The following is a 63,312-nucleotide window of genomic DNA, read 5'->3' on the forward strand; positions in this document are numbered from 1 at the left end:
TGGTATACACTTGTGTGAAAATTAATTTGTATATGAATTAAGATAATAGATATTTGAATTGAATGAGTATTGAAATTTTTTGTGTAAATAAAATTGAAATTAGAAAAAGTAAAATAATACCTTATTAACTTGTCGGACTAGATTTGATACAAATGGCATGCCATTGGATTTGTGATGTGATGAAGAGATTGTAGTTCGGCCAAGAAGATCTTTCTGTTATTATATACTTCGGTTTATCCGAATAGGCATTTAATGCCTTATTGGTGTGTTTGGGAGGATATATTATACCGGTGTGTTATGGAGGATTTACAATATTCCGGGTGTGTTTGGGTTGGATATTCGGTGTGTTTGGGTGGAAATCCGCGAGAATGTCATAGTCCGAGCTTTGTTAATAGGGTAAATAATTGAAATGAAATTTTGAAAATGAGATTATTTGTTTTAGCACTATTGAAAAGTACGAGAAAGAATGTATGAATTAAATTATGAATTGAATTAGTATGAGAAAAATGAATTATGAATTTAAGATTTATAAAGTAAAATAATTATATATAAGAGTAGTTTAAATAATTGTAAAATTTATGGTTGATGTTTGTAATTTATTATGTTAAATAGTCTTGATTTATAGTAATACCATTGAGTATATCCATACTCAGCGCACGGTTGTTTCCGTGCTTGAGTTAGTAGAAGTCAAGTGTTCTACTCAAGATCCGAACAATCCCGACTCAACACAAATTTGGTGATGTATATTTTCTTTTGGGTAAAGGTGGCATGTACATAGGTGTTGTTTAGTCACTTGAATATGTATATTACTTTGGGTAGTGAAGGATGAATTATAAAATTTAGATGGTTAAATGAAATGGTAAGGAAAGTACATGATATTTTGATACACGAACATTAAGTTGTTAAATGATTGAAGTTTTTAATCAATTTTGAATGATGCTATGATAGTTATTAAGTTAAAATCTTGTTAATGATATAAATATTAGTTGTATGAATGTGAAATATTGGTGTTGGTTGTTTTGGTTTGAATTTGCAAGAGGTTTAGGAAAAAATAAGCAGAAATGCTGCCGAAATTTTTATAAAAAAAAAATTTGGAATACTTGAACAAGTCCCGTTCTACTTTTAATACGTGTTTGAACTTCGAGAGTTCAAGATAGGGACTTAATTATTATATTATAATATGAAAGTTATATTAATTGTAAATTATTCGTAAGTTGTCTGATATGTCCGGTAATGCCTCATGTAACGCCCCTAACCCGAATCCGTCACCGGAATAGAGTTACGGAGCATTACCAGAGTTACCGATTCATTTATCAGATATTTCATTAATCCTATATCTTTTCTTTTCCATGTTCAAGTCTCGTATTCAAGTCATCCGGATCTTTATAAAGAAATTTGATTGTCGTTTTCATTTATTTCATGTTATAATACATTCAACTAATACTCTAAACAAAATTATCATTTTACCCCTAAACTTTTAATTGATGACGATTTCATCCTTAGGTTAAAATAAAATAAAATTATTGCAAATTTAATCCTTATTTCCAGCCGTTATTCTCACGTAAATTGATAACAACCTATGAATTCTATAAAATGTCAGAATTTTCCATAATTTCAACACTTTTCAATTTAATCCTTAAAACATGTTTTTCCCTGATCTTGAGCTAAATTAATAATTTCATTCAATTTTGTAATTTAAATAATAAAATAATCCATTTCGTGCAAATTGGTCTTTTCTAACATTTTTTTTACAAAATTGCCCATAAAATTTTACTTTTATTCAATTTAGTCCATGAGCCTAAAACATACAAATTAGCCATGCTAGCTGAATATTCATACATATTTTCCTCCTCCTCCTCTCCATTCCACATCCTTAATTTATATAACATGCAACAAGTAACATTATCAATAATTTCACTATTTACTTATGTATTTTCAAAATTGTCCATTTGCATCATAGTCACTAAATTATTTATATCTTAAGCTACGAACTCAAATTAAGATCCATTGATTTTCCTGAAACTAGACTTACTTATCTTATTACCATAAAATTTTCAGAATTTTGGTTTAGCCAATAAGTACAGCTTATTCTTTAAAGTTTCCCTATTCTATTGTCCGACATTCCGACCCTTTTCACTAAGAATTAATTATCTCATCGCATTTGAGATTCGGATGATGTTCTGCTATTTCTATTGAAAATAGACTCTTTACGTATTTTAAACATATAAATTTAATCCCTTAATTATTTTTCTCCAATTTTGATAATTTTCCAAAGTCGAACAGGGAACCCGAAATCATTCGACATTGTCTCACAAAACTTATTATATCTCATGATTCCACCGCTTACACCGCTTTCTTCTATAAGAAACTAGACTCAATAAGCTTTAATTTCATATTTTATTCATCCTCTAATTAGATTTCTACAATTTTGGAGATTTTTCAAAGTTAGACTATTGCTGCTGTCCAAAAGCTGTTTTAGTGCAAAATGTTGATTTTCATTTTGCCCCAAATTTCACAGATTCATACAATTAGGTCCTTACTTAATTAACCCCTCAATTAAACTAATTTTCTCAATTAACACTTTTCCTAGACATTATAAGTTATTTCATAACTATTGAAATTCAGAATTTCCACATAAAACTCGAACTTCAAACTCTTTTACAATTTAGGTCCCAAACATTCACTTTCTATTCAATTCTTTCAATAAAATCAGCATATAAACAATTTAAAGCTCTAATTATATGTTAAATCATCATATACTTCCAGCACATATTCATAGAAACTTTCAATTTCTTTCATAGAATCAAGAACTAATGAATTCAACAAATGGACCTAGTTGTAAAAGTCACAAAACACAAAATTTCAAGAAATAATCAAGAATTGAACTTACTTGCAGTAAAAATATGAAAAACCAGCTTAAGGAACTCTTCCATGGTGTTTTTTCTGATGAGAATGCAGAAAAATAAAGAGAAATCTAGATAATTCCACTTTAGTCCTAGCTTTATTAAGTAAATTTTGCAATTTTCCAATTTTACCCTTATTTTCTTGGTGATTTCATGCTCTTGCAGTCCAGCCCAAATAGACCTTTGGTCTATTTCCTTTTAAACCCTCTTTCTTTTATCATTTAAGCTATTTAATCATTTTTCACAATTTTACATTTGATACAATTTAGTCCTTTTTGTTCAATTAGCTATCAGTACTTTAAAATTTCTTGACGAAACTTTAATACTAACTTATTAACACTCCATAAATATTTATAAAAATATTTATGGCTCAATTTAAAATTCTCGAGGTCTCGATACCTCGTTTTCAATTCTAATTATTTTAATATATATATATATATATATATATTTTGTACATTTCACTATTTCAAAAATTTTCCTAACTTCACATTTAACTTATACTCACTAAATTAATAATATTTCTTACTCATTTGTCGGATTTAGTGATCTCGAATCATTGTTCCGGCACCACTGAAAATCAGGCTGTTACACCTCATAACCTCGTTCCGGTAACGGTTTGGGGTTAGGGGGTGTTACAGACTCATTGGCTAAAGGGTGTAAAAGAGATGACATAACCACTCGTTACCTTGATGATTCAGTCGAATACACCTAACTTTTGGCTTTAACAAGATATAGCCTAAGTGCAACAAGTGTGAATAGGTTGATAATTTCTTTCATTGTGTAATTGCACTTTCTCATTAGAAAAAATTAAAGTTTTAGGGTAAACTACACCAAGGTCACTAAATTATTAATAAGTTTATATTTTGGTCACTTAGCCTTAAAAAGTTTGAAACTAGTCACTAAATTATTGAAAGTTTTCATTTAAGATATTAAACTATTCAAAAGTTTTTATTTGAGTCATTAGACTATTAAGTTTTTTTTTTAAGTTCGGTTAGTGAGTTCCAAGTGATGATTTGATAATCGATACGGTGGATTAGTATTCATCAATGAGTGGAAGAACATACCATAGATCTAAGTCGGTTTGAAGGTCAATGTCAAAGATCGGAGAAGAAAACTATTTGAATTTTGTTTCGCAAATATGTGACATTCAAAATTATGTTATGAAAAAAAACAAAATTGTAGAAGGGAAGGGGAATGAGTGCTTTTGACTAGTGTAGGTGTTGCAAATAGAGAAGGTCATATAACAATGAATTTAAAAGTATTGTAACTTAAATGAAACTTTTGAATAAGTCAATGATAATTTTTGCAACTTTTTAAAATTAAATGACCAAAATGTAAACTTATGTACAATTTAATCACATTAAGTGAGTTTACCCAAAGTTTTAGGATGTTTTGGCTTCAAGAACTATTTATAGATTTTATATAAGAAGACCCTCACAACAATATTATTTATTTTTAAAATAAAAGGTTCTTTAATATATTTTAATTAATATTGTTCTTTATTTCCATCGTGTTATTTTATTATAAATTTAAGTAAAAAATAGAAAACTAAAATCCAACAAAAACAAAAAAAAAGAAAAAATCCCAGAAACAGAGAATAATTGAACTTAAAACAAATGGATAATTAATTAATTGTATGTTTCCTACATGCAAAATATGCAAAAACTTTAACCTAATAAAAACTACAAAAGTACAAAGGATGAGTGTTACACTAAAACACTATAAAATCCTAAGCTAAATGCATGCAAAGTCATGATAATCATAATAATATTACTAATCTACAATTACATGTAATTTGTTAAATAGAAATTCTAAAAAAAAGAAGAGTAAAATGCATATATTCCCAGATTCCCATTCCCAGAAAAGGATGAATCTGTAAATATTTTAAAACACTGAAAATGGAAACTCTCTCTATGTGTATATATATATGATCCATGGAGTAATAAAAACCCTAACAATGGCCGAATGTTTGCTGGATTTGTTGAGCCAATTCTTCAGCACTCAGTTGGCATTCAATTCCAATCTGTTCATTAAAAAAACAGAAAAAAAATATATATATATATAATGTTATATTAACATAAAGACACAAACATAACATTTCATCACAGTGAGATATGCCAGTAAATTTTGTTTTTTTTTTTTTACAGCAAAGTACCGTTTTGAAGTACATCAATGTCAGTTTTTCTTTTTCATGTTACGACAAAACCAGTTAGCTTTGGTCCATAATATTAATATTAAGAGTTACCACTGGACCAGTTTCATGTCTTCCTTTTTATCAATGATGAAACGAATCATTTAAAATCAAAGATGATGTAGTAAAGAACAAAAATAAACGTTGCTAACTTTAAGAAAAAAAAAGAACATCAGTGCACAAAATGATTACCTTTTGCTGTCTTTTTTTGGTTCTTTGTAATTAAATTATAAAAACATATAATTATGAAAAAATAATAATGTTTTTGACTCTTTTTTTTCGTTACCTTGATCGTGAAAGAGTTAAGCATGGTTTCATCAACGGTGTTAATGTTGACATTAAGGATTTCCAGTGAGAGTTCTTCAAGAGCTGAGATTATTTTGAGAGCTTGACCGGGAATCCGAGGAGATACTGTCTTTAAAACAAGGTTGGGACCCGAAAACTTCACTTCCACGTCGGCTACCGGTGATTTTGAGTTAGCGACGAGTTCGTTGTTGTTGTCAACGGAGGAAGTTGAAGAAGTGGGAGAGGGTTCAAGTGAAGTACTAGCCGCCATTGTTGGTGAGAGGTAACCCTTTTGCAACCGTGGTTTGTACGGACTACCGGGTTGTGGTGTTCTCGGACTTATCGGCAAGTTCAAACGAGGACTCAACGGTGGTTTCCGAGGACTGAGCGGTGACGGTCTTGGACTTAAAACCACCCTTGGACTCAACACTTCACTGTAAACTTTCCTTTGTTTTTTAGCTTCGAGTGCTTGTAAAACTTGCTGTAACTCGTTGATATAATCCACTACACCACCAATGATGGATGCTTGATCACCCTATAAACATTAAAATTCACGAAAAAATCTCAAATTTAAGATCAAAAACAAGAAACTAAATAAGATTTAAATGACGGCCGACGGGTTTAGCTTACTCTTTTGACATAAAAACACGGCATCAAAGATCTCAGCACCGATAAATGTTCGTTCATTTGCTTCCTCCGGTTCCGTTCGACGGTAATATGAGACATCCTTTGAGGCCCATCAGTATTCATCGTTTCTTCTAAAGAACCCAGTTTTTGTCTCTTGGTTTTCGGTGAAGTTTCCTCCGTTTCCGACTCCATTAATGGAGTTGATTTTTGTGTACTACCACCACCAACACCCACAGCCGCCGCCGTTGTAGCCGTCGTCATTTCTTCTAACGGAGTAAAAGGTACTGGGAAATCAATAAGACCATCTAAACTTTCAAAAATACTAAACAAATCATCTTCACCGACGAACTCAGGCTCATCGGCAAACTCACACAAATTATCATCCATTGCACTCCAAAAACAAAAGGAAAAGAAAACCGTTATACCCTAAAAGCAGTGAAGGGGGGGGGGGGGAATAAAGGAAAATGGGTTACTATAAAAAGGAGGAAATACAATACAAAGAACAGTGGTATAGCTTTGAAACTATCACAATCAAAGTAAATCTTCTTTTTTAGGATGGGTATCTAAAAATTTCATTTGAATATTTGCCCTAGTTGGGTTGATGATGTTGCCGGTTTGAGTTTTCACTAAAGAATGGTCGAAAGTAAAAAAAAAAAAAACGGTGTAGTGATAAAAAAAAAAGGTTATGGCAACTCGAAAATGGGAAAAATAGGTAAGAGCTAACAGAAGGTAATAAATAAGGTAGATAAAATTCGATGGTTTTAAATAGAAAATTAAATAGGGGTGAATTAAATGATACACTCGACTTGGATCAATATGATGAATGATGATGGAGTTTTATTGGGATTTATTTATATATATATTATTTTTATGTTGGTCTTGGAGTGACATATTAATTAGTTTTTGATCGTACTATACAGTTTAAATATATTAATAATGCTTTAGGTTATTTGATTTTTATTCAAATGCTAAGGGGTTCAGTTTGGCTGCTTAACGTAAATATATTATTAACATGCATGCATGTCACCTTAATTATTTTGTTTCCTTTTATAACATGTTGTGTTTTATATATATATATAAAGTAAATTCGGGTGAAAAATCTTTTCAACTTTAGCTTGCAAATGCATATGAACCTGAAAATGTGGAATTCAAATTCGATATAATTAAATTCGAATTTTTATAATAATGATTAGCAATAAATATATATAATTTAAATGTTTTTTTTTTAAAAAAACGAACCCAAATAATTTAGGAAAATAAATGTCTCGTCGTAGCATGCCTGCTTACCCTAAAAGATTGTCTTACATGCATATAGCTAGATGCATTTATTTCACGCGCTTTATATTTTGCTTATATACTTTTTTCCTATTTACAACTGTTATGCTTTATATTTTGCTTATATTAGTTTACGTATTTTTTCCATGCATTCAATTTTTTTTGAAAAAAACCAATTATAAAAATAAAGGTAATCTAATTTTATTGTAATTTTATTCGAATAACACCTACTCTATTTGACGTACATGATAGGTCTTAGTAAAATCATTTAATACATGTACATTAATCATTTATTCTAAAGATAATAAATACTAGAATACTCTTAAAATATAACCAATAATTAAGGAAAAAAAATGTGGAAACAGTGATAGCAGTGAAATGACAAAGATACCCACAGTAATGGTTAGGTTCGGTTCTTCAATTCTTAAAAAATGCTGTCTGTCTGGTTGGTTACTGCTGTCTTTGTAATTTTCTGGTAATGACTTTTGCAATATCCCATTCAGCCGCCCACCATCTTATTATTACCATTCATTTGAAAATACTGCAACTGGTAATGCAATCATGCCATTGATGCCCTGTTTTAAATGTTAGTTCGATATAATCTAGTTATAAGGAGTTTAATGTTAGTTAAATAAAGCATTGGTTCAATCTCGGGATAAGAAAAAGTAATGGGTGAATTTTATCTCTCAATTTTATTAAATTTCAAATTTAGTCAAGATTTAATGTGATTATTAAATATCAAAAGATCTCGAATTAAAAAAAAATTATAAATGATTATTTAACTAAAATGAAGAGAATGAAGGGAACTTGTCTATGGGAAGGCTGGAGTGATTTATTACAGCATTGAAAACACGACAAAGTGAACATAACTGTGAGTAAACTTTGAGAGTGACTGTGAGATGCATAGGAGGGGGGATATTCATAATTTCATATATACGTATGGAAATTTGGAAAGAGAGAAGAGAGGTAGTGGGCATGGGACAAAAGCCTGCAACTTGTGGTGTCTGTTTTAAATAAGAGTTTCCTTTCTGATGATATAAAGAAGGGGGCTAAAATAGGGGTTACAACTAGCTTTCGATGTCCACACACGGCATCTCCGTGTCTTCATTTCTTACATCTTCTTGTTTAACTACTTAGGTTTTTTTATTTTGATATATTCCATCATTAATTTTCGTTTTCTGTTTTATATATATATATATATATATATATATATTTAAGAACTTTATGAGTATTATTCATTTGAATGTGTAGGGGGCAGAGATCTTGTTGCAGGTGCACCCAAACAGCTCTTCATGGGCAGGGGTTAAGGTAGGGGAAAATTTTAATGACCCAATTGAATTATAAATTTTTGGGTCGAAATTCTCATTATATTAATTTATAATTTTATAATTCTTTAAAAAGCATACAAAGTAATTTTTTTCATTTTCGGAATTCAAGGCCAGTGCTGCTAACTTTGGATTCACCCTTGTTCATGAGAGTGCACTCTGTTTTAGGGTTTTAAGATAGAAGAAAATGAGTTTCCAAAAAGGAAAAATAACTCAAATCAATGAAAAATTGGTGAATTTTCAAGAATGGTCTCTACTTCTAAATTCCATTTTAATTTTTAAAAAATGAAAAATTCTACTTTAATTTATTTAAATTTGATCCTCAAATTTTATAAAATTGTGCATTTAATCATTATCGTTTAATTGCTGACCTAGAAATAAGTATTTTAGCAATTTATATGCATTAAAAAATCCACAATTCAATTCTATATGTTAAATAACTAGACTAGATTTTGAATTTCATAGAATATGAAGATTAAACTGTAATAAAGTTAATTTCAACTTTTAAGATGTTATAAATCATAAGGATGAAATTCATAATTAAACCGATTTTGAAAGCGTAAAACATTCTGCTGCTAAAGTTGAAGCAAAATAAGAATGTATTAATGCAAAATTTTTACAAAACAGTGAGGAAAATATAATTTTATTTCAAAAGAGAAAAAAAAAAAAAACATCATTTGGAGCGTTGGTTTATAGTATATTGAAGGCACCACTTTTATTTCTATTTGTCGGTTTTTATCACAATTATATATGTACATTCATATATGTATATCCAATAACTATTTCCATCACACATCAATTTCTCACATTTACCATCCTCAACAACCCACCCTCTTACTCTCTTGCTTGATAAAAACCAATCAGTCCATTTAACTTTCTTTAAATATTTATTTAAAAATATTTTGATTATTATTATCTTAGTACGTAAAAGCCTTTTTGAAATCATTGGAACCATCATGGATATATTTCGATTCCCTGACTTTCATGACTACCTACTATTATAAATATATACACACAAATGAAATGTGTATATATATGGATTCAAGTAGCAAACTTAGGAATATAGTAGAGTCGAGTGGAATTTGGATAGTGAAGAGTTTAATTTATAGTTCAGCTTGAAATTTGGGATTTGATATTGTATTTAAACTTGATCAAACATCAATTTTTAAGTTCAATTTCAACTCGAGACATAATTCAACTATTCGAGTTCGAGCTCGAGCTCAATCAAGTTTGTTCATACTTAAAAAGCTTTTCTTTATGTAATAAGGGCAAAAATGTACATAAACTCAATATATTAAAATGAAAAGCTCGATTAAGCAAATAGCCTGTTTAAGTTTAGTATTATATTTGCTTGAATTCAGCTTGATAATTACCAATTCGAATTCAAGTTTTTTTCTTCAAAGTGTCACATTTACATTCCTAGCAAAACTCTTTGATTGTTTTATTTACTTTGGCTTGTGAAAATTAATTAAGTTGTTCTATCTAGAGGTGTTTCGATCTGATCTTATAAGGGTGGAAATTTTTCAATCAACTTCGTAGCAATATGATTCGGGTTTTGATCAAACTTGCACCATAAAAAAAAAAAAGAAAAAGAAAAATTTCCTTACATTAATTTTATAACTAATTATATATATATTTACTTAATTTTTTGAACATATATAACATAGTATTATCATAACACATTAACTACTTTTCATTGATTTCGTTAGATAGTTTTTATACGATTAAATAAATAATAATAATAAAATCCTAATTTTGATATGATTTGCCCCTTATCATCCCTAATTCTATCTTTAAAACTAATACAAAATTACAAGGAAAAACTATGTTGAAAATGCACATGGATGTCACAAAATTGTAATCATATATACATATAAATTGCATGCATGCATGAAGCTATTTTAGGAATATATAAAACATCTTTATCTATCAATATTTCAAGAGTACTAACATATAGGGACAAACATGATGATGTCTCAAATGTAAAGTGAAAACTGCTACATCTTTTTGTAGCTATTGTGATGTCTTAAATAATCCATCTTTAGTAACAAAAACCCTACCATCTATATCAATAATTATAAACAAATTGAAACATTTAATTCATTATCAACTTTGTATCTTTATAAATTAAGAAATTAAACTTTCCTATATAAAAATATTTTTAAAAAAAAAAAAACCAACAAAAATTCAAAATTCAAAATTTTTTAATTAAATTTGAATTTGAGAAACCCAAATATAATATACTATATGTAATTAATGAGGCACAGGTAAAAAAAAAAAGGAGGAAAATGAGACAAAATTTGAAATCAAAAGTGCATAATAATAATTATAATAATAATAAAGAGGAAATTAAATAAGAGTGGGGCCTCTATTCTACAGCTTCATTTACTTCCCAATCTGAAACATATCATTTATTAGCACACACGAAATATATGACCTTTACATTACTCCACTTTTTCTCTCTTATAATATCATATTCAAAAAATATTTTATATAATATGGTTTTTATAATAGATAATTGACTTTATTTTATAAAAAAAATTGATTATATATGTCACATGATTTAGATAGTTAGCAAGGAATGTATGTTAATGCAGTTGAATTTAATTGTACTGCTGTTATTTAAATCCGTCGATTATAATATTTATGACATTATTATGTACTACAAAGGGTGGGTTTATAAAATATGGTATCCTACGGTTGAGATTGATTGGAGGGACAACGATGGGTCCCATTAGGCCCTTCACATATCTTCATTTAGATTTCCATTTCGTTTACTTTTAATGTCATGTCCCTATCTCCAACTTCAACACCAAAACCCAGAGATGGCTACGGTTCAGCCCCGGGCGGTTTTTTCCCACTCCACCCGACTTTAATTCCTCCATTTTAAATTAAATTTTCTCTCTTTTTTTTTTTTCCCTCTTCAACTCGATTGGTAGTTAAATAAGCTTTAAACTATTTTTTAGTTAAATAAATCTCTAATTTATTATTTTTATTCATAAAAGTTTTTATTAAAATAAAAAATTTTGATTTTTAGTTAAATTATTGTCGATTATGAAATATAAATTACACGCCTTTTAGCATTAACAAAAATTTAAAAGAATAATTGAGTGTCATACTTTCAATAAATTTTAAAATATTATTTTATTTTAGTTTTAAAATTATTTTGTTTTTTAATTTAATAAGCATTAAATGTAAATTAGTTTAACTATTTTAAAAATATTTTTATTTTAATATTAAAATCAAAGACTTTCATGGGTAAAAATCATAATTTAGGGACTTATTTAACTATAAAATAGTATAAGGGCTTGTTTAACTAAAGTTTAATTACTTAAGGATGTTTTTAGTATATTAGCCAAGCTAAATATCATATATTTTAAACTAATATTATGTATAAGGCTATATTGATAATTGTCTCAAGACATGATAGCGTTAGCAAAAAGGACGTTGTTAAGACCAAAAATAGCACAACACAAGACACAAGAAGATGTTTACATAATTTATCTAGGCAAGCCTCTTAAATATATGGACATTGATTTCGAAAATTGCTTACAAAAGAAGATCTAATACAATTTTAATAAAATACTAATATCATAAGAGTAATACAATATAATAATAAGTAAATAAGGACTTATGGTAGCTCATCAGGAGATCCACGATCCAATCCAAAGTCCTTTATTCAAAGGATTATTTTAAAAAATTTTGATCCAAATCAATTACCAATATTTGTCTTCCTAAGAAGAAATGATCATCCATAATGTGTTAGATATTTACCATATAATCAACATAACGCAGGTATAAGGTTCAATAAATTGCCATCATTTAAATATAGAAACTGTCTCCACACCGATTTGGTAGGCAAGGGAGTAGGCACTCCCTCTGGTACCAAATTGTCAATTTCATATTTTCAACATATAGGTTTTTTTTTTTTCTAAACCTAATTTCGACCTAATCCAACTAATTGAAGAATTAGACCTGCCTCAAAACCTAATTTTTTTTAAAAAGAATCAAACTCTATCAAATTTAATTAGATCAGAACCAATCGGGTCCAAATTCTTTCACCATTGCTATTAAAGTCCTTATGAACTCCATGAAATTCAGTTAAACAGTGGAGAGAAAAAAGAAGAACATGATTTAATTATGTTCTGAAGTCCTATTTCCTTTACATATTTGAAATTTAGTTTCTTTACTTTTAATCCAAAAATTTAATCCCTTTACAATTTTTATTTAATAAACAATGTCCGATTGACAATACTATTAAACAACTTTCGCGTAACTGGACTTTGTGGCATTTAGAAAAGAATTGCTCTCGTGGTCAATATTATACACTTTAAAAGCCAGATAAGTAAATACAATTGTTGAATTGAATCTGTGACGGTAAGATTTCCAATAGTGAATCTATAAGTGTAAGGTTTTTCAACATTGTTTCAGATAAGCATAAAGGTCAATAATTGGCCATTTGAGCAAATTTATTTATTTTTTTGTTTACGTTAATAATGCCTTATATTTGCCAACGAGACATTGGTATTGCAAGCAAAGGCAGAGACAGAGGACTTGGGTCCTTATGTATCTAGCTTCCGATCTCATCATGCACAATTGTTGTGTGTGGATCTCCAATCCCAGCATGTGTTGCTATTATGTCTAAGTTTTAATTTGGTGAGATAGTTTTCTCCGGATTACTCTCTTTCTTAGGCCATTTGAACTTTTTTATTAGTTTGGTTCAATGTTGTAGTTGCTTAGACATCTATTTGTAATTATATTGTGCTCGTGATTATACTATGATTATTGCATTGTATTTGCACTTGTAAACTCTAAAAATAACAGTGCCATGTAATCAAATTTAATGGAATTCCTTAGATGATCTTTCAATAATTAAATCAAACTAAAATATTGGGATTGAAAATAGAAAAATTAAATTTCAAATGTATAAAAAGTATAGAGATTGAAAATAAAATTAGACAAAAATTATTTGTCAATTGTCACTTTTAGACATAATTATATTTTAAAATGTAATGTTGTAAAAATATGGATATTTTATGATATTTCAAGAGTAAAGTGAATAGCTTTTAGTGATAAAAAGAAGTTGCATCAAAATTTTGCTTTTGAAAAAATACGATTATAAATATTTTCCACCATACTAATCCAATTCAAAATTAAAAAAACAACAACAACAATATAAAATGAGTTAATTGTACCAAATATTTTTAAATTACAATTCTTATTTTAAATTAATTTTCAAATTTCAAAATATTTTAATTACATTCTCAAATTATTAATGTTATACTAATCAAATTATTCAATAATTTAAACAATTAATTTAACTGTTAAATGACACGTCAAATATTATATAATATAATTTAAAATAAAAAATTTAAAAAATAAATATTACAACATAACTTTTAAAAGTAAAACTAAAACTAAAATAAAACCGATAAACTTTGAAGGTTTTAAAATTTTAGGCCATCTATTCACTTTTCTTTAAATATTTTATTTTAAACTTGAAAATTGAAAATGTTGTGTGGATTGCAAGAATTGGAATGCAAAAGATTGGCCCTACCCATACATAAAATGTGTCAGACCCAACAATGAAACATATAAGAAGGAAGAAATAAAAGTTTTTGTGTGAAATTAAATGTCTCCTCTACCTTATCTACTTTTTTTTTTTTTAAAGAAAAGGTAATATTAATGGGGTAAAAGAATCCCAAAATTCAAATCAAAGTAAAAAAAAAAAAAAAACAGCAATTGAGTGCTACAAAATAACCTGTTTTTGGAGTCCCCAAAATCTTCGTAGGACTTCAATGTACTGTCCACCCTTTTTAGCATTTAAGATGTAAACTCATTTAATGGACTTTCTTTCTTTTTCATTTCTTTTGGTAACTTTTTAAGATAAAACTTACTTACCCTTCAAGTGTAAAATATTTTTACTATTATAGTTTTAAGAATTTTGATTTTTTTTAATTTTAAAGATAAATTTTCGTATTTATTAAGTAAATTTAAAATAAAATATAATTATATTCTTATTTTTATTTTTATTTTATATATTTTTCTATTCAGTTTATTTAACTCTCTAGTTTTAATTAAAATAATGAAAATTTAATTGCATATTGAGGTGCTATGTATTTAAATATACTTACTTCTTTCATAGAAAATACATTTAGCTTGAACTTAAATTAAATATTTTAAATGAATTTTTAAGCAACTATAACCTTGAGATAAATTTATCAAATTATTTTATATAAAATTAAACCTTAATGAAAAAAATTATAATAATTTTATCTCAAATTATAATTAAATTGTTAAACATTCATTATGTATTTACATAAAAAAATTTAAACAAGAAATAAAATGTAAAAGGAGATGAGAAAAATAAAATATAATTATCATTGCTAGCTTAAGTGGTAGTTTAGTTACTCATAAATATTGTATATGCTGTAACGGACAATTTTAAATCCCATTAAAAGAAAATATTGAGATTTTCTTGATGAGTGACTATGTGTGTCTGCATGATCCACCTTTTTAGACGCTTAACGAGCCCATCAAGGATAATATAACCTTCTAATGAACAATATTTTGTAGGTTTCTCTCTATGCTGTTGGCCCCCTCTACAAGGCCTTAACCTAATGGCAAGGTTAAGACCATGAGAACTTTAAGATACTAGATTTATGTCTCATTCTACGTAAATTATGTCTGAGTTCTTAGTTCATATGTCCAATGGCGTAAATAGGAGGGGCAGGCAATGACTTTGATCCCTCCACCCAAATCGTAAATATGCCTTTTAGTCCCTTTAAAGTTTATCAAATTATAAGTCAGCTTAATGGTAAAATTGCACTTTTTAACTCTCCAAAATTTTAATGATTCATCTAGAAACTCAAAGTAATTTTCTAATCCCATTATATGCAAACTTTGTATATATTTATTATAGTATAGACATTAATATATCAGTTTTATAATGATTAATTTTAAGTATAGTTGTTGAAAAGATTTATTTTGTGATTGCAATTTATGATACAATTATATTAATGGAATTTAACATGGAATTATATTAAAATAGAATAAAATATATATATATATATATTTAAAGGATAAATTTATATTTTATTTAGAACTCATTTAATAAACAAAAGTTAAGGAATTAATGGATTTGTTGGAACTATGGGTAATTATGAGTTGTTGAATTTTAGTATGTTAAATACTATCTCAATTAAATGAAGCAGAGCATTAAATTGGTTAGAATTTCGAAATGTATTCGATTAACGAAAATAAAATTACAGAATTCCAAAAACAGAACACACAGAACCAATCGAATGAACATCAATGGACAACAAACAGTTAAGTCTGAAGAAAAAAGCCAAACAAACAAACAAACAAACAAAAAACCAAACTACAATGCAAAAAAAAAAAAAAAAAGCGACGGCCAACAGTGTCACAGTGTTATTTCCCATCATAATTCACTCTGAGACGTCGGAAATGTCGTCGATGTAATGTCACCTTCACCCCCATAATAAGATTTCGAATCCATTTCTTTTAAAGTAATTGCAATGACCAACTAAACGATTTAATTCCGGGTTGGATTTTTTTTCTGTTAAGGTTATTAAGAAGTGGAGCCATTTTTTATTTTCCAAAAAAAATAAAGTGTGAATGGTTTTGAGGGTGGAGAGCTATCATGGAGATTACGTAAATTATGGGGATTGAGATGGCTCGAAAACCAGCTTTAAATGCCCCATGGTTGGCGAGCCCTTTTGGCATGTTTTATACACTAGCAAACGAAAGAACAAAAAATGAAGACGTTGTTTGAAATTTGGTTTTCATGTGGGTGTGGATGATGGCGACCAGTGAGATCGGTCGTAATGATGGAGTTGTGGGCGGAGATGGAAAATTTAGTGTTTTAAAGGCCCACTCTTACTCCGCCTACACCCTTCTATTTTTCATGCAGGAATATCTTCCAACACATGGGGCCTCTATTTCTTAATGTTACTCATGTTTTTGTTTTACTGCTTCAACTGCGTTTTCAACTTTCTTCGCTTTCTGATATAAGGCCCAACCACTTCTGCCCATAGCTGTTCCGGCCCAACAATTTCGACACCAAGGTGGTCTGAGCTTGACCTAAAAACTGAATGCCTTTTGGTTAAGAAACTTTGGTCATAGTTATTGAAACCAGCCGATCGGGAGTAAGGGAGAGAACCTGCAAATTGATTGTTCCGTTTTCCATATGGTTCTCGTTTGTTTGTTTTCTTAAACAAGGCCCAACAAACTTTGATGGGATACGGAGTTGAACAGAAAGTCTTTTCAGGTTTCGGACTGACAATTCGATGCGGAGGCGGTCCGGGGCTTGACCTGAAAACCGAATGCTGTTTGGTTTTGGAAATTTTGGAAACATGATAAAATAGAAATGTATGAATACGAATTATTAAGGTCATAGGATCGGCTGGTCGGTTAACTGGTCCGGAATAAGAAAGAAAACCCGCAAATTGCTTATTTTTCAATTCAAGCCCCAACAATTTCTGTCGCATAGCTATTCAGCCTAACCTTGATGGGGTACAGGCAGTCTTTCTAGCTCCGGACAGACAAAATTTCGATGCCAAGGTGCTCCGGGTTTGTCCTGAAAACTGAGTGCTGTTCGGCTTTGGAAATTTTGGACTCGACACGTAAAAAAACCATGATATAATAGGAATATACGAAGGTGTCAAAGCCAACATGAATTATTGAGATTTGAACCTATGACAATGAATTTTAAACATTTAACTTCACCATTTCAATTTTATTATAAAATTTTAATAAATATATTTATTACATAATGAGATTGTTCAAAAAAAAAAAAAATCTGATTCTGGCATGCAAAGCAATAGCAAAGTGTGACTAGTAAAAAGTTTATTGAGCCAATACCATTACCTATTAAGAGAAGCTAATACCAGTGAAACAATATGCAGAGATCCGGTGACCACGAGAATACCTGGCTCATTCCTCGTTCTTTCTCTAAGAATTTGATTAGCAAACCTCAAGGAATCCGATAGCGAGTTCTGGGCAGCAAGTATGGTTTCATGTTTCGAGTCCCTTGTCGAGGAAATGAAGTTGTCCTCAAACAGTTCTCTAAACCGTGTCATTCTATCGTGAAGAACTTCAATGCCCAATTCTCTGGAAGCTTGTATCCAACAATCTCTTAAAGCGGTTGCCGAGGTCGTCCGTGATGTGCCACCAGCTATGTCGGCTTCTGTTAGGAAGACTGCCTCTAGTTGTTTACCTGAGAGAGTAATGGTAAAAATCGGAGTTAAATTTATCAAGTACTAATGATACCCCATTCTAGAGTTTATGAGGTGTCAGTTTAAACCTGAAAGGAACTCTTTAGCAAATGCTAAATGGTCTTTGTCACTAGCCATAGCAACAACAATAGCCAATTGTGAATCCGGAAACGTCGTTTGTATTGTTTCCAATAAAGCTTTTGCAGAGTCTTTCGTGTGAGCTGAAAAACAACATAAGTACACCGTGAGAAGTCCTTCCAGGAGAATGACAAGTTCATATAAGCTGAATGATTACGAGAATAGGCAGTTAATCCTAATTTCTCTTCTCGTCTAAAGCTAGAAATAGAAAACAAAGGAAATCAAGAGGACTAAACCTCCATCGAGTAATACTGTTGATCCCGATAATCCTAACTTCTCAGCTTCTTTGGACGTCAGAAATTGGCTTCTTCCTGGCAAGAATGTATTCTCCAAGCCAGCCCTAATAGATCCGTTCGAGATTCTCCATCCTGAAGCATGCACAAAATTATCCAAAGAAACAATAAGAAATGATAAAAGAGAACCCAAAAAAGAAAAACTTAACTGGACTTAACAAGGCCTTGATGACTTATTCCCACATAGTATTCATGCTTTATCATTACCTAAAGTTTAGTTTGCTGGGCTACTCACGAATTTCTATGATGCTGGCATCAGTAGAAATCAAGCCATCAGAATAGTGAAGATTAAGCACCTACCTTCGTTGCGCAGGCATAGTGCCGTGCATGTTGCAGTTACTGCATTTTGAAGTTGATGAGTTCCAAGCATCGACAGGTTTAGATCACGTAACTCTATGGACTGTGTAGATTAAACAATATAAGTTCATGAAAATGTTACTCACCTATCGTCGTTATGATCAACGCATCAAGTTAAAAGCACTCAAGTTATTTGCAGTGTAAGGCTTGAAAGAACATACCGACTGTGAGCCATGGTCAAGTTCTATCACCAAGTCACAGCTTTGAGAAGGTCTGCCCTTAAACGTGCCAATTCCTTTTATGGATGTTCTAACTCGAGCATCAGATGCTGATACAATAGGTGACAACATTGAAGATGCTCTATCACGAAGAATGCGATCAATGTGGGGAAGAAAAGGCCCGCCTAAAATCACCTGAAAATTAGAACCATTAAACAGACATTATATCTCAAAACCAATACAAAATCAACCCATCAAGCAACAATCCATTGGTTTTGACGCATGCATATATATATGAAGAAAAAGAACATCATGTACCAAAGTTTTGATTTGAATCCATGGTCCTGATTAAGAAAGGTACTAAATGACGAGCTCAAAAAGCACACACTGACATCAAACAAAACTGTTTTTCAGGGAAAATCACCTAACTGGACGACCATGTTTAATGATTCCAGCTTTTGCCATTGCAATGCTTTCCAAAGAACCCCCGAGCGCAGCCAAATGTTCCTCACCTATAGTCGTTACAATCGACGCATCAAGTTCCGAACTAGAAATAACATTCGTAGCATCCCTAGCACCCCCTAAACCAGCCTGTCTCATTACAATCAAACCAAACAAGAAAAAAAAGGAACAGTAAGTCCAACATGAAGGCAGACACAACTACTTGCGCCCCGCACACGCATACACACCCAAAGGTGCTGTAAAGAAGATTCATTAGGCAAATAAAAACCACCTCTATGATTGCAATATCCACATTCTCTTGGGCAAATAAAGCGAATGCCACTGCAGTAAGAACCTGAGAAAAACATGTTAGCTTATATCCAACAAAAAGATATTAATAGATACGAAAAATCTCAATATGTACGAACCTCGAAGTGACTAAGACATCCATTTTCGCGCACAATAGCTTCGTTGAGACTTCGTTTAATACTATGGAAGAGGCAATTCAATGCATTGGAAGACACTGGCTTCCCCATTTTTCCTACTGACATACGTTCTCTTATACTAAGCATATGTGGACTGCTTAAAAACAAAACATATATAAATTACAGTGCTGCAATATCATCCAAAACGACAACCAAATATGAAGAAAGCAAACATAAAACACACCTAGTATAACAACCAACAGAATAACCTTCAGAGCGTAAGATGTTCGATAAATAAGCTGCAGTGGATCCTTTTCCCTTTGTCCCAGCAATATGAACACTCTATATAATCATTTCATTATATATATATATATATATATATTGTCAGCATTGATTTGAAAATGGAAGAAAAGGAACATAATTTATTGAAAAGGAAGAGGACGGACCTTGAATTTGGATAGCGGGTTGCCAAGTCGGGTCATAAGGCGTTTCATTCGGCCCAAATCGAACCCATCATCGGAATCGGTACCGGCGTCTTTAGGGACGCCGGATTTCTCGTAGTTTTTGAGGGAATCGATGAACTGGATAAAACCTTCGAGCTCCGGCTCCTCCGTGAACGTCGAGAGCCATTGTTTCGATTCCAAATGGAAGTTTGACAACGGTTTTCTGTGAGTGAGAGTAGAGCGTTGGCTGACGATAAGCTTACGGATTTGCATTCCTTTTTTGGGGGGATTTTCCGTTTGTTCCCAGGAAAAAGATGCTGCACTCCCTTTAACGCAATCCCAAATGACGTCGTTTCATTGGCTTCTTTAATACGTAGTTATTATTTATTAAGGGTTAACATAACTTTTAATCCCTGAACTTATCAATTAGGTCAAATTTGGTACTGCACTTTTTTTTTCACTTTGGTTCTTAAACTTGGTAGTTATGCCCATTTAGTCCTTCAACTTGACAAAAATAAAAATTTGATGACATTATCATCCTAAGATCTTGTCAGAACTTAAAAAGATCATTTTAAAATTTCAGGTAACAATATGAAACAATCTAGAGTTTCACCTCAAATTTTGATAACACCCAAGTTTACTAACTAAACAGACCTATTTGTCGAGTTCATTTATCAAAATAGAAAAAAAGTAGGTACCAAAATGCACATAACTGATACCTTTAGAGACTAAAATTTATATTAACCCTTTTTTAATTATTAATAATTAATAGTAATTTGAAACGTGTTAACATCATACGTTACTGATCTTTTAAATCACCAAAATCTCGGTCTCTTACAAATTACAATTCTTCCCTTTAATTATTCCCCACTAAATTTTATAAAAAAGAACTGTAAATCGAGAGAGCGAAAGGACTTGCATTTTTACTCTTTTTTATTTTGGTGAAAACTTGCACTTTAAGTTTCCATCTTTGCTTGTAAATTTTTAGTTTTGCTTTGTTTTCACTCACTTTCTGTTTGGTTCCCGAGAAATTTGATCAAAGAAAGTTAGAAGTAAGAAAGGGAAAATTCAGGTTTTTAAAAGGAGGAGAATTTTTATTTTGTTCTGAAATATACTTGTTATACTGTTTCCCTTGTTTAGCATTCTAAAAAACCTAGCAAAAGTAGAAGATTTGTGGCTTCTTTTTTATTCTTTTTGCATTTTGTTAATTATTGTTTTTCTGAGGAAATTTTCTTTAATATAACTAGGGTTTTTGCTCTAGTAATAGCTAATTGTTGAAGAAACTATAAAAAGAAATTTGTCTTTGGTGCTATAGGTGGTTGAAGTTGATGATGGAGATAAATTTGGAGGAAGCTGATGAAAACGTTCCGAAAACCGATTTTGTTTATGATGGAGGGGTGGGAAATTGTAGGTGTAGTGAATTGGAATCGAGGAGCAAGAAAGCCGAAACGAGGTGTTTAGAGTTGGAATCGGAGGTTCGAATGAGGAAAAGCGAGTACGAAGTACTCGAGACTCGATTCAGGTCATTAGAAGCCGCGCATCTTGCTCTTCAGGATGAAATTAAGGTCTTGAGGGGTCGGAATAATGAAGTAGGCGACCGGATGGTAGGTGGTTATGGAGGGAAAGGGCTGATTGAGGGAGCTGTTGATTTGACCGAAGAGAGCGATGAGGAAGATATGGTTTTTAAGCTGATGGCGGATAATAAGGTTTTGGAATGTGAGAAGAGTAAGGCTCAAAACGAGGCCGAGTTTTGGAAGTTGAAGTTCATGGAATTAGAATCATTGATGTCACGGCTGCAAGAAAGCTCGGTTTTGAAAAGCACGGAGCGGCCAGTTGATATGATGAATGAAGGAGTTAAATCAAAAGATGGAGTGACTTCAAACGACTTGCCAGCCGTAGACAAAGCAGTGAGTTTCATGGATTCTGCACCTACTCTGGTTTCCCCTGGTAAAGGCATCGGAAATCTACAACCAGCCGGTAATGATGATTCTTTTCTCGGTATTCTGTGGTTTTCATAGTGACATGTATTTAATGATTTACAATCGTCATCTTCAATTTTGGTGTTTGTTTTTGTTTCAGGGACACCTTGTAATGACACACCGTATAAGCTTTTCACTTTTGAGAAGGGAGATCACGGAATTGAGAGTAGTAAACGAGTTAAAAGATTGTTGCCATTTCGAGAGGAAAGAAGCCCCGGTAAACAGATGGCTCCTTCCACCCCGGCTGGTGTTAAACCTGCTTCAGTCATTATAATTGATATTCATGATACTGATGATGAACTTAATTTGGTCCACGATGAAATACCTTTGACAAGTAACTGGGAAGATGTGGATGGTAAACACGAAATAGAAGGAATTGTGGATAGTGAAATCGAAACCAGGACGATTACTGATCAGAACCAGGAAGGAAAAGAGGATACTGGTTCATTTATTGCAGTCTCCAAAAGAAAACGAGCCTCTAATGTTTTTACTAGTGACACCGAGAGTGATGATGATAATGTTCCAATTGCGACACTCAGGAAGATGCATCACGAGGAAGCAGTTCCTGCTGCTACCACCCGAGGTAGTTTTACCCCTCGAAAGCGGAGACTAGTATCACTTAGACAATCTGAAGGAGTAAAAAGGTGCTCATCTAGGAAGGAAAGTGAAAGTGAATTCTGCAAACGAACCCCTACAACTGAGGATGTTGAAGATGACGGTTCAGACAAGATTGGGTCAGACAGTGAGAGTGACAGCGATAGTCTTAATGGTTTTATTGTTGAGGACACCGACACTACCAATTGTGACGATAGTTGTAGTGACTCGCTGCAAGATGGTTCCGATTGCAACGATGCTCGTAGTGGACAAGAAGATGTCTCTAGTGACTCGAATGATGAAGTGGATTTCGACATGATTATTTCTCAACTTAAAAGGAAAAAGGATCATAAATCGGATTGGAAATTCGAGGGGGAAATGCTCGCAGCCTTTGGTAAGGATCCCGAACTTTGCATGAAAGCTGTATGTGCTCTTTACCGGCAACAAACATCAGGGGAGAAACTTTCCAAGGCAGCCTTGTGCCAAAATCAGAGAGGTTTTAATAAAATCGACGCCTACAGGTATATGAACTTGTAAGTTTATGATTTAGATGAACATCATTGTCATATTTTGCACAGCGGCTGATATCTATATGCTGGAATTTGTACTGTCTTAAGGGGCTGTACGTTGGCGGAGTTTCTGACCGATGGTGATCCGCAAGGTGATTTAATGAAATCCCTGAAGGAATTGGAAGCATATGATCGGAATGCAGTCGAGTTGTGTAGAAATTTGGCAACAAAATATTCTAAGCAGTTGTTTGAGATCTACAAAAGCAAAGAGGATCCGTATTTTCTTCCTCCTTAAGGTTCTCTGCAAGTAATTGATTTAAAAGATATCTGAACTCGAGAGCTAGGGAATGTTGTTTTTGGTTATTTATCGTTCTCGTTCGCTGTTAGATACTAATATGTTATCGTCGAGGACACGTCACATGGCTAACATAGGTAAAACTTTCGAATGTCAGGTTTATAGCTTAGGTGAATCTTAGGACAGACTGTATGTAAACTTTATCTTGTATCTAATAAGGTTTATAGCTTTTGCTTTCTGTTGCTTTTTGCTTATGACTATGGGCTATATGTTCGATAAACTTATTAGAGAACTCTGCAGTCAGTTATATGTATCATTGCCCCGCATAAAATGGAGGGAGGCACTAAAAAGATAGAAGCTTGCTGCTTGTTTATAGAAACATAGATGAAGAAGTGGGTATGGATATCAATCAATTGCCACTGGTTATCAGAATATGAAAAAGAACAACATAAATATATATTGGCTTTATATATCTTTTGGTATTATTTGGGTTTGACAATTTTTTTTAAATACACGTTATTGAAAAAAGAACTTAAAATTTTGAATTTGAATTTTCATAATTTATTTATTTTGGTACAAAAATTTCATAATTTATTGATTTTATAAAATTGTTTAATTTCAAGTTTAATATACTGAATGCTCTTCAATGGTCGTAAATTTTCTTTCAATTTTAGGAACGACTTAATAATCATTAATTAATTATGAATTGTTATCATATCAACCTTAAAAGCTTGAATAAATTAGACAAAATTAACATAACCACTTTTAAATACTAAAATGATATTTATTTTGTTGAATACAAATATTAAAAAAAAAAAAAAAAACCCAGGTACCTTATTAAGCCATTTCCATTTTATACATGAATGCTTCAAAAAACTTTTATGTGAATTATTAACTAGTCCGTATTTTATATAAATACATGATATGATATATTTCAAGCATAAGAGTGAGAGATCAAAACCAATCACAATATCTGTATAAACTAAAATAAAAAAATAAAATTAGTCTCTTTATTTCTTCAAGGGGGAAACTATATTGAACTGAGGCCACCTCAGCAAAAATTAAAATAAAATCCAAGAATCAAAATTTCCGCTCGACTTTGAGCCTTGAGAAACAAAAGTAACACGACAAAACAAAATTTTGCAAGAAATGAAAAAAATAACGTGCTAACTTTGTGAGCTTTGGAGACCTAGATTAAGGATTTACAGCGATGAACCCGCTTTGTTATTACCGACAATCTGTGGTGTATGCTTGTATATTCCACATTTAAAAAGTTATAAACGTCCAAAGACCTACACAAAGGAATCTACACCACCAAAATTGCATATTATCAGAGCATATATTCCTGCTGCTACTTGTATCCTTTATCCAATCAAAATTTTCAAGTCCTTGATGAAGCAAAATTCTTAGTAGACCAGAAAACTGGGATCAGCTGGCTCTTGTGGGTCATGAACTTGCGTAACGGTTATGTAGAACATACTTCACTACTTCATAAAATGAAACCACGATCCCAACTGAAGGGCCGGCACGGCCTACTCGAGGACCCACTCCTGTAAAAAGCCCCTTCATCCCTCCATCCCTGTTCCAAACAAATGTATAGGTCCATAAGTAACAACTCTTCCCGAATTATACAAGTTACAGCTTGAATCTATCAACGTAATAGGTTCTTAGCACAACCAAGCAATAGACAAACATAAAACAATTTAAATTCCATGATCATACGCAATTTAATGTTTAATGCTATCCGAGTTTTTTCATTTCTATCAACACAAAATCGTTTCTCAAGCATATTGCTGCCACAGAAAGCTTTATTCACAACTTATTCGTAGTCATAGGGCAAGTTTGAGGCTTGGAAATGGAACCGTATCATGCATGCGTAACATCTCCATCAAAGATGCTTAATTCAATTAACAGTGGGTTAGAAAGATACCTCCAAACTTCCATCAGTGTCTGTCGCGTTGTCATTCGCAATGCCCTCAAAGGGTCCTTCTGAAAATTACAACAAAGATGGCATATTTTAGAATATATAAAACAGCATAGTCTAGTTCATTAACTTTGTACTTACAGGGGTAAAACAAAAATGCTCAATATGTACCAAAAGTAACTACTAACTGGGTAATGCATATGGCATAAAGTCAACAGGAAGCAATATTCAAGAACCATCCATTAGCTTTTGAAGGAGACAAACCTCTATCTGCCTTCGAGTTTTAGCAACATCTAGAGGACAGGTAGCAGCAGCAGCAAGGCTTCCAGCAAAAAACCCAGCAGAAAAATTTGCCCCAAGGACAGTAGCGACATTGGATTCTTCACCCACCAAACCCAGAAGTTTTCTCCTGATCTGCAGTAATAGGTACATAAACCAAGAAATTCAGTTGTTGGCATGTATTCACTTGAAAACGCCAATGGGTTTCCTTGAAACTTTACTGCTGGTGGTTGTGGAAGGGGGGTAAACTATAGGAGTTCTAAGAAGTGGGAACTCACAGGCTCAAGGGTTGACCAACAAATTCCTGAGAAAGGAACATCACGAGCAAGCTGTGCTCCCATGCCAGTCCATAAGACACGATACCCTTGCACTGTCAAGGGAAACATAAAAAAACCATTATTAGAATTGTGGAGGAAAAGGATTTTGTTGTCTTATTATGACAGCAAAATGCCCATTCAGTAACAATTAGACTGCCATTCTTATGGAAATGAGCCAGGAGCATACAAAAATTGCCATATTTGTTTTCTCAGAAGCCACTGGTGTCGCTTATTTATACAGTGATCATTTAGGATGAAACTCAATTCTAATAAAATGGAAGGAAAAAAACACTCGTTTATTAAGTATGACTCCACCAAAGTAATAATAACAGACACAAGTCATCATGTTGGCATGTTAAACCATCTATATAAGAACATATTAGCCTGCAATTACCATATCCATTAAGCTTAAACCTCATACATCAGTTTCTCAATTTGCTATAAACTTTCACACCTGGAACTGCTGAAGAGTTGCAGAAATACAAGTTAAAGGCACAAGGCACACTCTAATTTTATATTGCTTGAGGTGTAAGGCACAAACAGAAAACCCACGTGGGTGAAGGCACAATATGCATGTGCAGTAAAGCTTAAGGTATAAATTATGATAATGAACTCTAAAGAGTAGTCTAGTTTATTAACAAAATATCCAAAATTTTAATTTTCTTTTGTTAAAATGTGCACGACTTCCTTACTGACACATTTCTATTGTTTAATACTCAAATATTGAGAGGCAGAGAGTTTAATATCTTATTTCTTACTAGAAAGCTATAGCTAATGAAAAGAAGTTAGAAACAAAAGAAATTAACTAGAACTTCAATCAGGCAAGCTTCTTTGCACCTACTGCCATAATAAAAAGTGTCAAAATGCATTAGCTCTGTAGCTGATCAAATGCGCCTCACTTGAAAGGGTTAGAGGCACTTTAGTTGTCAGGCACTAGGGCGCAACACCACAACAACAATGAATTATGAAATTTTTGATGTTTAGGACATAGAAAGTAAAAAGACAAAGGGAAAAAGTATATTCCCAAAAGGCTAATCTTAAAATGCTGAAAAAGTAACAATAACCAGAAACAGGTATTCCGTAGAGTAACTTACAACTGCTCTGAGGGTTTCTGCCCTTGACATCAGAGACAACTCCTAGAAGGGTATTAAAAACTCCAGGAGGCTTCTTTCCGATCTGAGTGTCTTTAAATGCCTGTGATTAAAACAGAACACAAAAATGAATTAGATGAAACAATACAAAAGGTATCTACGAACTGACAGATATTCAATTTTTAAAGCAAAGCAATAACAAACCTATTTTTGTCAAAAAGGAAAAACATAGTAGCATTAAATACCAGCAATAGCAATACAATCACTTTTACCATGAAAATACAAATTAAATAGTTCAGTAAACAAATTAACATCAAAATTACCTGCATGCGAGTTCTAGCAAGTTCAATAGGGTAACACGTTGCACAAGCTAATGACCTTGCCAAAGATCCAGCAAACAAAGGGGCATATGGTGTTGCACTAGGCATATATTGTGCTGCAATCCCCTCCATCCAGTTGCGGAATATGTCGTAGCAAGGTAAATAGATTCCCACCTGTACAGAAATGTAAGCAACTGTCAAAAAACTCTATTGATATCAGTGCATGATGTTTGCATGCAAAAATGCTTTCTTCAACTGCTGTAAGGTTTGTTAATGGAAATGGGAACTCACTGTTGGTACAGCCAAAGCAAGACCTGCATTAGTTCCTCTCCACAACCTAGAAAACCCCTCCTGCAGAAAATATTATCCTGTTATGCGTTTGAAAATAGTAGTAAACACAAACAAATGCCTAAAGGAAAACATACTCAGTCACATGTATTGTTAAGATAAAGAATTAACCACTTTAGGTTATTACAACAATCTTATCAACAAGTTATATAAGATGACTGCATTGCAGCACCGACCTGGCGTATAATCTTGTTGAAGACATCTAATGTTCCTTTGTACCGAAAACAATCAGGAGGACAAATTGATACAGTTCCATGGACTCCAGCACGGGTGCAAGATGGTGAACATCTTAAATCAGCAAACATCTAATTCAACATATTCATATATGACAAAATTAAACACAATCTAACATTGCATCAAAAGATTAAAACACACAACATAAAGAATTCCTTTCTCAGAATATCAAAAGTGAGGGAATAGATTGCACTGGTACCGTATTTGGTCCGAAATACGCCATTCGACCAATTAGATTACTTAACGGGTGTGAGTAAGGTACGCCGGCAGCCTGAGCTTGCAACCTTGTCTGTTAATTACAAGAAAGAAACATGGCAATATTTTCAAACCACAATTAAACGGCAAGGAAACTGTACTGATTACGTGGTTTATCACTACCTTGACAACATCGAGCGGATTAACGATGATGGCGGACAAAACGGCAGCACCAGCAGCAGAGAAAGCTCGTTCTCCGATCCCTAGATTCGAATTGGTAGTACTGTTATCATGCTGATCCTGAGGCTCACCGAGTTCAGTCTCAACTATGTCCGTTATCGTCGGTTCCATGATCGACAAATCGTGACCGTTGATTTCAACTCTCGAGGATTGCTCCGAACTCATCCATGGATTATGTGTTCGCCGCTGTGTTTCCGCCATCTCTATTGCTTGCATCTTCTCTCCAAAAAAAAAAACAATCAAAAGTGTGAAAATAGAATCAAAACGATGGAATTGATTCTCATAAAACCTAATGTCAGGACATTTTTATTGACTTTAAAAAAAGATAAAAGAAGAGAAAATTGAAAGGCTTTTCCGAATTCCTTGGGGAAGAGGAAATTAATATTATTAAAAAAAATTGAGTGGAAAATGCTTACCAGAAAAAAAAAAGCGAGAGACGCACAAAACCCTCTTATCTTTGGGCCGCGTTTGGGCGAATTTACGAAAGCGACAGTGGTTTTTTATATGGTTAAAAGTGAAAAAATAATAATAATTTAAAACTTTAATTTTATTTTTTATTAAAAATGAAGGGAATTTTTTTTCCTTTTTTTCTTATATTTATTACTGGTGAAAGTTTTGCCGCTTGAGTATGTTTCTAGGGCTTTCGATTCAGCGCTTGAAACGAGGCGCCCAAAACGGCGAGTCGATAAAACCCTAACGTAACATGGATAAGAAATTTCAGACTGGTGAAACCCTAATGTAACGTCACTTTTTCTCCTAATGGCAGGCAACCATATGGCAGTCCATACTCTAGCCACGCAATCACGATATATTTGTTTTGTTTTTTTCAATATTACGTTTGAAAAAGACACAGAGGAATAGCATAGTCACGAATTTATTTAAAGAAAAAGTAAATTTACATTATATATGATTTAAATTACATTTTAATTATCAAAATTTAGAAAATTAAGATATAATTATTAATATAATTTATTTTATTATATTTAAATCATTGAATCATTAATTACCATTAATGGTGAACAACAAATTAACTTGACATGTTATATTATTATTTCAAATAAAAATTTAGGAAAAATTCAAATAAATAATCCTTATACTTTTTTTTCGAACCATTTAATCTTTTTTCCTTTTAGTTTCTTTATCTCATATACGTATTTGGGTCTCTGAAATTGACATCATCTCCTAGATTTGTATTTATAATTTAGGAATTTTTAAAATATACTATTTATAATTTTTCTTTCATGGGCTAAATTAGACTTCAACCGTGAGATTACTCAAAAGCTTTTAAGGTAATTTATATTTAGAAAATTATTCTGTATATTACGTGTAAAAATTTGTAGACTCCATAATTAAATTTAAGGTGTGGCAAGTATCTTGTACAATGTAGTTAAAAATTAAAATATATATATAAATACTAGTTAATATTTGGTATATTGGTAGTGTATCTTTTTTTTTACAATGAGCCTTTAAAATTTGACAAATGTTTTTTTATTTTTAAATATATTTTTAATATTTTACTATAGGAAATTATTTGTTACCCTAGTGGAGTTTTTAAACTCCGCAAGCAAAATGAGGAGGTTGACAAGTGTCCTATATGGGTATAATAAAATATTTTAAAAAAATAACACATATCAATTTTTTAAAATTGCTTGTGGAGTAAAAATGAAACAAAAATATATATATTGTTCGCATACCAAATACTCACTCTTTTACTATATTCCTATAGGACAGTTATTAATTCTAGCTCTGCTTGTGGAATCTAAAAACTTCAGTAACAATGCATTAAATAATTTCCCTATAAATAAATGTGACACTTGTCACACCCTAAATTCATTTGTAGATTTTTAAAAGCTCGATAAATTATATATAAAATATTTATAAATATTCATTTATTTATCTCTTTATTTTATGAAACTCACATGAAATCGAAAAAAATAAAAATAAAAGATTGGTGTTAGCAAGCAAGTCTATTGTTTCTTCAAGATATTTCTATTGGTGAGAGATAACTCTTTGCCTAACAAAAAATATAAACATTCAAGGCATAATACATATTATATATATATATATAACAAATGTGATTTTATGTTGAAAAAAATGTATTTTAAGTTTAAGTTTAAATTTTAATTTGTGTGTGTAATTATTCAGAATTAATTGTATTAGACATCCCTAAACTATGACCTTTATTATAAATTAATCTTTAAATTTTAAAATATTTTAATTGCATTCTTAAACTATTGAAATTATATTTTATGTACCGTAATTTAAAATGAAAATTTTAAAGGAAATTAATATTGTAAAACGGATGGTATAAAAATATATTGATTTTAAAGTTTCAGAATCTTTTATAGAAGCTTTATCCAACATTGAAACTCTTTTTTTTCATGTGTTACTCTATTTTTAGTTTTTACTTTTAAAAATCATGTGACAACATTTTAACTTTCTTTTAAAAATTCATTTCAAATTACGTCACGTAAGATTTTACGTGTCGATTAATGGTTAAATAACGAATCTAATAAGGAAATGGCTTGATGGATACAACATTTGTAGTTTGGGGATGTTGTTAGAATTTTTTGAAGTTTGAGGACCAATTTAAAAGATATAAAATAACAAGCACACTCTCAAAATTAAATAATTTACTTTGTATCGAAGTGATATTTTAAACATTACACAATTGAATTGATGCACAGTTAATTTGTGATACTAACTTAAACAAGTGCTTAATATTTACAACCACAAGCTTAATAGTGTGTGTATTTTGTGAACAGACTTAATTGACTTATTTGGAAAAAAACTATTTAGGAATTTTTTAACCCTTAAGCCTCATTATAAGTGGTGAATTCATGAATTTATTCAGGATGAGATTAAGTTATATAATTTTATAAGAATTAAAATGTAATTTTATTCTTATATTAACTTATATATTTATAGTTTTTAATGTTTTAGAGGATTAAATCGAGATTTTATTAATTTCGGAGGACAAACTATAATTTTACTAATTTTTAACTTAAAATTTTATAAATTTTGAAAGATATAAAGCATAATTTTCAAACTTTTTGGGGTTGGGCTCCTACTTGCACTCCTTCCTTCGCCTTCATCGTTGTTAGGTTAAATTTTGTCAATTAATTATTTTTAGCTCTTTTAAATTTTTGTATATTGAAATTACAATCCTAACTAAACGGTAATGGTTAAATTTATTAAATTCTATTGTTTTTTAAATATTATGCATAAAACATATTATAATATGTAAAATGGCACGTCAATATGCATGTAACAGCCCGTTTTTTTTTAAGGTTGATCAGAACAGTGGTTTCGGGGCCACCAAATCCGAACGAGTAGGTTGGTAAATATTATATTTAATATTTACGAGTTAATTGTGATTTTAAAAAATATTTTTGATATTGTGATTTTTGTTTTATAAGCGACTTATTAAGTTCAAGTGGTATGACCCTAAGGTCAAGTGGGTTTAGAAAATGAGGTATCGGGACCTTGTTTCTATAAACTGAGTCGTAAATATTTTTATAAATATTTACGTAGTGGCAATAAGATGGTATTAAAGTTTCGTTGAAAAATTTTATCGTTTCAATAGTTAATTAAACAAAAAGGACTAAATTGTGTAAAGTGCAAAAGTTGTGTTTTATAACCTAAAGGTATTAAATAGATATAGAACTTAAAAGTAGAAGTCCTTATTTGGTAATTAGCCCATTAAAGAGATAGTGGGATATGATGGCTTGGCATTTGGTGTAATAAATAAAGTGTATAAAGGTTAATATTGTAAATTGGTTAAAAATTATAATAAAATGAATATAATAAAAGAATCAAGGTGTCATCTTTTTCATTCTCTTTTTACCAGCCGAATATGAAGGCTTGAGAAGCCATGGAAGAAGCTTCCAACTTTCATCTAATGGTAGGTATTTCTAGTCCCGTTTTTAATTATTTTTATATTTTCAGGATCGTTGTTGCTTAATCTATCTAATGAAGGGACTATTTTGCAAAACCATTGAATAGTTTGATGTTTTCCATTGATGAGTATAATAGGGCTTTGAAGTTTAATGGAAGAATATGAGTCATTGTTGATAGTTAAACACTTTTTGTTAAGTGAATTTTTGTGAAATTGACAATTAAGGGCTAAATTGATAAATGTGAAAACTTTGTGGTTAAAATGTAAAATAAATGAAATGTGTGGGCTGCTAGAGACACTAGTGATATTCGTCTATAGTAGATTTTTACTCAATTTCATGAATTTGTATTTTTATGATATAGGGACTAAATTGTAAAGAAGTTGAAATATTAGGGGCAAAACTATAATTTTGCCATAAAGTGAATTATGGACTGTTTTGATACCATGAACATTTGGCTAAGCTTAATTATGGTTAAAAATGGTTAATTTGCATGTTTTGAGCTTAGTGACTAAAATGAATAAAAGTAAAACTTTAGGGGTAATTTTGTAAAAATGACAAAAATGACCAAATTGTATGAAATGAGTTGTTTTAATGTCTAAATTAATATACTGAATGAAATTATTAATTTAGATCAAGATCGGGTGGAAAATCGAGAAAAATAAGACAATTACCAAAATGCCCCTGAACTTTGGTATCTCTACAATTTAGCCAAGTAAGTTCGTATGCAATAAGCATTGTTAAATTGATGTTTCTAATGCTTTAATATTGTATAAATTGTATATACATGAATATTTTAATGTCTGACGACATATCGACAAAATGTGGCACTTAGTGTGCGGGGCAATCAAATATGGTACTCAGTGTACGAAATATTGAGAATGGCACTTAGTGTGCGAGATATTGAGAATGACACTTAGTGTGCAAAATATCGAATGATTCAAAGGGAAATTATAAATTGTGATTGAATGATTAAATAGAACAAAGTGAACAGGTATACATGTTATATTATATGAATTGTTTATGAGACGACTTTATAATGGTGATATTTGGGCTTTGAGCCTAGCAAGCTTTAAGCTGGTGAATAATATTATCGGGTTTAAAACCTAGCAGGCTAAATGCCGGTGATTTGATAAAAGTCTAAGACTATGAGACCTTGTGTTAAATCGGCAATTGAATTTGTTCAATGCATTAAGTTGGCCAGGTATGTGATATATTCTTATGCATGTTAGATCGATTGGAATTGAATCATGAATGTGAAATGAGAAGCATAGGTGAAAATGCCTATGTCATATATGTGAGTAAGGGCAAAACCATCGTAAATTATCGATAAGGGTGGACTATGTGCGGAATCATCTTATAATTGCTAATTTGAACGGTTGTGTGCAAATCATTCAGCATGTTGTATTGTATTGATATTATGCTTGAGTGAAATTATAGATATGTGATGAAATTGATTGGTGATATACATGTTTAAATAATGTGAATGCAAAGAATGTGTGAAAGAGTAAATTTGTAATAAATATGCTTGAGATAGCAGCAATAACGTGATTTTGGAAAATTACCATAAATTGTTGGAGTTGAGTTAGAAGCTGAATAATTTATGTAATTAAAGCTTAATGAGTCTAGTTTCTTGTAAAAGAAACCGTGTAAGCAAAAAAATTGCTGATAATGAGATATTTGAAGTGGCGTGGGATAGAGTCAAATGACTTCGGGTCCCCTGTTCTGTTTTTTAGAAAATTATTATAATTTCTACAAAAATGGTTATAAGATAAAATTTATATGCTTAGACTCCTTAATGAGTCTAGTTTCAAATGAAATCAAATAGAACATATTTTGAATTCTATACAATGAGAAATTTGATTCGTAGTGAAGAGTGGTCATATTAGTCAAACAGTGAAACAGGGGAAACTTTAAGAAAAATCTGGTATTGATTGGCCAAACCTAAAATTTTGAAAATTTTATGGATGGAAGATATATGAGTATATTTTCAAGGAAAATTAACAAAAATTGATTTGGAGTTTTGTAGCTCCAGTTATAAATAATTTAGTGACTATTGCTCATGAAGACAACTTGTAGTGAATTTGTGATTATGTTGTAAACATTGATAAAACTTGTTAATGAGTTGCTTATTATTTTCTTATGAACTTACTAAGCGTAAAGCTTACTCCCCTTTTCTTTCCCATATTCCCTAGGGTTGCCAGGTTAGCTCGGGTTGGAGGCTGTCAGAGATATTATCACATTGTCAAGTCTACGCTATCGGCGTAAGTAAATCTTAGTGTTTCGAGTCTATGGCATGTATAGGGCTGTAAAGTTGAGTAAGTAAATGATACAATACTAAGATATTGGTAAATATTTAATAATGCCTCATGAATATTTTGGGCCTTGTAAGCCCGATTAAAGGATAATATACGTGTGTATGAAAAGTTTAAAATTGATAAAAAAATTTAACGGTTTGGTTTTATATAAATGGATGAGTTTAAATCTGGTAGCACCTCGAACCCTGTTCCGGCGAGGGATACGGGCGAAGGGTGTTACAATGCACTTTTTACATAATAGTCACTAAAAAACAATTCATATGCTTAATTATTAATATTTGAGTTAAGATTAAATTTTCAAACTCGGAAAGTATAGAGAATAAAAATGATCAAATTGGAAAAACATTGATTTAATCTATACCATACACATGATATATGACTAATAATAAAATCTATGTTGAATTACCTAGTTGGTCATCTATGTAACGCCCCTTACCCGAGACCGTTGCCGGAGTCGAGCACAAGGCACTACTAAACTTATTTGAGCACTTAACCAAATTTAGATAATTTATATAATACTTTTCAGACAAGCTGTCCAACTGTGTCATAGTTGCTAAATAATTCATATCTCGAGTTATAAAACTCGAAATCCAAATCGGTAAATTTTCTCTGAATTTATACTCATATATCTACTTACCAATTTTTTTCTAGAATTTTTGGTCAAGCCAATTAGTACAGTTTATTATTTAAAATCTCCCCTGTTTCAGGGTTTGACTACTCTGACCTTTGTGTATTACGAATCAGATATCTCTCTGTACAGAGCTTCAATGACTATGCCGTTTGTCTCTAATAAAACTAGACTCAATAAGGAATCTGTAAATATAAAGTATGACTTCTAATTATCTTTGTAAAATTTATGGTGAATTTCCAAAGTCAGAACAGGGGATCCAGAAATCGCTCTGGCCCTGTTTCACAAAAATTTAAACATCTCATAAAATATAGCTCATATACTTGTTTTGCTTCTTCCATATGAAAATAAACTCATCAAGATTCGATTCCATAATTTATTCATTATTTAATTCCATTTCTACTATTTTTAGTGATTTTTCAAAGTCAAACTACTGCTACTTAGCGAAAACTGTTTTAGTACAAATATTGTTAACTAGTTTATAACATCTTTACTTCAATTCATTCAAACTCTATACATGCCATATAAATCTTTAAACATAAAACAAAACTACCGGAATTGATCTGAATAGTGTGCCTGTTGTGTTGATCCGATCTACCCATTTCACTTCAAGTCAATCTACATAAAAATATTAAACACACACAAGAAAGCTTATTGAAGCTTAGTAAGCTCATAGGCATATAAACACAAATCATATCAAATATCGTACACAATCATATATCTATTAGTTTAACTATTTCATCCTCCAAATCACAATTTCATTAATAACTCATTGGAATAATTTCCATATGGCAACTCACAATTTAACTCCCTTAGGCCCATTTCTCATTTACTTCATTGTCAAATTAGGGAACAATAAGGAATTGAGTGCTTCATTATCATATTGCCATAGTAAACTATGGACTTTCACATTGATACGCATCACACACGAAGCCATAGCCTTGCCATGGTCTTACACGGTTCACATATCATACCGAAGCCATATCCTGACATGGTCTTATACGGAATCACATTATCACATTATACCGATGCCATAGCCCAACTATGGTCTTATCTGAGTCACATTATCACATTGCACCGATGCCATAGCCCAGCTATGGTCTTAAACGGGCACTTATCACATATTTTCGTCAATTCATCGAGGTCACAGAATAGAAGCACTCAAATCCATTGTTCCTACTAATTTGTACTTTTAGTTACACATTATTTATTAGTTAATGCAAATTGATAGTATTCATCAACAATAAAATACTTTAACAATCATAAGATTTCATAACAAAACATTGAACTTTGCCATATGAACTTACCTGGACTAATTTGTAAAAGTCGTAGAAATTCAGGGACTATTCTTGAATTTTCTCCTTTCCACGATTCAGTTCGTTTTCTTGATCTATAATTATAAAATCATTCCTTCATTAGCATCCATTTCAATTCTATTTCACTTCACAATTTATGCTGTTCAAATTTCAAAATTGCACTTTTACCCCAAAATTTACAATTTTCACAATTTAGTCCCTTCTCAATTCACCCATCAATTGAACTAATTTTTATCAATTAACACTTTATTTTATCATTATAAACTATTTCAAAACCTTTTATATTCTTAATTTCAACAGAAACCTTCAATTCACAACTTTTTCACAATTAGGTCCTAAATATCATTTCCTATCAAAATCACTTAATAAAACCACATTAATATAAAATTAGAACTTAAATTTCATAATAATTCATCATAAAATTCCCTTATCCATCCAGGGTAACTTCCAATTTCACCCATAAAATCAAAAACTAATGAGTTCTACAAGTGGACCTAATTGTAAAAGTCATAAAACATAAAAATTATCAAGAAAAGTAAGAATTAAACTCACATGATGTAAAATATGAAAACCAGCTTTCTCCAGACCTTCTATGGCGTTTTAGCTGAGAAAATATGAAGAAATGTCTAGATTTTTCAATTACATCATTATTTAACTATTAACTTTTATGCTATTTCCAATTTTGCCCTTGTTCACATTGTTTTCTTGCTTATTTCATACCCAAACCGTCCAGCCATTAACCTTTGGGTCTAATTGCTCTTTAAATCCATCTTTTAAATACTTAAGCTATTTACTCACAATTTAACAAATTTTGCGCTATTTTCAATTTAGTCCTTTTATTAATTAGCCATCCAAACGTTAAAATTTTCTAACGGAACTTTAATACTAACTCAATGACACTCCATAAATATTTATAAAAATATTTATAGCTCAATTTTCAACTTTGAGGTCTCGATACCTCATTTTTGACCCGTTTGACCTAATAAATTCTTTTAATTCACTAATTTCACCATTTCACAAATTCTTCTAAATTCTTACTTGACTCATAAATATTAAATTACTATCTTGTTCAATCTTATTTGTCGAATTTAGTGATCTCAAATCACCATTTTCGACACCACTGAAAATTAGGCCGTTACAATCTAACTTTTCAACCACTTTTATTTTGGTGACCAAATGATAAAATTTTCTAATAGTAGTGACTAAATTGAAAGGATTTTTTTTTGAGTGACCAAAATAAAAGTGTCCAAAAAATCGAGTAACCAACTTTGTACCCTAGAATTTAACCGCTACCATTTGACTTAGAATTGAAAATTCAAAATTTGAAAAGTATAAAATTAAAATTGATTGAATTAGACTATAGGGACTAATAGTAGAATTTTACCTTATCATTTACCCTATGTGGAGTAGAGGTGTCTATGGGTTAGGCCCAATAAAAAATTTAGGCCCGTTTGCTAGACCTAGACCCAGTTTAGAAAGTGGGCCTAAAATTTTGCTCAAGCCCAAACCGACCAGCCCATATTAATTTTTGATATAATTTTTTTAAATATAATACATAAAAATACTAAAAATATTAAAATAAATATTTCCCAATAAATTAAAAATAAATAAATAAAATATGTATACTTAAATAACATAAGATATATGCAACTTAACAAGCAAATGTTTCTAAAATAGTAATAAAATTAACAATAAAACAAAAATCATATAATATCTAAACAATAACAATAAAATATTAAAATTATAACAAAATAATAAAAAAACAAGAAAATAGCAAAAAAAGAGTAAAAAATACCAAGAAAACAGCAAAAAAAAAGCAAATTTTTGTATATTTGGATCCGGTTAAGCTTGGAGCAAAAAAAATCCATTTTATAAACGGTTTTTTTTTTCCAAATTTATTTTTTTAACTTATATTTTTATTAAAATTCTCCTAGGCCGTTCGGGCTGGGTTCAATCGCCCGGCGCATGGACAGGGCTAGTGTGGAGGGACCGGAACCGAACAAGTCAAAATTGCGAACGTCTAGAATAACTGAAATTACGGTCAACCAAACCCTAGCAAAAAGAAAAAGAAAAAATCATAATTCACATTTCGTTCTTCCCGAAATGGTCGAAATGAAATGGGATATGGAGATCGAGGAAATCGAAGCAGTTCTCGAGAAAATCTGGGACTTACACGACAAGCTCAGCGACGCCATTCACTCCATTTCGCGAGCTCACTTCCTTAACTCCATCAAAGCCCTAAAAAAATCCGACAAGAAGAAGCTCTACGACGATGTCGTAGTTGGCGCGGACGATAACAGGACTGGCTTCGTGTTCGTCAAGGAATTTAGAATCGACGATGGTGACTCCGCAATTCAAGAGGCCAAGAGTCTTAATGATATAAGAACTGCTCTCGAGAATCTCGAGGACCAGCTCGAATTTTTCCACGTGAGTTTAAATCCTTTCGTTTTCGATTGCGTTTTTTTTAATTTACTGGATTTGGTTGCTTAGCGTTAATTAATTTCTGAAAATGTCAATGTACGGGTGATTGTGACAATGGCTCGATAGAACGAACTGAAAGGAGCTGTAATTCTTTTGTTGGAACCGAATTTCTAAATGTTTCCTTCTAGTTCTGCAAAATTTACTTAAAGTTCTGTTTGGTTGTTGAGGACTTGAAGTGAAATCTGGAAAAAGAAAAGAAAATTCGATTTATAGTTTCTTTTTGTATGTGTCTGTGTGATGATTTCGTTACCATTGCATCGATGTGTTTGTAGATTTGAGAATCTTATTAACCAACCTCTATTGCACCAAACGGGCTGTTGAAAAACAAGCACTGAAAAATGTTATATAGGGACCTGAGAGCCTACTGATTGTATTTGATAAGATGATATGCATGTAATTCTGGGCGGAAATGCAGTCAGTTAGGCAATTATTCAAGGTCAAGTTCTGCTACATGTACGTTGCTTTTACACTAATTTTTACATGAATTGTCAGCCATGTTTGACACCCATCTCAGATGCATGAAGAAAAAAAATTAACATAGCCGTGTCTAGCACTTAAAACCCTAGTCTTAGTAACTTAGTGCTACATTGAGATTCTCTTGAGGGAGCGTACGGTATGTTTTATATAGCTTGCATAGAAACGTATTTCATCTGAAACAAATTTACATTGGTTTTGTGGATGAATCTTAAAAGAATGTTGTGAGGAGATATGTTACTATTTTTGCAATATATGTAATATAGCTTGAACAGAAATGAGCTTTATCTGAAACAAAATTGCTTTGGTTTCGTGGAATCTGGAGAGAATGTTTTAAGGAGATATATGAGGACGTTTTATGATATGTGTAACATAGCTTGTATAGAAATGGGCTTTATCTGAAACGAAGTTACTTTAGTTTCGTGGATTCTGTAGCCTGTAGAAAATGGGGAGATGGTTTTATAACTGCAAAACGTAATAGAAGGAATTTTATATGAGTTAATGCTAGGAACCGTACAAAATTTCACCCCAACTGAAAAAGACCGAGCTTGAATTTGTTGGTTGTTTGAGGTGCTGTGGTGTTCATTCTTTTCCGGAACTTCTCTGTTTCTGATCTTACATGTTTGCTTTTGCATTTTATGTTTGTGACTCCAGGAACAAATAATTGGCCTAGCAAATGGATCTCTTATGTATATATTTTTGTTCCTTTTACAGACAGTACAAATACAGCAGCGTGCTGAGAGAGATGCTGCCATTGCACGATTAGAACAAAGCCGGATAATTCTTGCATTGAGATTGGCTGAGCATCATGGTAAGAAATACAAAGTAATTGATGAAGCTCTAGCTTTCGTGGGAGACGTACACGATGCCAGCCGTTACATCTCACCTAAAAACCTTTACTGTTCACCGATTAGTCCATCTGGAGAGAATCTTGCATCGCATGAAGGGAAGCACACTAATATGCTAATCAAACTTATTGTTTCTAGCTTCAACTATGCAAAGAAATCCCTGAAATTTGAACATATGGGTGGGATACTAAGCAATGCAGCTATATTCGCAGTTAGCATGATAGCAATGATGCATCTGCATCAGATTGCTTTCACTGACGGAATACCAGAAGAAAACATCAACAACCGAAGGAACCCGAGAAAGAATTCTCAACTTGAAGGGCCCTCATCGTATGATCATTCGAGCCACTTGGATGTGTATTTGGCCCGCGGTTAAGGTAAAGACATTAAAAAAACGGTGGTTAGAAATTTATTTAAGGATAGGAGGCCATGCTGTTTTTTCAAATTTGAAGAAGCTTTGCTATCTCTCATATTCTCCCAATAGGAGGAGTTTCAAGATTTTGGCTGAGCAGGTTAGCAAAGAATACTATCCTTTTTCTTTTTAATTTTTTGCTTCTAATCTATTGTCCTATAGTTTGAGCTGTTGTGAAAATTGTGATTGCTGTTGCTGGTATTGGTTGTTGAGGTAGTAGATTTATTGTTAAATTTGATAGTGAATGTGAAGCTGAAGAAGATGATTTCGGTTTGCAAAGTATGTTCTTTTCCTTACCTCACACAATGGCAGAGCCATATGGGAGCCGGATGTGGCTATGGCTATGGCTCTGTCTCATCTCAAGTGTCTTGAAATTTCTATAATATATAATGTTGAGTGGATTTTCTTAAATCTATCCTTTAAAATAAATAGTTGGGAAAAAAGTAGAGGCACTTGTATTAAGAGTTCAATTGTATTTTGCTCCTTCCACTAAAAAAATTGACAAATTAGTCCATGCATGTTAATTTAAAAAGCAAACTTGTCCTTCTATTGGTTTTTACTATTAAAAATTTGTCTTTGTACGTGGTATGTCTCATGTAACTGTTTGTTTATTTAGTCAATTACGACAATTTTTAAAAATAAAAATGGATGAAATTTTTAACAAAATGAGTTTGCTCTTTGATATTAAATATAAAGATTAATTTATTTATTTTTTTAGTAAAAAAAGCGAAATGAAAATTGACACCTAGTATTGGAACTTCCGTTCCATGGTACTTTTATCAACAGTAGCGCCCAAAACAGTGTTAAAAATTTGAGACTCGTGGTAGAACTGTTGAAATTTTAAGTTTGATCCAACTGATTCAGGTTAATTTGATGATTTTGTTTTTAATATAAAATAAAAAGATTAAAGTTTCAAATCTTATTAATTAAAAAATTGTTTAAAGAAAGAGGTTTTATCAATCCAATATAGTTTTTTTTTTGAAAAAATCTTAAAATTCAAAGCAATCATCAAATGCCTGTTTTGGAGTTTTAAGATGCAAAAACATCGAAGTCGTTTGTTGTTGGGCTCAACAGTCTTTAATGCCTGTTGTTTTGGGGGTTTGGAAAAATATAAATATTTTCTTAGGCCCAGCTACCTGAGATCTTCCCAATTTCGAGAAGAACTCCTAGCCTGAAATATTTTGAGTTCTTGTTGGGCCCAACAGTCTCAAATTTTTACTTGAACTTGGACTCGACTTTAAGCTCAAGTCGACTTCCCCTTTTCTATATAATAAGAATGAGAATGTAATTTCATAATATAAAAAATGAAAAGTTGGATTAAGATTGTGAGTTGAGTACTAAAAAATAGTATAATGCTTGTATATGGAATGGAAGTTGAAGCATTTAGGGGGCACCAATATCTCATTGATTATCATATAAGTTCCAGTGTCAGAGCTTGAGTTGCGTCACTCTTACAACTCATTCATGGGTGATAGAGTAAATTTGTCAGCTCAACCACTTGCCATCACTTACACTAATTCCTGGCCCAAGTTTCAATATCATCTTCTACTTTTTCTTTTATATCCTCGATAACAATCCACATTATTGTTTATAACGGGGTTCAATTTCTATATTACTAAAATACGGCTTCACTTTGCTTCCAAAAATCGAATAATATAGTAGTTTCATTGACATGTAGTAATATAATTTTTTAATTAATGAATTTAAAATTAAAATAAACAGTTATATAGAAAAATAAAATTAATTAAAACATTTGATAACACCAAAACTATACTATGTATTTAAATTTATATGACATCATTTTTAATTGTGTATGAATAATATGGATTTGATTTTTTTTTTTTAAAAATGCTTTTGATACCATTCCATTTACATTTTAATATATTTATGTAATAAATACACATGTATTTACAATTTGTTCTACGTATTTTACATATGTTTCATGTTGGATTCAAACTAGTCTTCAATGTCCAAATTAATAGCTAAGCAGACATAATGGCATGATTGATACAATAATAATACTTTAAAGATACAAATAAAATATTTTTGAAATTTAGGAACTAATTTAAAATTTAACAAATAATTTAGGAACAATTACTTAAATAAACCCAAAGACGAATCATATTCTATGATTCCAAGCCACCTTTCCTAAATAAATTCTTAAGACATTGTTGTATTGTCATAAAATTAGCTCCTCAGAGAAAATTTTGAGAGACAACTTTATATTAGGGTATAGATATTTTAATTTCAATTTAATATATGATATGAGGAATGTATATGAAAATTTCATTTTGATTTAATTATAGATGTAAAATTTGAGCCTAATTTGAGTTTACATGATATAACAATTTTCATATTAAGTAGATATAATCATTCGTTTTCAATAAGAAATAAGTAATTAAACACATGAAAGAAATAAGTAATTAAACACATGAAAGTAACCGTATAATATTAATGATACATGAAAATCGACTAAAAACTAAGTTAATATTTATAAGCACAACACAATAAAATATATTATTTTATAGTCAATTTTAAAAATAATGTAGATATTATAAATTTCCTTCTTTAGAAAAAGAATATTTAAAATTTAAAATAATTAAATCTATAATTATGTTTCTATTTATTATGTATGTAGTATATATATTTTTTGAAATTTAATATATGTTTTTCTCATATATGTTATTATTGATACAGTGTCTAGAACTATTTATAACTCCTCCTCAATCTTTAAATAATCATCGATACACTCGAACCGATGTACTCCGACACTGACAAAAATATCGATATCAATCAAACTATATATAATTTTCTAATTTATTTTTTCATGTTTTAGCAACATAACTTTCTTCCCTTTTGACTTTAATAAGATGGAACGAAATATATGTATTACGAAAGGTCACACATCTTTCATTAAAAATTGCGAAAATAGAAGATTGTGTTTTTACGTGCATCCGACAGTCAAGAAACATGCCTCTAAATAAAATAAAGTCTTCGGCCACCTTTGTATGCTATTTAATTATGTTCAATAGAAATAACAAATTCAGACTTTGCTTTTTTATTTTTCTTCCTTGCCATGTGCTCCGCTACAGGTAAATATTACCTACCAATGAATATGTCTAATCCACGTGTCTCACGATTAAACCTGTTGGGAACTTGATCATGATAGCCACGTGGATTTATAAAAACACAAGACGAGTTTGACTGGGACTGTAATTGGGTACAGGAGTCTCCATACAAATTTCACGTGTCTATCACCTGATTGTCTACTGGGCCCCTCTTTTTTTAAAATTTCTTATAGTGTCTGGACCCACTGTTAGAAAATCTAATGGTCAAACAGATACATGTGAATGGGCTCAGTCCATCAATTTGATTTTGTGGACCCAAAGGGTTAGATTGGACGGCTGTCAACCACTTTACTTGTGGTTCATCCGTGCTCGGGATTTTCAGCATTTTGATTTTTGATCACTCCTTTGACAAACCATTTTCTTTTCTTTAGATAAGGATGTATATTTGTCATAAGTTAATTGATATAATTATTATTGTTAATGGAGAAAGATGCGAGTTTAAGTGCGTTTGAGCGTATTATCTCTATTTATGAGTTAAGGAGAATTTATGAGTAGTTTTAAATATTATGCCAAAAAAATAAATATGATTAAAAATTATAATGAGATTGTTAAAAATAAATAAAAATATCTTGATATCAAAATATACAAGTTCATGAATTATAGTATAATTTAATATTGTATTTAAAAATATTTAAAAAACAGTAAAGTAACCATTTTTTATTAGTCGAGAAAAATTGTTAATTTATGAACTTGATTAAATAATTTGTGATTATTTTAAAATATGATATGATATTTTTAAATAATATAATAAGTCCGCATAACCCATATTGTGTATTTAATTCGACTTGATTACATACCCTATTCACCGATTAAATCACAAAATTTTAATTATATTACAATGAGTTGAGTAAATACGATACATCACTTAAAAAAATTTCACATTATTTCATCGTAGTTCGTTAAATTAAAGGTAAACTATTAAAATAGTCACTTTTGTTTACCTCAGGTTATATTTTAGTTACTTACATTAATATGTTGTAACATTTTAATCAATGAGCCGTTAATTGTCGTTAACGGTGTAACGGTAAGCTAACGTGATACGTTAAATCATCATTTCAAAAAAAAAAGTTAGGTTAAATTATATAATTGATTCTCATTTTTTTTCGTTTTAAGCAATTTTTTTTCTTTTATGTTTTTTTAACTTCCATATTTTTTCCCCTTTATTTTCCATTCTTTTCAGCTTCTCCCTCTGTTTTCCTCCATTCTCCATCTCTTTTAGCGTAGTTTTCTTATTTTTTCCATTTGTTATAACTTTTTTATACTTATAGAGTATGGGGAGATATATTAACTGATTCCAGGAGAAGAAGAGGAAGCACCACCCTTAATGGAGGTGGCACCACCAAAGAGAGTAAGCCTAGGACCCTGGGTCTTGGTGGCAGTGACGGTAGTAAGGTTGTAACAGTCTGTTTTCAATAAAATCGGAACAGTGGTTTCAGGACCACAAATCCGAGTCCAAAAAGAAAAATTATTTTAATATTATTTTATGGTCTGAATTATGATAGAAATATTGTATGAAAATTTTCTTTAAGAAAATTTTACTGATTACATGTTTAATTTGATGAAAATGACCAAATTTAATAGGGTGTGGCCTATTTCGAAAGCACACACAGCATGTGACATGGGCGTGTCTATTGACCATGAGAGCTACACGGCCTGACCACACAGGTGTGTGTAACCTGCACCTAGGAAAAATTTTGAAATTTTGCAAAAAATTCTCTGAGTACTCGGATTAATCCCGACTTATTTCTATTGCATATTATGGGCCTCGAGAGCTCATATAAGGGACAATATGATTGTTTATGATTGATTTGTGATATAAATGAGAAATGTATGAAGTGTTTGTACTTGATCTGTAAACTTCGATAATACTTCGTAACCTTGTTCCAGTGACGAATATAGGTTAGGGATGTTACAAAGGATGTGACCACACTTAGGACCAGGCACATCTTCATCGGTATCCCAAACAGTCTCCAAAGTCCGATAAGTAGGAGCTAGGGATTTTCACGGTTTCGAGCCCATCCCTACCCGACCCCACCCCACCCTTCACTTGCAATGCAAACAATATTACAGCTTCAATCCTCAAATCTAGTACCATAAATACTCACAAAAGAATCAATAATCCAAACATCGAAGCTCCATGATGGGCCTAGATTTCTTGTTTGAGACCCTCATTCTAGTCCCTTTTTTTTTTTTTTTTTTTTAAGAATTTAATCAATCAATTGTTCCTGTAGAAGAGAACCTAAATTATTGAAATTTCGTCCTTGGATACCATATTTTCTTTCTTTAATTTTAATTTTTGAGAACTTAAAATTAAGATACAATTTGAGTGTGCAAGAGAATTGTATATACTTTTTCTAATAAGTGGACGGTGGGGTTGGCTTCATCCAAAAATGGTGTTGTGTTCTGAAATTAAAATCTCCTTGCTTGAGCCACATAAAAGAAAAATGGCGAATAAAGAAAAAGTTTTAAAATATTTAAAATTTTATAAAATATGAGGATCAATTGTATAATTTAATCTAAATTTTTTGTCTGAAATGATGATTTAACGTGCCACGTCAATATATCGTTATACCGCTAACGGGAATTAACAATTCAGTGACTAAAATGTTACAACATGTTAACATAAGTGACTAAAACGTAACATTTCAAATATAATTGACTAAAATATAACTTAAGGTAAATAAAATGACTATTTTAATAGTTTAACCTTAAATTAATAATTTCTTTTTCTGGTTGTTATAAAATTCACCAATTTGTTTTTGTTTTTCTTCCTAAAATACATAAACTTTTTATTCTTAATTTTAAACGAAAAATAAAGATACAATTTACGCTATAGTATTAACTTTAATACCTTTCAATTACAACAAATTCAAATTAGATACTTCTAAAACATCTTTTTTACCTTTCATCCTCAATCTTTTAAAATTTTATTTTGGCCCTCTTATATTAAATCCAGACTTTAACTCAATCAAGTCCCAAAGTTTTCAGAAATAGATCGGTGGTTGAACCGATCAAGTCATTAATTCATCAATCTGTTCGATTCAATTAAACAAATTATTAAAAATTTATAAAAGAAATTCCAATTCAACTGTTTCGTGTTGATTCTCAAATCAACGGTCTAATGTCTTTTTCTAAATGGATACTCCATTGGGTTTCCAATTCAACCGGATAGTGATGTTATAATGTAAAGGTGAGGAAGGGGGACCAAAGGTGGCTTAAAAAGAGGGCAGATTTATGAATAGGCAAAAACAAAGATGCCCATACGTACGCAACTTGCACAAGCACAGGCAGTGTTGTCGCTGTTCGTTAACTCATAAATATTTATTACTGCAGCCCTACAATATATTATCACAACTACATTCATATATATATATATACACACACATATATAGCTGTTTTTGGTGTGATACGATAGGCAGGCACTGCATGCAAGTGAGCTCTGCTAAACGTTAGCCCCCTATCTTATGCATCACTACAAGTGGCTCTATTTCTAATAACTCTTGCTTATTTAATCTAATGTTATAGCTTTCATTAATTTTGCTGCCAATGGACCACCAACATTATGTAACATGATATTTACATACATAAATCTATATAGAGAGAGTAGCTTCAATAATGGATATTAAAAGGGTGGTGGGTCTTGGCCAATGAAGCTTATTAGCAACTTCAATTTAATTTTTATGATGGTTAGTACGTTGGCCTCCCTCATCTAATAGGTTTACTATAATAAGCAATGGTAGTGTCCAGTTTTGCCTTTAGTTTTCTTCCCTTTTTTTTTTTTTTATAATATCAAATTTAGCTATTAATGTTTACATTTTTTTGTTAATTTATTTTTTATTTTAGTTAAATTTGGCCTTCAACCTTTTAAAATAATCAATTTTCACCATTAACCTTTTGAAAAAGAGTCAATTGATCTTTTTTAACGAAAATATTAACTAAAATGTTAAATTTTTTAACATGGTGGCCCGAATGGCAATCAATGTGTATTTCATGATAATTCTTTAATTTGATTTTTCATGAACTTTTATAATTTGATTTATTTTTTGAATATTTTTTATAGCTTTTAAATTGTAATTTGACATTTTTTTAAAAGGGCAATGGCTAAATTTAACTAAAAAAAAAAGAAAAAATGGCCAGAAATTAACAAATGTAAACGCTTGAGGACTAAATGGTGTATATGCTAAAGGTGATGCTCCCATACTCAAAAATTTACCATGCATAAACTCTTCAGATTATATGATATTGGAGATGTTTATACATTTGTGGAATGGAGAGTCAGACAAATTAATTTTTTCATTATTTTGTTAATATTGGGGTAGCCATAGATTCTCTTAAATATTGAGCGATATTATATGCCATCTATGAACAGCTATCATTAGAAATAATCTAAAATATTGGTGGAAGGACATATATGTCATTTAATTATTAAATTATTCTTCTTGTTTAAATTAAAATAAAATAGAAAATAGAGAGAAGATAACTCATAGTTTTTTATATATTAATTAAAATATACTTAAAGTTTATAATTTTGGTTTTTTTAAATTTCAAATCCGATTATTCACATTTATTAGATTGAAAGACTCTTTTTATTTCACAAATAATATTTAAAAAGCATGATCACTGTATCAATGGAATAATCTAGTAGAATAGAAAACCTAATCTCGTGTTCAAAAGCTATTATTAGACCAACCAGTGGTGAAAAATATCACTTGAATTTGAAGTATATCTATATAAAGCAGAAAAAATAAAGTAAATTAACATCTCACGTGAACGATGACATTTGACCAATATATTCCATTAAAGTTTATTCTTATTTAATTAAAAAATACCTTAATTAATCATAAATATCATCTTAATTAATATAGTAGAAATTAAAAAAGTATATAGAGAAAAAAAGAACCCCATGATTTTGGCAATCATTTTCTGATGATTTCTTTCACAGTATGCATGTTTCAGCTGTGTCTCTAACCTTGCCCTTTAAGACACTGTAAAATTGTTAAAAAGTTTTTATAATGATAAAAAAAAAAAAAGACATTGGAATTGACAAAATGATGGAAAAGCATGATTAGTTTACTTGCTCTGTCCCAAAGAGTAAATAAATTTCAATCCCCAATGTCTGTGTATTATGGAGTTACTGAACTCCATGTGGGGTGAAACAGCCACTGCCTAGCTTTTCTTTTTTATCATGTGCTTTTCTTATGGGTTCTTAAATTTCTCAATAAAAACCATTCCTCTGCATCAATTTTATGCAGGTTTTATGGCTTCTTTTTTTTCAATAAAATGTACTAAATTGAAAAAGTAATTTAGAAAAGTAGGCTAATCTTTAAATTGTTTGCAAAAGTAGAATAATTTTTCAAAAGTTGAGAAGAGAAAATTTGTTATGTCAAATGATGTTAGTGTCTTAGCACGTGTCATTCTTTCAAGAAAAAATAATTTTAAGGGTAAAATTTAAAAATTGTTTTAGGATAAAAATGATTCATTTTTAGGGTTAAAGTTCAAATCATTAAAACAATATTTTGAAGGGATTATATGAATAAATTTTATTTTTCGAGATCAAAAGCATTGCCAACTCCTATATTCGTCCCCCCGAGTGTTATTCTCTAGTGAAACCATCACCTGACATGATAGTTTCTATCTTTGTATAAGAATAACATATTGTGACATCTTAAAATTACTTTCTTTCATTAAAAATCGACATATGTAGCACTACATTGAACCCACCACCTAGCATGGCAATTTATTTCTCTTTGAAATAATTTAAAACTTAATTTGATTTCTTAGTTTTTTCAATTTAGTATATATTTTCAATTAATAAAATATTACTATAATACAAATTGAAAAACATTAATTCAAAAAATTAATTGATCCATATCGGCTTGATACCATTTACGAATCAATATCGAATCTGATTTTTGATCCAATTGTCTAATCTAATTCAAACATCATAAATTTCTATATAAATTTTAATAATATATTTAACACAAATTTTTTTCAGTCACTGTTAAATATAAATTAGTTATGTAGAAACGGTATTCGATTAGGTGGAAATCCCAGAATTAATTATAAGAAAAAATTGGAGCAGCTACAAGTTTCCTCTTAAAACCATTGACTTGGACTCACCCTACTACACCTAAAATATATATTCTATATTAAGGAGAAAAAAACAAACAATTAAATTGTCTGTTTGCTACCACTTTTTCTTGAAATGTAGACCTACATGTTGTTTCTTAGGCTCCCTAAATCTCGAACAGTACCTACGTCTTAGTATCCAATGCCAAAAAAGTAAAAATAATAATAAAACCCTAATTTTAGTTAGGGAGATCACAAAAATATGTTGTTTTTTTTTAACATACAAACATGTTTTTTGAACGTACAGTGAATATCTCAAATTATATTAAGAAAAGTATTTAAAGAATTAAAATTATCTCAAATTATGTAAAAAGCATGTCTCTGGTTTTAGATAATTATAAAGTTATGTCCATCTCCATTTACAGGTACACCAGCCTTTTTCATATTTTCCATGCCCTATTATTTATATTTTAATGTTTTATTTTATTAGTTTTATTGTTTTTATTATTATATATAGAATCCTATTTATCGTCCATGTCTTTTCTAATAAATCCTAATACAGCCAAATATTTTAAACATATACCCTTTAATTGCATTTAATGGGTTTGTTGGATTTGTTAAATTAAGAATCCACGAGTATATTGGTTTAAATAGGGTAATCAAATTGGATTTTGAATTATTTTATTAAATTCATTATTAAATTTAAAATCGAAACAAGTTGAACGAGTCAAATAACATCTAAATAGTATATTTTTTATCCAAACCGATAAATTTATAAATAAAACCTAAAAAAATGACCCAAATGATAAATAAATAAAATATTTAATCTTATTAGTTAACTTTGGATCTAAGTGTTTAATTAGTTGTGGACTTTCTTAATGTGTTTCTTACTTGCGTTAAGACAGTTTTTAAGCAATGCCTTAACCTATGCTAACTGGTAATGACCTTGTCTATTTAGAAAATTTGTCATGTTTAAGTTGACAAATTTTGGTAATAAAAATCCTTAAACTGTGATTCCTGTTGTTACTTTGGATTACTACTAGCTCATATTTGATATCCAAATTACACATAGCAACATATCTTTGGATTTGGGTCAAAGAAATAAAATTCTCAAGATTGATAGATTGAATAGAATTGGGCAGAACATGAAAGCATATCCTGAAAAATTCAAAGACTTATATTGTGTTGTTTGAAGATATTCTCTATACATTTTATCCTGCCTAGAAGATTGATTATAAAAGATATAGTATGTTAGCAAGTCTCAAATACTTATATATTGGTTTTGTGCAAAATTGAAAGCAGTTTATCTTATTCATTTTGGAACGTTCATTCGAATGCGGTGAGTGTTATAATCAAGTGAGTGACTTGGTTAATATCCTAAGTTTTCAAGGGGAAAACTTAGTGGGGAGGTATTAGATCTTAGGTACAGAGGTGAGAAGTCTAAACTTGTGATTGTTAGAGCTTCAAAACACTTGTTATACGAGGCGCTAAGATAGTGAAAATTCTATATTGGCAAGACCCTATAGATATAGGGAAACCAAACTGCGTAAACACATTGTGTGTTCTTTGTTTTTCTGCACTTCTCATCATCGATGCCTAAAGCTATTGGAATTGATCTATTTACTACTTCTTGTAACACCCCAAAAAATATTAATGCCACTAATAGTAGTATTTTCAAAGATAAATAGCAAATTTTCCCCAAAAGTAAGAGCTTATATATTGAATAGTGATAGTAAAGTCTGAAACTATAGGAGCTAAATTGTAAAAATTTCAAAACGTGAGTTTTAGTACTAGTTTATATGATTTGAGAATTTACAGTTCTGAAAAACAAAATATGAGAGTTTAATGGTTTGAAAATTAAGGACTAATTTGTGGAAAATTTGACAATTTTAGTTGTAGGGACTGAATTGTAAATTTTAGAAATTTTTGAAAATAACTGTTTTGCAAAACTGTAAAAACAGGATTTAGGACTAAACTATAGAATAAGAAAAAACTGTTTTTATGGAATTAAATTGCAGAACAGTGAAAATTTGGATTTTAGGGACTAAATCATAAATATTATAAAATCAAAATTTCACAAACTATTTTGTAAAACTGTAAAATTTGAGGAATAGAGATTGTTTTGTCAATTTTGAAATATTTAGTCATAAATATGGGCCTAATAATTATATACTTGATTTCATGAAATAATTTTTTATAATTATGTATACAATTAAATAATAGAAATTTGAAATTAATAAGTTAGATTGGCTATGATTTGTATGTGATTTGGAATATTTTTTTGAAGTTATGTATAGCCTAAGCCTCTGTGCGATGTATAGACTCTTGCAACTGTGACATAATTTCATTTCTTTCTAAAAGAACTAAAAGAAATGAGAACGGTTAATTCCACCAAAAAAAAAGAAGTCTTTTTTTTCACAAGGTACAACTCAAAATTCCTAGTTATTTATTTGTATAGACTCGACCTGTAACGTCCCCTAACCCTATACCGTCACCGGAACAAGGTTACGAGACATTACCAGTCAGTACAGTCCAATTCCGGTCATTAATTAAAATAAATATTCACACACATCCTAGTTTTAAGATGTAGTCCCTTTAATAGGCCCTTACGATCCAATATGAACAGTAAATTCAATTCGGAACTAATTTAAAATCACTACGAATTTTTAGTAAATTTCAAAATTCATACTATATACCGTTGCCAACCATAATTTACTTATTTCATCAATACTTTTACAACCTAAATGACTCTCATTAAACATCCTGGGTACATGCCATTATCAATACTTAACATACTTTACCTTAATGAATTCGGGATCATCCTGGGATACTGATTCTGTAACGCCCCCTTTACCTGAGACCGTCGTCGGAGTCGAGCACGAGGCATTACTAAACTTATTTGAGCACTTAAACAAATTCAAACAATTTATATCACACTTTCCAGACAAGCTGTCCAACTGCATTACAGATGAAAAAAAAATCATATCTCAAGTTACAAAACTCGAAATCCAAATCTGTAAATTTTCCCAAAATCTAGGCTCATATGTCTACTTACTAAATTTTTTCTAGAATTTTTGGTTGGGCCAATTAGTACAGTTTATTAGTTGAAGTCTCCCCTGTTTTAGGGTTCAGCTGCTCTGACCCCTGTTCACTACGAACCAAATTTCTCGATGTACAGAATTCAAATAACCAAGCCGTTTATTTTTCTTAAAAATAGACTCAATAAGGAATCCATACATATATCTTATGACTCCTAATTAATTTTTTACAATTTTTAATGATTTTTACAAATCAGAACAGGGGAGTTCAAAATCACTCTGACCTTATCTCACAGAAATTCAAATATCTCCTGATATGAAAGCCTTTTTCTTACACTGTTTCTTCTATGTGAAACTAGATTCAATAAGATTTAATTTCATATTTTATTCAACCTCTAATTAGATTTTCATGATTTATGGTAAATTTTCAAATTCAAACTACTGCTACTAACCAAAAACTATTTTAGTACAAAATGTTGTTAACTAGTTTATAACATCTTTACTTCATTTCATTTAAACTCTATACATGCCATATAAATCTTCAAACATAAAACAAAAGCTACCGGAATTGATCTGGATAGTGTGCTTTGTTGTGTTGATCCGATCTACCCACTTCACTTCAAGTCAATCTACATAAAATATTAAACACACACAAGTAAGCTTATTGAAGCTTAGTAAGTTCATAGGTTAAAAGTAATGCTTACCAAACATAATATTTCCAAACAATACCAAAACATTTACTAAAGTTTCCTGCGATTCACAACCATTTTTATAATAACTCACATAGTTGAGCTCAACAAGAACAACTACTCAATCTCTTTCATTTGGATCACTTCTCTTTTATTTCTTATAATCAAATTAGGAAACACATTTAAATTGAGTACGTCGTTGCTCAATGCCACGATTCACAACTCAGTATGGTTTTCCTCATTGAAATACCATACCTACATTTTTCAACTCGGTATGGGAAATGCCATACCTACATTTTTTAACTCAAGTATGGATTTGATAATACCATACCTACATTTCACATTTCAATTATGGATAATACCATACCTACATTTCACAACTCAGTATTGATGATACCATACCTACATTTCACACTTTTCCATGGAACGACCATGGTCTTATCCGTCAATTCATCACACGTCACGATACAAACGTACTCAATCTTGCGTTTTTCCTAATTTGCATTTCCACATTTATTCTTTCATTAACAAAATCTACACAATCCCACAACAAATTCGTATATAATAACACATTATAAACTTCAATCATTCACAAATAAACATCTAATTCCAACCATATGAACTTACCTGGCTAATTTGTAGAAGATATTGAAATTTAGGGACTATTTCGCAACTTTTTCTTTTCCTCGTTCTTCTTTGGATTCTTGATCTATAATATAAAATATTTCTACTCATTAGCATTTATTTGATTTCTATTTCACTTCACAATTTATGCTGTTCAAATTTCGAAATTACACTTTTACCCCAAAATTTACAGTTTTCACAATTTAGTCCCTGCTCAATTCACCCATCAATTGAACTAATTTTTTCTCAATTAACACTTTATTTTATCATTATAAACTATTTCAAAACCTTTTATATTCTTAATTTCAACAGCAACCTTCAATTCACAATTTTTTTCACAATTAGGTCCTAAATATCATTTCCTATCAAAATCACTTAATAAAACCACCTTAATATGAAATTAGAACTTAAATTTCATAATAATTCATCATAAAATTCCCTTATCCATCCAGGGTAACTTCCAATTTCACCCATAAAATCAAAAACTAATGAATTCTACAAGTGGACCTAATTGTAAAAGTCATAAAAACATAAAATTATCAAGAAAAAGCAAGAATTAAACTCACATGATGTAAAAATATGAAAACCAGCTTTCTCCAGACCTTCTATGGCGTTTTGTCTGAGAAAATATGAAGAAATGTCTAGATTTTTCAATTACATCATTATTTAACTATTAACTTTTATCTATTTCCAATTTTGCCCCTTATTCACATTGTTTTCTTGCTTATTTCATACCCAAACCGTCCAGCCATTAACCTTTGGGTCTAATTGCTCTTTAAATCCATCTTTTTAAATACTTAAGCTATTTACTCACAATTTAGCAAATTTTGTGCTATTTTCAATTTAGTCCTTTTAATTAGTTAGCCATCCAAACGTTAAAATTTTCTAACGAAACTTTAATACTAACTCAATGACACTCCATAAATATTTATAAAAATATTTATAGCTTGATTTTCGACTTTGAGGTCTCGATACTTCATTTTTGACCCGTTTGACCTAATAAATTCTTTTAATTCACTAATTTCACCATTTCACAAATTCTTCTAAATTCTTACTTGACTCATAAATATTAAATTACTATCTTGTTCAATCTTATTTGTCGAATTTAGTGATCTCAAATCACCATTTTCGACACCACTGAAAATTAGGCCGTTACAGATTCAACGTACTATCTTTACTTAACCTGCGCACGGAAACAAACCGTACGCTGAGTATGGTATACTCAGTGGTATTTCTATAATCCAAACATTTAATAATATAACAAATACTTAAGATCATAATAACAATTACAATTATGCAATTATTTATTCATAGATAAATTTCAACTACTTACCATATAAATTTTATACAGTTCATATAATAAACACAATAACATAATTGTTCAATTCTTAAATAAATCCATTACTATTTACTCCGTTCTTTCACTTACTATTCGGCATAGCTTTCCTCAATTTATTCACAATTCCATATCATTAAACTATATTCAACTATACACTTATCAATTATATTCCATTTTAATTCATTTCAATAACAGTTAATTTCATTTATATCATATCAACTTACTATCCCTGATAGCTTTCAGTATATACATAGGATTCATATATCTCAAATCACATTTCAATTCATCAAGTGGCATCATCTATCATCAATTCGAACTCCAATCATTTCATGAACCTTTGGTTCATATTTTCAATTTCATATAAATTTTCAATTCTCAATTCAATTTATTGTTTCATTTCAATAGCTTGATCAATCAAATTCATTCGATTTATCTTTCCCTTATTTACCCCTATTAACAAACCCAGACTTTGACGGATACACGGATTCCAACCCAAACACACCAGTACGGCACATTGTGCCTAAAACGGTACATAGTGCCTAATCAGTATACGACACATAAAGTGCCTAAAACAACACACGAGGTGCCTGATACGACACACGAGGTGCCTGAAATACGACACATAAAGTACCGATCGGTAAAGCCGGCAAATCCCGTACACTTCCATATCCTATGGCATGCCAACTATATCCGACTCAGCCTGACTAGTTAATAGGATATTTCATTCACTCTCTCAATTTAATAATTCTTTCATCAATATCTCATTCCGATAATTACACATATTTATCCATTTTCACAATTCATACAATTTCATTCAATTCAACAAATATATTTCAATTATGCACCTTAATTCATAATTCAATACAATTCAATTCACTTTTCAATACCAAATATTCAAATATCACAATCTCATATATTCATATCAATTTCCTCATATTTCCAATCAATATATTTTTCAATATAACATTCATTCAATATTCAAATTTCTACATAAATCATTTATATTATATAATTCAATCAATATAATTTCAATCAAAATAATTTCAATCAATATAAATTCAATAAATTCATCGCATACTAAAATCAATCCATTTCAATTGTAAAACATCATAATTCAATTACTAACAATTACCATATGTATATAAATATAACAAATAATGACTGAGTTTTGATTATAGAAATAAAGACCGTAATTTTCGAGCTAACTCCCGTTGACTTTGTCTTGTCCTTTCTTAGCCTAGATTTCCGGTACCACATTGACTACGAAATTAATACAATTCATAATTATTAATACATTACTAATTCATATCTTGAGTTATAGAATTCTAAATTAAGATCCGCTAATTTTTCCTGAAACTAGACTCACAAATCTTCTTACAATAAAATTTCCAGAATTTTTGGTTTAGCCATTAAGTACAGTTTATTCTTTAAATTCACCCCTATTCTGCTTTCTGACAGTTTCGTCACTTCTTCACTAAAAATTAATTATCTCACAGTGCAGAACTCGGATAATATTCCCGTTGATTTCTCCTGAAAATATACTCATTAGGAATTCTAAACATATAACTTTAAACCTCTAATTATTTTTCTTCAATTTTTGGTGATTTTCCAAAGTCAGAACAGGGAAACCCGAATTCATTCTGACCTTGTCTCACAAAATTCATTATATCTCATAATTTACAATTCAATTGCTTATACCGTTTCTTCTATAAGAAACTACACTCAATAAGCTTTAATTCCATATTTTATTCATCCTCTAATTCAATTTCTACAATTTTTGGCGATTTTTCAAACTTAGACTACTGCTGCTGTCCAAAATAGTCTTAGTACAAAATTTTGATTTACTTTAATTTCAATTTAATCCTAACTAAATTCACTTACTTTTCTATCTTAATTCATACTTTATTTCTACTCAAATTTTAACCAAACTTAGACATAATTATCTATTTTTCATCATAAAACCATAATTTCGAAATTCTTTCAATGTAGTCCTTAAAGTATAAAACTTATGAATCACTTTACAATTCAATCCTTATATCATTTTTAACTTGAATTTCTATCAATTTAGCCCTTAATTCATCATTTTATTTAACATGAAAAATATCTAGAAATCTAATAACTTTCAAAATATCTACTTAATTTCATCAAAACTTTGTTCTAAAACTTCTAAAACATCAAAATTAAGTAAAATAGCTTAATTGACTTACCTATTAAAGCTTAAAGCTTCAAACCCTAAATTTTCTCTTTTCTCCCTTTATTTCTTTCTTTTCTCCCCTGCTCTCTGTTTCGTTTCATTCTGTTTCTATTTCCTTTCTTTTGTTTCTTTAGTTTATATAATATATATAATATAATATAATTAAAACATAAAAATATTTATTATATAATAATATAATAATATAATAATATACTAAACATAAAAAAATCTTAGATTTTCTTCACGGTAAACGGCCTCAATTTATACTTTTGTATAATTTCCTTTTAGTCCTTTTTATTTTCTTTTAATCTATAATTCAACTTTTACCCTTATTCAATTTAGTCATTTTTCTTAATTACTCTTAATTAAATTAAATTCACTTAATTAAACTTTAATTAACCACTCATTTTACTTCGTAAATATTTTTAATAAATATTTACGAATCTTTTCAGAAACGAAGACCTGAAAATACACTTTTTCGGTAACGGTAAAATTCAGGTCGTTACATGACTATAGACTAATTCCCTTTTTATTTGGGAGTATTGAATATGCCCATAATTCTGAGCTTCATGTTACTCTTCCCAAGAGACATGTCAAATCGAGAGCATCCCAATTCAATTGAATGGGATGACAGCTTCTCATCCCTAATATGTAAACTAATAATTACAATCAAATCACACATCGCAATAAACTAGACCCTTTAATTCTTTAAGTGGTTTGTCTAACAGATTTGCCATACAACTAGGAAGACGTCTCAAATACCATACATGAGTTACTGGACATGCCAGCCTTATATATCCCATTTGATATCTTCGTATCCGAGAATCAACAAATTCAACTACGCATTGTTCACAAAATTTAGGGCCCTCCTTTTGATCTCCAATTACTCGATAATTTCCACAAGCACAAATTCCACTTTTTATAGGTCCAAAAATTCTTTCACAAAATAATCAATCATTTTCTGGGTTATTGGTTTTGTAATGAAAAGTATATGGTTTTACGATGAATTAATGAGAATGATTAATTATATATAAATTTGAAAGATTGAAATTAAGTGTCTGAATGTTGTTATCGGATCGATAGGGGCGTAACCAGGGCTCCGGCAAGGGCTCCGGCCCCCTCTTAAATGGAAAATTTTCTATTTAGGTCATTTAATTTTTTTTAAATTTTAAAATTGATAAATATAAAATTTATATTTTAACACCTTAAAATGATAAAATTTTAATTTAATCATTTAAAATTAATAATTTAATCAATTCCATCACTCACTTGAAATCATTAATTCAGACACTAAAATCAAAACTCCACAGTGTATATTTTGTTTTTTTATATTTTATTTATGTAAATTAAAAGGTGGATCTAAAAATGGAAACTTTCCAGTTGAGGAAATTTACTTTAATTACAATTAATTATTTGACTATCAATCCCAAATTCACCGCATGCACCTGAAAAATATACCCCATTCATTGATCTCTTTCACATTCTGTCATTTTCCCATCAAATTTCTCAACATGTTTTTCATTGTTCACCATTTTTCAAAAGGTCTATTTATTTTCTCCTTTTATAATTTGTCTCGCCACATTTTCTTTGTTTTTTGCATTTAGGTCCCCTAAATTAGCTTATAGCTATAAATTAAACAAACATGTTTTATTTTTAATTAAATTAAAACGAATTTTTTTAACTATTTATATTGAATTCTGATAGGATCGAGGTGAAATATTCCTTGTCCAAGCCCTAGTCCAACCATGAATATTAAAATTTTAAATTTCCATATATCATAACTAAGCATATACTTACACTCATACTCGAATATTGAATATAAAAAATTATAAAATAAAAAATTTAATGTATAATTTTATTGTAATAACATACTTTTTCACGGTTTGAACTACTCGCATAAGCTTAAAGGCATGCCCAGAATATAGAACGGTTTAAACAAAAGTTCGTGGCTAGAAAAACAAACTTGGAAAAAAATTAGTCCTATTTAAAACATGGACCAAGCTTGGATTCAACATTCAGGTTTTGCATGACTCGTTTTATACTTTTGTAGTTTATTTTAAGATATTATATCATTTATATCACATAAGTAAATGTATAACTATACAATACTATTTTAAAAACATTAAAAATGTTGTCTGAACTAAATTTTTAATAAAAGAAGGATATATATCAAATTTATACATGAAATTTTCATTTTCATTCAATTTTCACACATTTAAAGAAATGGAAACATATATTTATGTTCATCTTGGATTAATATAATTATTTGTGTATGTAATATCCAACAAAAATTATGCTAATTCGACATTATTGTTTTTAATTTTGAAAACTGAATCAAATAAAAATTTTATATATAAAATTATACAAAATCAAAATATATATATAATTTTGATATTTATCCCATAAAAGAAAAATCATGTAAAATAACAGATGAAAAATAATAATATACCTAAGATAAGACTAAATTAACCATTTACAGATATATACTAACTTGCATAAAACATGTACTCATATTTTATATATAGATTCGATACAAATCCAATCCGATACCGTTTTTGTATAGACATAATTATTGTAAAATTTAGGTTAGCGGTCGACCTCTGGTATGTTAAAGGCGCGTGGTGGTAGTAGTGGGTATTTTTTAAGTTTTTCATTGGTCCACGGCTCTCTATTATCACTTGCAAAATAAATAAATAAATAAATAAATATTGCTATCATAATGTTTTATTAGAGATATATAGACATAATTATTAGAACTTTATGCATTTTCCATTGCCATCCCTCTTTGAGTAATAGTGAAGCAAAACTAGTTAGCCACCACTTTCCAATTATTTCATCTCCTTCTTTCTTAAGATTATTCCTGCCCTCACTCTCATGGTATGTCTTGTAAATTTCTATTTTCTAAATTACTTTAGAATTGTCATATGAGATTATAGTCAATTGCATAATTATTTTTCTAAATATTTTTTCCCTGGATCAAACAGGAAAACATAAAGTTATTTCATTAAAGCAAGATATAAATTCTTTTTTTTTAAATATTAATGCGATGAGAAAATTAATAATAATTGATTCACAATATAGTGTTAATTATCTAATTTTAAATAATGTTTTTATCATCACAATTTTTAAATAAACATCAAAATATGAAATACATCATGAAGGGTACTAATATAGCCAACAAAATTAGTTGAAAATAAATAGGATTTTACCATCATTACCATAGTTTCTAAGTTGACGTTCATGATGAATTCATGAAGGATTGGCAGCAGCAATTTACCATATTCGGAAAATAAAAAAATGGGAGGGTTTTAGTAGAAATTTCAACTTAATTTCCTATTAATTATAAACAACAGCAATAATAATAATATTAAAAACACAGGTATTATCCACTAAATCATAAATTAAGTAGCATTAAAATATAAATGTAAAACAACAATAACTAATGGAAATAAAAGAATTCAAGATACTTGTAGTTAAACAGTTGCTTGAAGCTGCCAATAAAGATGAATTTTTTTTTTATATAAAAAATCCAAAGTTTGTGGACGAAAAAAGGAAATAATTTATTTTGTCGAAAAAGGGTTTATGTAAGAAAATTCAATATATTTTAGAAGAGGTCAATAACAATAATTCCGACATTGATACATAGTCAAACATCCTATGTTAATGTTTTAAGCATCCAATTTACGTTAAATACACAAAATTTTCTACGACATTAATTCTCACAATTTAGAAAAAGAAAAAATCTTTCTACATTATTGTCTATAATTTCCTACAGTTCAAGCAACCTTTAAATAATTGATCAGATTATTATATGATTTTTTATTATTGGACAACATGGAATTGACTTCATAAAACCACAAAATATTATTTTCTACAATATCATAAAAATAATAAATAATTACCAAATTGAGGTTTATTTTTTTAATAGTCTAATTGAGAATTCATATTGTATCTCATAAGATGTTGCAAATCATTTTCATTATTTATTACCTTATTAAGCATTTTATTTATTGGAGTTTAATTCCTGTTCATGTATTTCTTTTCATGAATTGTAATGTACCAAATAAAAATATCGAAAATCGTCAATGTAATTTTGGTATTGTATTTATTAGTTAAAGTGAAGGTTTTTGATTTTTCAGTAACTAAGTTCGAGTCTTTTCGTACGCAATTATAATATAGGTTTTCAATCCTATCGTTTGCATATTTTATGTGTGGGTTTTGTTTGGTTTAATTTTATTTTTTCCGATTCTTTATTCCTTGTACTTTCCACTAGTTTTATTATATATCGTAGTTAGTCGAATATATATTTATACTTGTATGAAACTTTAAAAAATACTAAAAATTTAATTAGTCAAATTCTCAATTCTCAACATGATTTTAAAACAAATTCTATTTATATAATTTTATGTTGACTTCCTAAATATACCTAAAATATTCATGTTATTTAAGCCTTTTAAGTTTAAAACATTTTAAATTTTGGTCTATAATAAATAATTTTCTTTATATCTTTCATATTTATTTCACGATTTATATTCGTATTTCATGATTTCTCTTTCTAATAATATCGCTTTTAATGTTTAAATATGCAATCTCTCTTATATATACATTACTATCCAACTTGACACTTCTTTGTATAATAAATACATTTTAGATACATGTAAATCACAATATATATATATATATATTTTTGATTTAATGTACATTACAAGATTAGTTTGGTTTTATCCAAATTTAGCACATGCTTATCTTATCCTATGATATATGCATATCAGTCATTTGCATATTTATGATTATGTTAGCAATTCGCAGTAAGTCTAGTGTTGGATTGATTTTGAGAAACCAATATAGTTAATTTATTTGAATTTGATTCCCGTACATTATAAAAATTAATTTAATTTAATTATCAACAAACACAACAATTTAAATTGCTAATTTTAAAATATTATATATATAAATTATTATTTTTAAAAAATTATTGATTTCTTGCTTATTAAATATTTTTAAAAAATTCATTATAAATTTTGATTATATATGCTCTTTTCGATAAAATGTTTGAAACTACTAATAACCCCTCTCCTAACCAATAAATAAAAAGATAATGCGCTTCAACACATTCAAATCCATGTCCTCCTATGTCGACAACAATACCTATACAAACATATATCTATTAAATACTAATAAATTTTTGATAAATCAAAATGAAAGAGTCTAATTTTACAAATAACTATTTTATCAATATATATATCTATCAAGTATGGCTGAACAAGAAATGGAGATGATTACATTATTGGAAAAAGTTGAAAATAAAAAAAAATAATAGGAAAGTTAATAAATATAGGTGCTAAATTTGGCATGATGTGTTATTGTTGTTGTGGCAAAAGATACAATCTCAACAACTCAAAAATCAGGCAATTAATTTAACAATAAAGTTTTTGC

The 63,312-nt window shown here is 30.1% G+C and overlaps 5 protein-coding genes and 1 long non-coding RNA gene across 10 annotated transcripts; 3 read left to right on the plus strand and 3 right to left on the minus strand.

The window, feature by feature from the left end:
- Positions 1 to 4,501: 4,501 nt before the first annotated feature.
- LOC108477455 (transcription factor SPEECHLESS) lies at positions 4,502 to 6,653 on the minus strand. The gene is made up of 3 exons (XM_017780004.2): positions 6,010 to 6,653; positions 5,381 to 5,914; positions 4,502 to 4,926 (listed from the first exon to the last, which is right to left on the minus strand). The coding sequence occupies exons 1-3, from the start codon at positions 6,391 to 6,393 to the stop codon at positions 4,855 to 4,857; spliced, it is 990 nt and encodes a 329-aa protein (XP_017635493.1). The 5' UTR covers positions 6,394 to 6,653; the 3' UTR covers positions 4,502 to 4,854.
- A 10,681-nt stretch (positions 6,654 to 17,334) lies between these two features.
- LOC108478339 (dihydrofolate synthetase) lies at positions 17,335 to 20,450 on the minus strand. Its single transcript, XM_017780792.2, has 10 exons — positions 20,101 to 20,450; positions 19,899 to 19,996; positions 19,658 to 19,808; positions 19,522 to 19,584; positions 19,218 to 19,379; positions 18,792 to 18,983; positions 18,574 to 18,673; positions 18,217 to 18,348; positions 17,932 to 18,063; positions 17,335 to 17,844 (listed from the first exon to the last, which is right to left on the minus strand). Exons 1-10 carry the CDS (start codon positions 20,368 to 20,370, stop codon positions 17,492 to 17,494), a joined length of 1,653 nt encoding a protein of 550 aa, XP_017636281.1. The 5' UTR covers positions 20,371 to 20,450; the 3' UTR covers positions 17,335 to 17,491.
- Positions 20,451 to 20,897: 447 nt separating this feature from the next.
- Positions 20,898 to 23,853, plus strand: LOC108476722 (uncharacterized). 4 transcript variants are annotated; one of them, XM_017779009.2, is made up of 4 exons: positions 20,898 to 21,169; positions 21,413 to 22,074; positions 22,177 to 23,191; positions 23,288 to 23,853. In XM_017779009.2, exons 2-4 carry the CDS (start codon positions 21,426 to 21,428, stop codon positions 23,472 to 23,474), a joined length of 1,851 nt encoding a protein of 616 aa, XP_017634498.1. In that variant the 5' UTR covers positions 20,898 to 21,169; positions 21,413 to 21,425; the 3' UTR covers positions 23,475 to 23,853. The 4 variants fall into 4 exon arrangements, with proteins under 4 accessions (XP_017634498.1, XP_017634497.1, XP_017634499.1 ...); XM_017779008.2 differs by having other exon boundaries at positions 20,898 to 21,149; XM_017779010.2 differs by having other exon boundaries at positions 20,898 to 21,038.
- A 630-nt stretch (positions 23,854 to 24,483) lies between these two features.
- Positions 24,484 to 29,141, minus strand: LOC108476704 (mitochondrial carrier protein MTM1). Of its 2 annotated transcripts, none has more exons than XM_053022836.1 (11): positions 28,839 to 29,141; positions 28,366 to 28,643; positions 28,187 to 28,276; positions 27,930 to 28,058; positions 27,697 to 27,756; positions 27,409 to 27,579; positions 27,089 to 27,188; positions 25,956 to 26,047; positions 25,663 to 25,812; positions 25,405 to 25,463; positions 24,484 to 25,053 (listed from the first exon to the last, which is right to left on the minus strand). In XM_053022836.1, exons 2-11 carry the CDS (start codon positions 28,636 to 28,638, stop codon positions 24,921 to 24,923), a joined length of 1,257 nt encoding a protein of 418 aa, XP_052878796.1. In that variant the 5' UTR covers positions 28,639 to 28,643; positions 28,839 to 29,141; the 3' UTR covers positions 24,484 to 24,920. The 2 variants fall into 2 exon arrangements, with proteins under 2 accessions (XP_052878796.1, XP_017634470.1); XM_017778981.2 differs by having other exon boundaries at positions 28,366 to 28,638; positions 28,839 to 29,139.
- Positions 29,142 to 32,240: 3,099 nt separating this feature from the next.
- Positions 32,241 to 34,673, plus strand: LOC128285105 (uncharacterized). Its single transcript, XR_008275516.1, has 2 exons — positions 32,241 to 32,326; positions 34,514 to 34,673. It is a non-coding gene; the product is annotated as an uncharacterized LOC128285105 (long non-coding RNA).
- Positions 34,674 to 38,494: 3,821 nt separating this feature from the next.
- On the plus strand, positions 38,495 to 41,206 carry LOC108476751 (plastid division protein PDV1). The gene is made up of 2 exons (XM_017779055.2): positions 38,495 to 39,007; positions 40,250 to 41,206. Exons 1-2 carry the CDS (start codon positions 38,546 to 38,548, stop codon positions 40,757 to 40,759), a joined length of 972 nt encoding a protein of 323 aa, XP_017634544.2. The 5' UTR covers positions 38,495 to 38,545; the 3' UTR covers positions 40,760 to 41,206.
- The last annotated feature ends 22,106 nt before the right edge of the window (positions 41,207 to 63,312 follow it).

Source organism: Gossypium arboreum, chromosome 12 (genome assembly GCF_025698485.1).
Source record: "Gossypium arboreum isolate Shixiya-1 chromosome 12, ASM2569848v2, whole genome shotgun sequence".
NCBI lineage: Eukaryota > Viridiplantae > Streptophyta > Magnoliopsida > Malvales > Malvaceae > Gossypium > Gossypium arboreum.

What these genes read in the sequence shown, in the direction of transcription:
- LOC108477455 (XM_017780004.2), bottom strand. Translation starts at nt 6,393, where the DNA reads ATGGATGATAATTTGTGTGAGTTTGCCGATGAGCCTGAGTTCGTCGGT. An exon ending in CGTGTTTTTATGTCAAAAGA is followed by an intron (nt 5,915 to 6,009) that starts GTAAGCTAAACC and finishes TAATGTTTATAG; the next exon opens with GGTGATCAAGCATCCATCAT. An exon ending in TTAACTCTTTCACGATCAAG is followed by an intron (nt 4,927 to 5,380) that starts GTAACGAAAAAA and finishes TTTAATGAACAG; the next exon opens with ATTGGAATTGAATGCCAACT.
- LOC108478339 (XM_017780792.2), bottom strand. Translation starts at nt 20,370, where the DNA reads ATGCAAATCCGTAAGCTTATCGTCAGCCAACGCTCTACTCTCACTCAC. An exon ending in TGGATATTGCAATCATAGAG is followed by an intron (nt 19,380 to 19,521) that starts GTGGTTTTTATT and finishes GTAATGAGACAG; the next exon opens with GCTGGTTTAGGGGGTGCTAG. An exon ending in TTGACCATGGCTCACAGTCG is followed by an intron (nt 18,674 to 18,791) that starts GTATGTTCTTTC and finishes TAATCTACACAG; the next exon opens with TCCATAGAGTTACGTGATCT.
- LOC108476722 (XM_017779007.2), top strand. Translation starts at nt 21,426, where the DNA reads ATGATGGAGATAAATTTGGAGGAAGCTGATGAAAACGTTCCGAAAACC. An exon ending in CGGAAATCTACAACCAGCCG is followed by an intron (nt 22,075 to 22,176) that starts GTAATGATGATT and finishes TTTTTGTTTCAG; the next exon opens with GGACACCTTGTAATGACACA. An exon ending in AATAAAATCGACGCCTACAG is followed by an intron (nt 23,192 to 23,287) that starts GTATATGAACTT and finishes TACTGTCTTAAG; the next exon opens with GGGCTGTACGTTGGCGGAGT.
- LOC108476704 (XM_053022836.1), bottom strand. Translation starts at nt 28,638, where the DNA reads ATGCAAGCAATAGAGATGGCGGAAACACAGCGGCGAACACATAATCCA. An exon ending in ATCCGCTCGATGTTGTCAAG is followed by an intron (nt 28,277 to 28,365) that starts GTAGTGATAAAC and finishes TGTAATTAACAG; the next exon opens with ACAAGGTTGCAAGCTCAGGC. An exon ending in ACACTGATGGAAGTTTGGAG is followed by an intron (nt 25,054 to 25,404) that starts GTATCTTTCTAA and finishes TGTTTGGAACAG; the next exon opens with GGATGGAGGGATGAAGGGGC.
- LOC108476751 (XM_017779055.2), top strand. Translation starts at nt 38,546, where the DNA reads ATGGACAGGGCTAGTGTGGAGGGACCGGAACCGAACAAGTCAAAATTG. An exon ending in ACCAGCTCGAATTTTTCCAC is followed by an intron (nt 39,008 to 40,249) that starts GTGAGTTTAAAT and finishes TTCCTTTTACAG; the next exon opens with ACAGTACAAATACAGCAGCG.